At 37.0% G+C, this 72089-nt stretch overlaps 6 protein-coding genes across 7 annotated transcripts; 4 read left to right on the top strand and 2 right to left on the bottom strand.

Moving 5' to 3' along the window:
• Positions 1–5953: 5953 nt before the first annotated feature.
• Positions 5954–6892, top strand: LOC114474489 (putative gustatory receptor clone PTE03). Its single transcript, XM_028464853.1, has one exon. The coding sequence runs from the start codon at positions 5954–5956 to the stop codon at positions 6890–6892; it is 939 nt and encodes a 312-aa protein (XP_028320654.1).
• A 6220-nt stretch (positions 6893–13112) lies between these two features.
• On the top strand, positions 13113–14042 carry LOC114474492 (olfactory receptor 52E4-like). Its single transcript, XM_028464857.1, has one exon. It carries the CDS (start codon positions 13113–13115, stop codon positions 14040–14042), a length of 930 nt encoding a protein of 309 aa, XP_028320658.1.
• A 10617-nt stretch (positions 14043–24659) lies between these two features.
• Positions 24660–41531, bottom strand: LOC114474998 (protocadherin Fat 4). 2 transcript variants are annotated; one of them, XM_028465650.1, is made up of 16 exons: positions 41317–41531; positions 39443–39650; positions 39030–39368; positions 37159–38072; positions 36318–36492; positions 36059–36239; positions 35738–35988; positions 31339–35649; positions 30338–30439; positions 29750–30051; positions 29590–29675; positions 29316–29495; positions 27868–27995; positions 27575–27786; positions 27234–27492; positions 24660–25955 (listed from the first exon to the last, which is right to left on the bottom strand). In XM_028465650.1, the coding sequence occupies exons 1-16, from the start codon at positions 41371–41373 to the stop codon at positions 25012–25014; spliced, it is 8649 nt and encodes a 2882-aa protein (XP_028321451.1). In that variant the 5' UTR covers positions 41374–41531; the 3' UTR covers positions 24660–25011. The 2 variants fall into 2 exon arrangements, with proteins under 2 accessions (XP_028321451.1, XP_028321452.1); XM_028465651.1 differs by lacking the exons at positions 24660–25955; positions 27234–27492; positions 27575–27786; positions 27868–27995 and having other exon boundaries at positions 29337–29495; positions 29606–29675.
• A 1435-nt stretch (positions 41532–42966) lies between these two features.
• Positions 42967–46971, bottom strand: hmgb1b (high mobility group box 1b). Its single transcript, XM_028465685.1, has 5 exons — positions 46845–46971; positions 45090–45245; positions 43906–44051; positions 43620–43794; positions 42967–43533 (listed from the first exon to the last, which is right to left on the bottom strand). Exons 2-5 carry the CDS (start codon positions 45234–45236, stop codon positions 43411–43413), a joined length of 591 nt encoding a protein of 196 aa, XP_028321486.1. The 5' UTR covers positions 45237–45245; positions 46845–46971; the 3' UTR covers positions 42967–43410.
• A 2403-nt stretch (positions 46972–49374) lies between these two features.
• On the top strand, positions 49375–51280 carry tex26 (testis expressed 26). Its single transcript, XM_028464980.1, is given in 4 exon segments — positions 49375–49531; positions 49640–49796; positions 50898–51053; positions 51147–51280. Coding segments are annotated over 4 exon segments (603 nt in total). The 5' UTR covers position 49375.
• A 1059-nt stretch (positions 51281–52339) lies between these two features.
• wdr95 (WD40 repeat domain 95) lies at positions 52340–71676 on the top strand. Its single transcript, XM_028464979.1, has 28 exons — positions 52340–52407; positions 53464–53722; positions 55035–55088; positions 55176–55259; positions 55855–55920; positions 56937–57167; positions 58367–58452; positions 58556–58648; positions 58721–58766; positions 58854–58900; positions 60046–60163; positions 60317–60386; positions 62479–62713; positions 63518–63623; positions 65154–65305; positions 65419–65521; positions 66082–66185; positions 66256–66349; positions 66397–66461; positions 66548–66593; positions 66895–66954; positions 68365–68533; positions 68606–68701; positions 68795–68853; positions 69504–69636; positions 69755–69794; positions 69924–70012; positions 71525–71676. The coding sequence occupies exons 1-28, from the start codon at positions 52340–52342 to the stop codon at positions 71674–71676; spliced, it is 2925 nt and encodes a 974-aa protein (XP_028320780.1).
• Positions 71677–72089: the final 413 nt, after the last annotated feature.

Genomic DNA, 72089 nt, shown 5'->3' with positions numbered 1-72089 from the left:
TACAAATCGTTGGTAAAAACCTTCCATTAAGCTAGAACTGATGACATGGGCAGCGCGGCGCTGCTCTTTCTGCGTCATTGACCCGCCCTGCAATTTATGTTTTTTACTGATGATTTTAAATGTTTTTTTTTTTTTTGTTGCCGACTTTAGTGTTTTTATTGATTTGAAGCTGTTGAATGTTTTCTGACAAAATGGGAGGGCATTATACCAAGGTTAGTTGGGTGGAGTGCCCAGTAGAAGATGCCTCAGGCAAGAATCAATTTCCTCATCCAAGCCCACCTACACTCTTTCTAGTCCAGCAAATTTGACACGATTGTACGGAACAGGGGAGAGCTGCAGCTTGTGCAACAGAAACCCGGGAAATCTCCACCACATTCTGTGTGGCTGCCAGACGACCTTGGCACAGGGTCAAAATAGATACAGACACGATTAGGTGCTGAGGAAGCTGGCTAAACACACAAGGACCATGAGGCTCATGGCAAATGATCAGTGACGTGCCGTGACCACTAGGGTTGGGTAGGCACGTTGCAAATCGAGACCACCAATGACAATTTCATGTTTCTGCTGTCAAGTGTTAATTCAATTCAAATAAATTGTATTTGGATAAAGCAATTTCCAACAGTCATCTCAATGCGCTTATCAAAATATAAAATTCATAATAAGAAAAAACCCAACAAGATCCACATGAACAAGTATTTAGCCATCTAACAAAATCAACATCATAAACACTATTAAAGAAACATAAACAATTATTTAATATAGCCTCCATACTCTCCCAACAAGATATATTTCATGACACGATAGCACATCCATTGTTTGTGTTGGAAACACAGAAACACGGAGAAAATTACAACAACAACTTAGAACAGCCTCAGTGAGGCACATCGACAAAGTCAATCCTTCCTTTTGTACCATTCATTAAGAAAAGTATGAAACATTTTCTGACCTTACCTTTGCTGAAGGTCTGGTAGCTCAGGTGTTGGTCTCCCATTTTTTAAAAGCTTGTTTTTCCTCAAAACAAAGTTTCTCTATTGTCTCGAGCGCTGTCATCATGACTGTAGTGTTATCCCGCCCACTGGCTAGACAGCGGTCACATGATATTAGGGTGGCCATATGTCCGGCTTTAAGACGGAACGTCCGGTTTTTAAAAGGTCTGTCCGTCTTCCGGCGCAGCCTTAAGCCGAACGTCCATTTGTCCTCCTTTTGACAAAATCTTTTTTTTCTCCCATCTCATATGGTCTCTAATGAAAAAGTAAATGTGCCTGAACAAAAATAACTCAAACAATAAATAATAAAAAAAAAAAAAAACACTACATGCAATTATGCTTCCCCTTAAGAGGTATTTGTGGCAGTTTATTGGATGAAATTGGCGTAAAATAAATATAGGACATATGTTGTATGATGTGTATTAATCATTCATTCATTATTCCGCAAAAGAAATGCTCATTTAACCATTATAGCTATTCGCCTGTTCTGACATGTCACACCTGTTTACTGCATTTTTGAAAGGTCACGGCTGCAAAGTAGATGTTGAGTGATAACCAAAAACAACCACCTATTTTCCACAGAAAAATAAAGCTAACACCTCAAGGTGTGAGGAGTCACACTTTACTTTAACAGGAAGCCAACGCCTTGTTATGTATCGAGTGTTAACCACGGACAACAACAATAACCAGTGTGGAAACCACCTTTGGTGAAAATCTGTTATGCCATCTGGGCCTTGACCTATGTATGAACTTTTGTCCTATTTTACTATTTGCTTAGGTAGTCGGAACATGAATAATGACATTATCACGCCATGCTTACAGCTATATATACCCTCGTTTTACTGTGTTCTGGGTCTTCTCTTACACGGACATTCTAGTTGTCCATGAAGATCCCCTTCTTTCTCTATCGGCTGATAGTTTAAGACTTTGATACTCTGAAACTTTTTTGATTGACTTTTGATTTTTTGTAAACCTATAATAAACATTCATAAACTATTAAGAAGCCTACTTGATTAAATTAACCGTCTGCAAACACCCACATCTGAGACAACACTTGATTGGAGGACACACTTCTAGGCCTCTGGTAAGTGAGCCTGCCCTCGGTATCCTCTTCACAGGGGTGCCCAGGGTGGGCTAACTCATGCTGTTGTAAAAAAGAGTTGTTTCCAGCTTCGACCCATATTGGATGGGTCCTAATATCAATCCCACAAAACTATAGCGAGACTACTCAACTTCCAATAGGAGGAAGTACATTTAGTCCTTTTCTGTATTAGACAACGATAATAGAGAATAGGCAGCCAGCTTCGGAGACAAGGTAGAGGGGGAATTCTTGTCAGAGTAAGACAGTTTTAGAACCCTTGCTGCTATAAAGTCCCGCGGGCTAAAGACAACATATGATTGGTTAACAGTGCTGAACGTAATCAAATTAGCCATGTGGACGTCGTTGACGTCAGGTCAGCGTCAGCCAGACAACGTGAAGCCACCCTGTCCACCTGCAGTCTGCAAAAATGCCTAAAAGAAAAACTACATTTAATCCTGAATGGACAAAGGAATATGGATTCATCTCCAAAAGTAGGAAGGATGACTGCCATGAATATTGTACGCTGTGTCGTTGTGATGTGGACGTAAGCAGCAAAGGTAAAGGTGCCCTCGATCGACATGCTAGCACAGACAAGCACAAGAGCAACAATCAAAGCGCGGGCACCTCTTCACTTTTTTCCTTTTTCCGTGAAGCCACATCTCCCCAGGATGACAAAATATCTGCTGCAGAACTTTGTAAAGTTTATCACGCCGTCAAGCATCACCAGTCATGCAGGAGTGTAGACTGTGGAATAAAAGTTGACCGGGAGATCTACAACGACTCAAAAATAGCTAAAGGAGTAACCTGTGGGAAAACTAAAGCTAAAGCTTTATGTGAAAATGTCCTAGCACCCTACTCCATCCATGCGCATGTGGACTACATAAAAGAAAACGAACTGCACTATTCTCTGGCGACTGATGCCTCAAACAAAGGTACGACCAAGTGTTTCCCTATTGTCTTAAGATATTTTCACTTTGTGGAGGGCGTGCAGCATGCGCTGCTCGATTTTTACAGTGACAGCAACGAGACATCAAAAGCTATAACAAATCAGCTGCTGGCAAAACTTGAGCTGTCTGGTCTGGATTTGCAAAAAATGTCAGCATATACAGCAGACAACGCCAGCGTTAACTATGGAAAACACAACAGTGTTTATCAGAAGCTAAAACTTGCTCAAAACGAGGTGCTTGCTGCAAACTGTTTAGCACACATTCTGCACAATGCCACAAGATATGCAGCTGGCAATATGGATCTGGATATTGAAAATGTTGTGTTAAAAGTGTATAGCCATTTTAGCATCTCAGCCAGTAGAACAGCGCAGCTGTGGTGAGTACAACAAAGTTATACTATGTGATCATTTTGATATTATTTTTTAGTTTTTATCTGAGCTTTGTTGAGTTTTGAAAAGTGTCCTCCTTTTTGGTGTACTAATGTACTGTAAATTTACATATAGCATTTAGCATAGCACGGTTACGTGCAAAGGCAGCTCTCTACGCTGCCTTTGCACATAAATGGTTGTCATCTTGGAGACCTGACTGCGCATGCGCAAACACGTAAAAACACGCAATGGGAACGGCGGCAGAAGAGCAATGTGCCTTTGGGAGGGGGCATGGCATCCCTCTGCCTTACAGCGGAGTGAAAAAAAAAAAAAAAGACTGCAGCTGTTCCAGGAAATAGCGCTGTTTAGTAATTTTCGCTATGAAATGCACAAAATGCGGACACTTTCACACTTATAGGTACAGTACTTACAGGTACTGTAGGCTATTGAAAATGGAAAAACAAATAATTTATAATTATATGATAATTAAAAAAATAAATAAATAATAATTAAAACAAATAATCAAAATATCAATTCACCCTTGGGTAGGCACTGCCTACCTTGCCTACCCTGAAAGCACGTCACTGCAAATGATAAGCCCATTTCCCAGCATAGGTGGTTTATCCATTTGTCCAGAGCTGCACACAATAGGACAGAACATTAGTCCTGACCCCAGGCAAAGACTGGTCAGTAACAGACGCTGACAAGCAGCTATGTTTTCCCGCTGACATCACCATAACCACATTGAGACCCAACATGGTCCTGATGTTGACATTAAAGAAGCAGGTTCTATCAAGCTGACATCCCATTGCACAATGGCATCCAAGAGGCATGTGAGAGGAAGAAGACATGGTATGCTGACCTTGTGGAATGCGAATGATGCACAGTACTTTTTTACAATGTAATCAGATGAAACTCATCACTTGTTAAAACTCCAGGCCTGTCTTAAAGCAGAACTAAGTAACTTTTTCACCTTAATAAATCCTTCTCGGAGTCCCTGTGAGGGTTATAAAAGTGTGAATGGATTTATTGGGGGTCTTTCATCTACCTCTGCTATCTCTGGCCAGAAAACCACACTTGCAACTTTCCCTGCCTCTGACCCCGATGAGCTGTAACTTTCTCCTTCTCAACCAGAACCAAGCAGAAGTTATTTTATTTGGTCTAAAACACCTCAGAGACAAATTAGCCCTAAAACCTAAAAATAGACACTAAATACTTAAATTGCATTGTAAAACACCAACCCTCATAACATTGTCTGTGCTTTCTCCTCGTCCTTCCATCTCTTTTCCGTTTCAGGTGTCTTGACGCTGGTGTTTGCAGTTTCTGATGTGTGGTTTGCGACTTCACTAGTCTGGGACACTCTGATGTTCCATCTCTATCCTGTTCTGTTCTCCTCTTTCTGCCCAACCAGTCGAGGCAGATGGCTGCCACCTCTGAGCCTGGTTCTGCTGGAGATTTCTTCCAGTTAAGGTAGGGTAGGCAATTTTCGAAAAGCTAGCATGATCTTGAATGTAGCCTCCCTGACGGCTCCGCCTTTACCCCCTACCCCGTGCTTCATCTCACTCACATGCATGCGCACAGAAGCAGACCTCAGTTCATCGCTTGTATTGTGTAGAAACTTTGTTGTCTAATGTCTCATTCAGCAGTAAGCAAACAAACTTTACCATCACATGTTAAAAAACGTGACTAAAAACTCTGTTTTAACTCTGTCAGCGGTGAGGTGCTTTCAGTGTGAGCTTGTGCATGCGAGATATCGAGAACGAGAGACGTGATTGGTTAAAAAAAAAAACTTTTTTTTTTTTTCCAATTGATCGGAGGTATTACACATTTACAGATTTTCTTCATTCCTTTTTCAGAACATAAGATCTTAAACATAAAGACAATTTCAACCAAAAACATAAAAAGTGTATTGTTGAAAATCGCCTACCCTAGCTTTAAATGGGAGTTTTTTTCTCCTCACTGTGGCGGAAGCTTGGTCATGTGGAATTTTGTTGGGTTTTTTCTAAACAATTTTATATTTTGTGAAAGCTTTGAAATGACTTGTTGTAATTAGCACGATATGAATACAAAATAATTTAATGGTTGTGTGAGAGCATTTTACTAGCGTTTACAAGAGCATTAAACGTGTACAGGAGAGGAAATTCTGAATGTCTCAGACTCCCCCTTATACGTGTGTGTGTGTAATGTAATTTTAAACACGGAATAAAATGTTACAATAAATTGAAATTTGTTTGAATTAAACCAAAAAAAAAAAAAACCTCAAAAATGTATTTTCTGAACAAAACTTCTACACTTGAACGTCATTTCTCCCACCCTGGGTCTCATGGGTCATTCTTTGTTTTGATAAAGGCTCACGCCCAAAACTGGTCGTCACATTGCTGGGTGGCTGAGGAAAGGACAGCAGAGGAACTGAGAGAGAGAGCGAGAGAGAGAGAGAGAGACAACAAGAACATTTGAATCAGAAAGCTCTGTGAGAAATGCACTTTGAGGTGAAGATCGTGCATCGGTTTCATCAGCTGACAAGATTTATATGTATTTTTTCCTAATTTTCAAAAGAAGAACAGCAAAATAATGAAAGTGAACGAATCGTTGGTTGAATTTGTATCTCTTGCAGCATTGGATTTGCCATCTATGCTCATTTACCCTGCCTTTATCTTTGGGTTATTTACCTTTCTCATCACTATCTTTTGTAATGTGCTTATCATTGCAGTTATTGCTTTTAGCAAAGACTTACAGAAACCAATGTTTCTCCTGCTGGTCAACCTGCCCATTGGTGACATAATAGCATTAATAGCTTTTTTTCCACAGTTTCTCATCAGCATTGTGACGCAGAACCGCTTGATACCCTATAATGCATGCCTGACTCAAGGTTTTTTCCTTCACTTTTGTGGTTGTGCTAACTTCTTTACACTATCTGTTATGGCATATGACCGATATATTGCTATATGTGCTCCACTGAGGTACAATGCCATCATGACTCCACAAAAAGTAATGCATTTCATTTTTTGGATTTGGTTTTTTTGCTTTGCCTTGATATTATCTGTTTTTATGCTGTTGGCACGTTTCAAGATTTGCAGGAGCAAGATTGTGGATTTATACTGTAATAATCCATCTATAATTACATTAATCTGCGACAACACTGCAGTCAACAACTACTATGGATTGTTTACATTAATTTTGATTCTGGGAGGTTCAAGTCTAGTAGTGATTTACACATATACACAGATATTGTTCACATGTATCAAGACCAATCAGGCAGACGCCTGGCATAAAGCCATTCAAACTTGTGGCACACATTTAGTTACTTTTTTGTCATTCCAAGTCTTCATATATATTTCACTTCTTGCTCATCGCTTTCAGAACGCACCTGCTTCCCTCAGACAAATTATGGGAGTGTGTTTACCTATTTTCCCTCCTATTTTAGACCCAATTATTTATGGATTGAAAGTTCAAGAACTGAGGCTGAACATTGTACGATTCTTAAAAAAAACATTGGGTTTGACAAAGTGAGGCAGTGGTGGCGTAACAGTGAAGGTAAAGGAAGCAGGCTTGTAATCAGAGGATTACCAGTTCTAATCCAACCTGTGCCATCCCTGTGGGATGTTGAGTAAGTCCCTTAACTCTAACTACTCATGTTGTATGTTACTTTGGATAAAAGCGTCTGCTGAATGATATTGAAAATGATGTATATTTAAAATAATTTCTGTGTAATATGTGCAATATATACAGTATGTGGGTAAATAACTTACATTTTGTTTTAATTTCTGACAATCATTGGTCACGCATGTATTCTGTGCAGACAATAGTACCAAAATTATTGTATTTCTTTGTGTGATATCTTATGTGTAAAAATACATCATGTGTTACTCTAAGGATCAGATGTTATTTAATTTTAGTGCAAATGTAAAGGTGGATAATGTTCTGTATCTGGTTACCCATAGGGTAATTTTTGTTGTTTTTGTTTTGTTTTTACCAAAATCAAATACAGGCATGGACAAAAGCAACAGTTGGAGTTATTCATTTAAATCAACCTCAAAACTGTTCAAGTGCTCGTTCAATCACACAGATATGTCACTGCTGAGACACAAACTTTTTCTAAAGTACATACAGAAAGTAGTGTCACTTGTCTATTCAAAGTATGCCTAATATTTATGTATCTGAACTCACAGTATTTTTTTTTCTAAATACATAACAGTGACTGTCATTGTCTGTGTTTAAGGTCTGCTGACAAAGACCAGCTCTTCTTTACATTAACCACTTATTTTCAATTGGGGGACTCTTGACTATTTTTACAATCAATCTTTTTTTATTAGGGCTCATTTAAAAAAAAACAGAATCTGTGACGCATTGTAGAAACAATCCTTAATGCAAATAAAACTGATTTTAAAGTTTTAAAGTCTGTTTATTTGATCTGCATTGCAAAATGATTTACGACTTGTCCAGTTTTACAATGACATGTAATATTCATTCACCTTTATAGTTTTTGATCTAAATGTATTGTTAATTGTTGCCTCAATGACAATCACATTAATTTATTGACTGTTGAAAATTTTACTTGTACAACAGATAAGTTATGATCTTGCTCGTGGTACAAGGATGGTCCACATATTTATTTAGCCTAGTATAAGATTTTATTTATTTATTTATTCATAACAATATTTGATCAATATTTTTTCAAAATTATGAAACAGGTTTGCACAAAATATATTAAAAAGAAACTTAAAAATTAAATCAAGAAAAAAGAAAACCTGGATGGTTCAGATTATACAACCAGTTCTTAAACAATGTACAGTTTAATGTAGCCACGATGTCCCAAAGGAATTAAACATTAATAATGATTAGGACATAAATGCATCATCTTATATTATTCATAAGAATATATTTTCAAAATAGTTTGGCTAAATGAGAGTGAATGTATAATTTATTTCTACGTGTACATAATCTTTTCCAGGACTTTACAATTCTTCATATCTGCTGACCATCACTCAACAGTGGGAGATATTTCACATTTTCCAGTGACAACAGACAAATCAATTCTCCTCAAACATTTTCCAGATGATTATTTACAAGTTTTAGATAGCCAACTAAACAAAATAATGGATCCATCAATATATATATATATATCGATCCCAAAAATTGAGAGTTGCTTTTGTGTAAAACCAGGTCTAGTGTGGGAGTGTGTTAAATATAATTGATGTTGCCTTGGTTCCCAAAGTGGGCTACGCAAATTGTCATATAGGGTACATAAATAAAAATTAAAAACAGTACAATTACATTGAAAACTAGAACATAAAAACACCACCAGTCAGAAGCCTCTATGCATTGCCACAAATTACACATTGTCCTATGTAATAATATTTTTGTGTGATCATTGCTTTCCATTCAAGGCTACAGTGAAAACATGTTGAAATTTGTTTTTTATACTGTATATATATTACTTTTCTGCTGCTTTGATTCTAACTTGTTACCGTTAGTTTCATGTCACAGATGTTAGTTCTACCTCAAGTGTGTAGTATTCGTTTTCAGTGAAATGGTCCCAAACTTTTGATACTTTAGGTTGGTTCTTCTTCTGTTGTGCAATTCTACTTCATATTGTCAATGGTGAAGCGACACTGTGCCCAGCAGTTCATGTATGGCACTGCATCAAAAAAGAAGCAGAAAATTGCCCGATATCACAAATTTAAAACGCTAAATGACGCATCGAGGCAAATTTTTGTCATCTACTTATTTAATTCTATATTTTTTCCCCAAAAAAAAGTTATCACTGAAAATGCCAGTAAGCAAATTAATTAAATAAAGCAACAAGTGATAGTTCTTAATATGATGTTTCCTTGTGTGCTTACAGATTATTATTTTTTTAATATGTATTTGTCCTCAACAGGATAGGTAAAATTCTGAGATAAATTTCAATGTAGGGCTACATTATGTATGACATTACATTGTTTTTTAGGTGTGTAGGAGTAGAAGGTACAGTGGGGCAAAAAAGTATTTAGTAAGCCACCAATTGTCTAAGTACTCCCACTTAAAAAGATGAGAAAGGCCTGTAATTTTCATCATAGGTATACCTCAACTATGAGAGACAAAATAATCACATTGTAGGATTTTTAATGAATTTATTTGCAAATTAAGGTGGAAAATATGTATTGGTCAATAACAAAAGTCAATCTCAATACTTCGTAATTGTTGTATGATGTGTATTAATCATTCATTCATTATTCCGCAAAAGAAATGCTCATTTAACCATTATAGCTATTCGCCTGTTCTGACATGTCACACCTGTTTACTGCATTTTTGAAAGGTCACGGCTGCAAAGTAGATGTTGAGTGATAACCAAAAACAACCACCTATTTTCCACAGAAAAATAAAGCTCAGTGTGGAAACCACCTTTGGTGAAAATCTGTTATGCCATCTGGGCCTTGACCTATGTATGAACTTTTGTCCTATTTTACTATTTGCTTAGGTGGTCGGAACATGAATAATGACATATTATCACGCCATGCTTACAGCTATATATACCCTCGTTTTACTGTGTTCTGGGTCTTCTCTTACACGGACATTCTAGTTGTCCATGAAGATCCCCTTCTTTCTCAATCGGCTGATAGTTTAAGACTTTAATACTCTGAAACTTTTTTGATTGACTTTTGATTTTTGTAAACCTATAATAAACATTCATCAACTATTAAGAAGCCTACTTGATTAAATTAACCGCCTGCAAACACCCACATCTGAGACAACACCTGGTTGGAGGACACACTTCTAGGCCTCTGGTAAGTGAGCCTGCCCTCGTTATCCTCTTCACAGGGGTGCCCAGGGTGGGCTAACTCATGCTGTTGTAAAAAAGAGTTGTTTCCAGCCTCGACCCATATTGGATGGGTCCTAATATCAATCCCACAAAGCTATAGCGAGACTACTCAACTTCCAATAGGAGGAAGTACATTTAGTCCTTTTCTTTATTAGACAATGATAATAGATAATAAGCAGCCAGCTTTGGAGACAAGGTAGAGGGGGAATTCTTGTCAGAGTAAGACAGTTTTAGAACCCTTGCCGCTATAAAGTCCCGCGGGCTAAAGACAGTAATGTACCCTTTATTGGCAATGACAGAAGTCAAACGTTTTCTGTAAATCTTGACAAGGTTTTCACACACTGTTGCTGGTATTTTGGCCCATTCCTCCATGCAGATCTCCTCTAGAACAGTGATGTTTTGGGGCTGTTGCTGGGCAACACAGACTTTCAAGTCCCTCCAAAGATTTTCTATGGGGTTGAGATCTGGACACTGGCTAGGCCACTCCAGAAACATGAAATCCTTTTTACGAAGCCGCTCCTTCATTGCCCAGGCGGTGTGTTTGGGATCATTGTCGTGCCCGTCAATGCCCTTGCTGATGGAAGGAGGTTTTCCCTCAAAATCTCATGATACATGGCTCCATTCATTCTTTCCTTCACACGGATCAGTCGTGCTGGTCCCTTTGCAGAGAAACAGCCCCAAAGCATGATGTTACCACCCTCATGCTTTACAGTAGGTATGGTGTTCTTTGTCCTCCAAATACGTGAAGTTGAGTTTTTACCAAAAAGTTCTATTTGAGTTAAATCTGACCACATGACATTTGCCCAATCCTCTTCTGGATCATCCAAATGCTCTCTAGCAAACTTGACGGGCCCGGACATGTACTGGCTTAAGCAGGGGGACACATCTGGCACTGCAGGATTTGAGTCCCTGGTGGTGTAGTGTGTTACTGATGGTAGCCTTTGTTACTTTGGTCCCAGCTCTCTGCAGGTCATTCACTATGTCCCCCCGTGTGGTTCTGGGATTCTTGCTCACCGTTCTTGTGATCATTCTGACCCCAAGGGATGAGATCTTCGAATCGAGGGAGATTATCAGTGGTCTTGTATGTCTTCCATTTTCTAATAATTGCTCACACAGTTGATTTCTTCACACCAAGCTGTTTACCTATTGCAGATTCAGTCTTCCCAGCCAGGTGCAGGTCTACAATTTTGTTTCTGGTGTCCTTTGACAGCACTTTGGTCTTGGCTATAGTGGAGTTTAGAGTTTGAGTGAGGTTGTGGACAGGTGTCTTTTATACTGATAACAATGTCAAACAGGTGTCATTAATACAGGTAATGAGTAGAGGACAGAGGAGCCTCTTAAAGAAGTTACAGGTCTGTGATAGCCAGAAATCTTGCTTGTTTGTAGGTGACCAAATACTTATTTTATTGAGGGATTTACCAATTAATTCATTAAAAATCCTACAATGTGATTTTCTGGATTTTTTTTTTCTTTTCATTTTGCCTCTCATAGTTGAGGTATACCTATGATGAAAATTACAGGCTGGTGGCTGACTAAATACTTTTGTGCCCCACTGTACATGGATTCAGGTTGAATGTCTGAAGGGGTACAAGACTTTAAAAAGTTTGGGAACCACTGATGTAAGACATTGTAACAAATGAGTTTATGTCACACGTTAATTCATGCTAAAACACTTTACTCACATAGATCTCAACAAAGTTATTCATAATCCACATTTCCCAAGTCTTTAATTTCAAAGGCTATTCTTGATATTGGACAGTAAACATAAATTAAAAGCAGTTCGGATTTACACTGATAAATAAATAAATAAACAGTAAGCAACAAAAATAAACTGATTATGTTTGCAGATGATGGTGCAGGTTAAAAAGTTAACATTTGTATTAATAATGTGAAAGCTTAATAAAGCTGAATTTGAGGTAGAATATAAGTTGTTACGGGCATCTTGGCTCAATAAATGGCTAAATCGCAGACCCTTGTCGGTCATTGCCTAAAGGTCAGATGTCGACAGTAGCACAATGTATTTACTCCTTTTACATTTCTCTATATTTAAATCAGTTTGTGACTCTATATAAATAATTAAATGTAAAATCTGAGCTCAAAGGTAGCAGCTGATCAGTTGTTATAGTTGGCCAGAGTGAGTGTGGCCAAAATTAGACATCAAAGCCATTAAAGGTGCACAGCAATCAAGAGCAGGATCGATGAGGATTAAAGTGGAAGTAAGTTTTTTTCCAAAACAAAACAGTCAGAAATTAAATACAGTACATATTTTTTAAACTTTGTTTCTTCATGGCCCAGTATCAAATGATCCATGGACCAGAAAGGGCCTTTATCCATCAACATTTTAAAAACTATTTTGTTCCTATTGGTGTAATATCTTTTTAAAGCCCTCAGATGAAGAAATTAATTAATAAATATTAGTTTGGGAGTGCTTTATACCAATTTCTTTCAATCCTGCTTCCAGCTGAAGGTCACTGCCATAACGATAAAAAGTTTGACTTTATGATAATTAGCAAAAGTTCTGGGCGGCGCCTGTTGGTGAACCAATAATCTTTTCTATAAATCTGCATAGCTCCCTCTGAGCATCCTCTGGGTTCTTCCTATAGAAGGCGTTCACACATCTGGGTAACAATTGTCCATGACGTTGTTGTGTATGCGTGCATGTGTGAGTAATTCATTCTCTGAATGTTGTATTTATTACATGATTCACCAGCTCATACATTTTTTTTAATGAATTTTGCTTTGATGCAAAGAGAAGTGCAGGTGTTTGGCTTGATTGTGTATTTATCTGTAGGTATTTACATGTATGACTCCTATATGACAAGTCTTTCAATTGGTCAATTTTGTCTTTTATTATTGTCAAGTTTTATGGTAACTGCTGCATATTCCTGACTGCTCTCATCTGGAGTAACAAAAAGAAAATTTTAAAAAATGAACCACCTATACAACGTGTCCAACGTGTTAGAGATGAAAGGCTTTAACCTCTCCTCTGAGGTGGTTTTTCCAACATTTCTCTTTGCAACACTGAGCTACTTGTTCATACTTTTCTGTAATCTTATCCTAATCCTAACCATCGTCCTGAACAAATCTTTGCACCAGCCCATTTATCTAATCCTGCTAAACCTGCCCATTAATGACCTGATGGGCTCCTCGGCCCTTTTCATCCAACTCCTGAAAAACCTGCTGACAGACGGTGGGCCCACACTCTACTCGACTTGTGTCTCTCAGGCGTTTTTCATCCACATCTATGCAGCAGGTGCCGTGTTCATCCTCACAGCCATGGCCTATGACAGATACATTGCCATTTGCTGCCCTTTGCAGTACAACGCAGTCATGACGCATGCGCACGTGATTAAGATCATCACAGTTGTGTGGTTGACCTGTTTGCTGCTGACGGGAATCCTTTTTGTCCTGCTTCTCCGCTTGCCTCGATGCCGCTCTGTGATATCACACACTTACTGCGATAATCCAACTTTATTAACTTTGGTCTGTGCGAACACGACAGGTAATAACATTTACGGCCTCATCACTGTTGCTTTTTCACAGCTGGTGGCAAACGGAATTATTCTTTTCACGTATCTACAGATCCTGAGAGCATGTTTTAGATCAAAACGCTCAGACACCAAAGCCAAAGCCCTGCAGACTTGTGCCACACATCTCCTGGTCTACCTCCTGCTGGAGTGTCTGGGCCTTTTCACCATCATATCATACAGACTGAAGAACTTATCGCCACATTTCAGAAAGTTCATTGGCGTTATGACTTTTGTTTTCCCACCAGCGATAAATCCTGTCATCTATGGACTGAAAACCAAAGAAATCAGAGACAAAATTGTGCAATTTTTTAGAAGAAAAATCAACTGATTAATTTACGGTGATACTAAAACCTGAAAACATTTCAGATACATACTGGAGACGGACTCAAGTCTGCCCCGTACTGCATGCACAGGCTGTAATATCACCAAGTCTCTCATTATACTGGTTGTTAGAGCTTCTAGCTCACCAGATTATAAACTTTTAAATATGCAGTAGAACTACACGCCTCTGAATAAAGCCCTATTAAACTCCAGAAAACAATAATCAGGAATAAATATTTGCTGCCTGGTAAAAATAGTAGCAATGATAAACTGGTGATATTACAGTCTGTGCAGCAGTACAGGGCAGAATTTACTGTCTCCTTAATATTTCCAGGTTTTAGTATCACCATTAATTTTCTTTTTCCCTCTGCACTGTAAAAACGTTATTTTAATATATATTATTGTTTTATTGTACAACGTTTGCATTTATTATGAATAATTTAGAGAACAAATTCACTGTAAATTTAACCGCTGTAAATATTTCAGCGCTGTTGTGTGCTTTTGATTGAACTACAAATTTAAAATGTGTTGTTTCAAATAACTGTTTTCATTTCACTTCAAATTGTCATAATATATAAAACACTGTAATCATCATTGTTATCTTGTCTTTTTTTCTCTATATTTATGGTTGCACCAATCCAATAAAAACTACTTATATTGTGTAAACTAAACCTGGCAATAAAACTGATTCTGATGTTTTTCAGAATCAAATATCTGTTTTACTTGATTAATATCTAGTGAGAATACATATCAGATTAATTATAATATATTTTCATACATTTTGGAATAGTTTCAGTGCAAAAGCAACTTGCATACATAAAAAAAAAAAAAACAGACACCAATGAGTACAAGGGACACTTTTATTGATCAATTCAACTAATTAAGGATTATTTGAGGTTCTGTCTGAAAAAGTGAGTTGCACATACTGTATGTATTTCCTATGGCTGTTTATTAGCTCATATACTCAAATCTCAGTATTTGACAGGGTTCATATAAATCAGATAAGTTTTATCTTGTGTCAGTCATTTTAAAATTAACTTATCATGGAAGGTGTACATGTTCCTATAATCATTGCTATTAACATATCAATAATTTAGGATTATGGTAATAATTCATCTTCATAATGCAATTCTATTTTGTATTATACATTATTTTAATACAAAAAGGTCCGTTGCAGAGGACTCACAATTACAACATTGGTGCAGCATCCTTAAATCCTACATCTGAGTGCACTGTTTGTGTATACCAGAATTATATACATTTTACATTTGTTTTCTCTTTGTGAACAGGTTGTGAATGCAGTTTTACATAATCAGGTTGATTTAGAGAAAGTTTGTCGGTTATATGACTCTGAGGTTTGTTGACATGTTTTTTTAAGTTTTTATGATGTGCGTAATCTAATAATTCAGATACTGTGTAGGCCTAGCCCTTTTTTCCCCATCAACCGTTAGTTTACGTTAAATCAGAAGATATACTGTATTTGATGAAGAACCAGGTTTTACAAAGTGGCGTTAAATTTGCAGACTGAAAAGCTTTGTCATAGTTTTTGTCCACTACATTTTTTTCAAGTGAGAATAATGACTGTCAAATTTTTTGAAAAGAATATGTGAACAAAAACTATACCAAAATATATAGATATTTCCATTAACTAATATAACAAAACCATCAGCCTGTCCAGGGACAACAGATAAAAATTAGCCTGTGGTTGAAATCTGACATATTTAAATGTTTCATATGTTCATTAATACACTGTCCCCTTTTTAAAAAATAAATAAAGTGAACACATCAAATCTGTGTGTATTTACAAACAATACCATCCCATTTCAGATTGATCAACTAACTGAATTTTTAAAAAATGCATAAACTCTTTTGCTTTATATTATAGTCGACTATGTGTGTCACAGATTTAGTCATTAAAGGTTGGCAGACACTGCGATTTTTTTCAATCGCTGTACTCAGCTCCAGATCAAACTGTGCGACTCAATTGCAGAGTCAAATATGCACAGCTCACGATTCATGTTTTCACACTGTACAGGCCGAAACCCTGACACAATCTGACTGCTCACACTGTACGTCTTGTTGCCGGAAATGCAACGTACAAAATAAAAGAACTCTGAAGCGTCACCATTAAAACAAAAGAAGAAAAACCCGTAAGTGATAGACACAAATCTCAGCAAAAACAGCTTTAAAAAAGAAGACAGCATTGCGATAGACCAGGAGCTGGCTGGACAGACGTGGGCAGTACGGTCCATTAATTTTACAACGGTCCTACGTTGTTTGCGCATGCGCAGTGTGAGACTTTGAGGTAAGCTGGTCCATGGCACTTCAACAGTGAAATACCCTCACGAGGAGCGACCAGGATTTCAAACATGTTTAATTTTCTTACAACCAGATCGGAAGCTGGTCGTGAGGTGTTAATCGTTTCTTGTAACCCCATGTACACAATGCATGACACACGATTTAGCAGAGACTCGGTCCAATCCCAAAAATACACTCACGAGTAGGGATGTAACGATTCACTCAACTCCCGATACGATTTGATTCACGATACTGGGTTCACGATACGATTCTCTCACAATTTTTTCATTTACAAAATGGGACTGTAGACAAATACTGTATTATTTTCCTTTTATTTTTCATTGTCAAAAGAATTCCTTGATAAACTATTCAAAACAATGCAATTTAACTAAAAATAAATCTTGAATCAAATAAATAAAGGAATAATACAAATTAAAATGAAGCCTATTAATTTAAATTCTGGTTCTATAATAAAAAATGCAAAACTGCATAATAGTTCTTTTTCTTTTAAAAGTGCAACTGAAAATGTATTTTGTGCCTTAACAATTGGACTTTAAAAAAAAAAAAAAAACGTCATTGCACTGATTTACGTCATATTTGTTTGGACCAGCAGAGGGCGCTGGTAACCCAGTGGTCGGTTGGCATGCAGATATCTTGCAGTGAAGAAGAGAAGCTATGCTAGCAGACAGAGCTAATAGAAAAACGTGACTTTTACAGATATTCAAGTAATATTACAGATATTCTTTCGGTGCTAAAGGGGTAATAAATCATTTATTAACATATTTAAGAGTAGAAGGCAGCCAGACAGAAAGTATTAGCAGACTCCGCCCGCCGCCAACACTTCCGGATAGCGGTTATAAAAAGTACTGCGATTCAATTGTCAGAAAATCGATATCAACGGTGATACCTATGAATCGATTTTTAACTGCCTTACGATTAATCGTTACATCCGTACTCACGAGTCAAAAATCGGCTCAAAATGGGCCAAAAATCGCACAGTGTATGACCGTCTTTAGTTGACAAACTAAAATTGGAATAGCAGTGATGACTACATTTTGACTAAAACTAAGTTGCATTTTCATCTAAAAAATTTACAGTTTTGAAGAGGATTATCAAATTAATAAAATTATTTATTTAATGATAGAAATCTCATAACTCTGCAGTTTGATGTCTAACTGTATTGTAACTAAATCTCTAAAAATGCATCAACTCTTGCTGTATATTTTAGTATATTTTCAATATCTGTAACAGATTGAGTTGACAAAAACCTTAACGTCATTTAGTTGACTAAAACTAAAAACTGAAATAGCCGTAATGACTAAAATTTGACTAAAACATAGTTCAAAATTCTATGACTAAAACTGTATCAAAAAAAGTGATTCTTCGAATGATTGAAATCTCATAACTTTGCAGTTCCCCCATTTATTGCCTTTTTTCAGCACAGCTTCAACAATATTTTGAAAAAATACAAACCAATTTCTATGAAATATAGAATTTGCAACTTGTTTTATCCAATAATTTAATAAAGTGATGTTTGGCCATGTCTGATTGACTGATGGTTGGTCTGTTATCCAACACACACACAAACAGTTTTACTTTTTTTGTTGCTACACAAGGTGCAGGTTATCGCCTCATCGTGCACACAAAAACACTGTTATTAACTCAGCTCATTAGCTTAATGACTTCCACGTCAACAGAGTGTTGATCAGAAACCTGCAGTGACACAAAGTCATCCCTGCAGAGTTGTGTTGTGTATCCGCGGGACAGATATCTGCAGTAATGAACCTCACAGGGGTTGGTGGCAAACAGCTGCTGTAAGAGTTACAGATTCATGTCCTCTAATAACATACGAATGTACACTTACGCAATACATCAAAGTAAACATACATTTTTTATCAAAGAAAGTGTATGTGGCGCAGTGCACTTTTTTTAATACCAATTGTTTAAAAAAAAAACATGTAAGTGCACCTACTTGTTGTCAATTCTAAAATGATTGGCCTCTGTAGTATGGAATTGTGTCAGTGATGCTCAAAAACAAAATAAAGTAGACCAATAATTGTGCCCACCCATGCTTTTTACATCTCCCCCCAAACACCGAGATCTGGTGACGGGTTTGTTGTTTTTCCATATTTTGTCATATCTGAGGATTTAATTTAGGTCGGTTTTATAGAATTTGTGTCAGTAATAACTGTCCTTTTCCTCCTTTAAATAAGTACTCCCTCTTTTAACACTTCAAATAAATCACCATCTTATCAACAGTCCCTTCGTCAGTCATCAACTTTTATTTCATGTAATCCCAGCGTTTATACTCATAATTTGCCTTTTTCACTTGCAAGATTTCAAGATGGCTGTCAAACTGTAAAGAAGACTCATTTTCAAAATGACTATGGTGCATAAGGCATTTTCTCAAGCACATAATATAACATTTTAAAGCTTTTAGGCAAAACTTGTGTAACCACATTTGCAAACTGTACATAGCATGAAGAAACTTAAGCTAAGCCTACCAGTGGGGATGGTGGGCGTGGCGTCACGACGTTGAAAACAAACCACCCAGTCAGCATTGGTCAGCTGTCGTCCATCAAACAGTGGTGCAGTCATTTCCAGTTGGTGTCACTGTGTGAACTTGTTGTGTTGTGGGTTGCATGAATCACAACATGAAGGAAAGCTTTCCTTCTGTTTTCCAAAAAACACAGAAGAAATAAATGGGCGACTGCATTAAAACCGTCCAACTGGAATCCCTGCACCTGTGTTTCCATCCAAATGAAAGCAATATTTCTAAATGTCAACAAAGTCTAATTGCGCTTTGAATGTGTTTCCATTTTGCACTTCACAGACACTCAGAACCTCCTTATAACACTTTGTATTCCTTTGTTGTTTCACATCTAATGTGGCACTAATACATTTAAAGTATAATGCTAAGAAGTGTCTCGGTCTTCACTTCTGTTTACATGTACCGCACCACGTTTTCTCAGAGAGAAGTGGTCATGTGGCCAGGTAGGTCACGTTCTGTGACATGCAGTTGCTAAAAAAAAAAATCCGTAGCGCTTCTGCGACAAATTTCAATACAGAAACACCTGAAATACCTCTTAATGAAAGCGTAAAAACTTTTGAGCAATATTTGAGGGTTTTTTCAAAATTCAGGCCATTACCGCATTTCAGAAGGTAATGGAAACATAGTTAGTCATTTTATTTCAGGTAAATAAAGAGCCCGTTATGTCCTGTGGGACGTGATAAACCCCAGAAACATACTGGAGAAAGTCAAGGCCCACAATGCATGCGCAGGCAGTAATAAGTTTATCATTACTAGTCGGTAGAGCTACCATCTTTATCAGAATGGAGCAAATATCGATATTTCTATTCTATATTTATTCCTTGTATGAAGCCGTAGCTGGTTTACAAGCTGCGTTGCCTTCCTGGTGGAATGCAGTAGGAAGTGATAGCCGGTAAATAAAGCACAATAAACTTTGAAAAACAATAACCAGAAATAAATATTTGCTCACTGGTAAAGATAGTAACTAACAACTTGATGCTGACAACTGACCAGTACTGATAATGGTTTGTTTTCACCGAGCTGTGACGCTACGCTGACCATCCCTATGCCACCACAAAATGAGGAAAAGGAAAATAAGGTTAACTACACAGAGAGTTCCTTATTCTTTACAGAATGGGCAGAGGTGAGCCCGCCTGTCCAAGCGGTATGTTTGCGGCTGGATATGAGCTCAACTCTTGGGACAAGTGGCAGGTCGTTTGTCAATTCTTTCCGTACAGGATGTGGAAGACATCTACATGATTGGAATTAAAGTTGCAGGCATGCCGCTGATTGGAGCTGGGAGCTTTCTGACCTATCACAAAGTCCATATTACATTGGCAGCTGTTTTGGGGAGGCTGCCAGTCATTTCTGATGGATGGAGGAGGGCTCTCAACACTCAGACTCATGTGATGAATGAACTCAAAAGTAACCAGGAGGCTACTTTGGAACGTTTAATGGAGAAGTTGAATGCTCGGCTTGCAAGTTAAAAGGCCACATTATTGGATTACTGCTGAAGACCAGGACTCAAGGCTATCAAAATCGTGCTAGCCTGAATCAAAAACAAATCGCTTATCATCATTGGCTCCCCAAGACAGCCGTCCAAGGCTGTCTCATCTATGCACCAGGATGTTGTGCAGAAACTACAAAGTTAAATTCCTTCTTCCGTTTTTTAAATTGCACCTGGCGAATAAAATCCGTCATTCATGAATTCTCAGGTCAGGTCATTTCCATCATTTGGGGGGGAGGAGCCAAAATGACGACGAGCAAGACATGTGACTGCTTTGGTAAGCAGTTCAGAGTTTCATTTACACAATATTTATGTAGATAAATATATTACACATTTTTTTGTATTTCATCTGACCATCACTAAAAAATAGTTAACATGGCTCACTATTCCGACACCCCTTAAACTCACTTCGACACAATTACCTCATTCCACATGTCTCTGGATTAAGGACTTATTAACAGAGCGCCCACAGAGGGTCAGGATTGGCCCCCACTCCTCTGCACCGGTTCCCCTCAAGGCTGCGTGCTGAGCCCTTTATTTTTCACCCTCTACACTTCAGACTGCACACCCATCCACACCAGCAACACCTTCATTAATTATGCGGATGACACCACATGGTAGGCTGCAGTCTGGTTACCGAGATGAGGTGCAACAGCTGAATAAGAACACGGAATAAGAACACTAGACAGCTGGTAAAGAAAGCGCCAAAAATATTCCACTTCCTGAGAATACTCAGGAAAAACATCAGCCAGAGACTGCTTGTGTCTTGTTACAGCTCCATCATGGAGAGCATCCTCACATACTGTCTCTGTACGTGGTTTGCCAGCTACACAGTAGCATACAGGATAGAACTCATGGGGGTCACCAAAATGGCTGAGAAGGTCATTGGGCGCCCTCTGCCCACACTGGAGGACCTTCATGGCTCTTACTGTCTCAGGACAGCCAACACCATCCTGAAAGACTCCTACCACCCGGGCTACTTCCTGTTTGAGCTACTGCCATTGGACAGACAGTACAGGACCATCAAAACCAGGACAAACAGACTGAAAATCAGCTTTTATCCAACTGCTATAAGAGACCCAAATAACACTTGTCTGCAATAAGTGCAATATACTGATGCAACTGATAATACCTCTCTGTAATATTCATCCTGCAATATCTACTGTATATACACACTACAGCTTCTGTGCACCTCAGGTACATACTTTTTTCAATCTGTGTTTTAGACTGCCTATTTAATTTTAATTTCATCTTGTCATATTGTGTTTTTATTATCACAAAGTTTTTACATATTCCTTAAATATTTTTTTGTATTTTGCACTGAATGACCTGCACGTTACCTTTTGTTGTACTTGTTACAATGACAATAAAGCAAATCTGAATCTCATTAATGTTTATCATATTAAAACAGACATTTTAATGAAATAAAAAGCTACTTACGTCCCTGCAACACCAAACCAAGCCAACAGTTCAGGCATGCACAGGTGGTTGAGATGACATGATTAACGCCCACAGAAGGGCAGGGAGTGGTACCTGCAGCAATGGTGCATTCAAGGATACTAGGAAATGTGCCCCTCATGTCACTACATGTGTAATCTCAGTGTTTATGCTCTTAATTTGCCTTTTCTTTTCTTTTCTTTTCTTTTTTTGAAGCAATGGGAATTCAAGATGGCAGAGCACAGGCTGTCAAATAGTAAAGAAGGCTCATCTTTAAAATGAATATGGCGCATAATAATATGTTCTTTTAAGCATAGATTATAACATTTTTAATATTTTAGACAAAACTTTTCTTCTAATGAAAAAAAAACCCATTTCTTTATGTATTAAAAAAAAAAAAAAAAAAAAAAAAAAACTCATGTAGTAACACAAATCAGCCTCAGGAGGGAGATATTGTGTGTCCTATGTGTATCATTATAGTACAGTCATATAGTTATGCTGGCTATGTGTGTATGTCTACATGGAAGATGTTTAAATTTATATCTCCTTTTTGCCTCTGTTTGCTTTATGTGTATCTTCAAGTTAGATTGTATAGAAATATCACAGTTAGTAGATTTCATTCCAGATGCAATATATACTACAATGTTTTTTAAACATAAGATTGAATGTTCAGATTTAAATATATATATATATATATATATATATATATATATAAAAAAAATATATATATATATATATATCTCTAAATGGTCTACTACACACCAGATTGTTATGGTTTTGTTTTATTTTTCATTACTATTAAGTTAAAATGGTTATATGAAGAGTACTTTTGAATGTATGTCAAGAGTTAAAGTCAAATAAAAACATGGTTATTTTTCTAACTGCAATTTTTTGGGGTCTTTTTGCCTTTCCAAAATCATTGTATCATATTTTTTATCATATCTTATCATGAACTCTGTGCATTGTCCCACCCTATTGCTTGGTAATGCCGAGTTTCTGCCTCTGTCTGTGTGCCAGGTCTCCTATATGTGTAGACATTCATTCTCGTCTGTATATGTGGGCTTAGAAAGGACTCATGTCTCCACCCAGGTGTGCCCAACACTCTTGATTACCTCTGTGTACTATTGAGGAAGTTTCTGAAGCTGATGGCTTGGTTATTTGTGGTTTGCTGGTTATTATTATTATTATTATTATTATTATTATTGTTATTATTATTATTATTATTTTAATTCTTCATTGAGAGAGACGGTGCACATTAATCAACATTATACAAATGTGTCTGTGCCTTGATAGTCCATGGCATAAGATACAGGATATACACAGTAAAAACTGACAATAAGATAACAATAGAATAATTTATAAAAGCAAAAATAAAGTTGATACACAGTGACAAAATATTACACAATAAATGCTCACATTTTTGATTATCAAAAAGCCATTTCTTTGCATTAAATGTAAATGAGTGATATAATAGGGACTTTCTTTCAGATGAGAAGACAGCCCGGCCAAATTCGGATGTTTTGGATAACTCCACTCATGCCTACATGCCAACTCTTCATATCTTCAATCTTACAACATCCCTATACGACTTCCAAATAAGTATTATAAGCACAAATCACAAGTATCATAATAATAATGCCAATAACAAAACATATGCCTTAAAAAACCTGCAATGTTCTTTTGGAAAAATCGATTTTCATGCTTTTTGAAAAAAAAAAAGTTTATTTAACACTCCCTGTGCTTGTATTGTTTTAGGTGTTGCATTGGGGAATTATCATGGTGGTGCTGTTTATTCCTGTGAGCGTAAGAAAGCATTAGGATTATTGAATTACCAGGTGTTCGGATGCTAATGGGGTAACTGGGGACATGTGTCCAATGTAGAGCGTCGTCAGTGTTCTCCTCTAAATCCACAGCTAATCTAAAAGTATTACAATTTAAGTTTTGTTAACAGAAGATGGGTTTGTTTGGTCAGTAGAGCTTTACACTAAAAAAAGAAATGTTAGGTTAAATGGAGAGTGAGGTAAATGTGAGTGTGGCTATATGATGGACTGACAGCTAGTTTAGTGTTTACCTCTTAATTTACATTTACTTATTGTCTTCTGTACACATATAAGTTATTGACACCAGTCAAAAACCATTACAGAGACAAAGATGAACACACACAAATCCATTGATTTTAACCAATCATGCATTTATAGCATTTCATCAAAATGTGGAATTCTATACACAGTGATATAAAAAACAGTTTGAATGTTTTTCAGTTTAAAATAATGTTCAAAAAGAGACTCCTAGAACAATATGAACATGGTGTTTAGGGTTATTTGTTTTCCAATTTTAGTGCAGAGAGTTGGTGTGTAAGTACTTGAATTTGCTAATGTATTATTTGTTTTAATTTTGTTTTTCTTCTCATTAAATAATGCTGTAATATCATTATCTCAGTAGAAATTTAGCAGTTAACTGTTTAATACTTGTGATCGAGTAAGGGGCAGGTGATATAAGAAGTTCTTCCCCCTGCTCCTTTCTAGACATATAATGTAATAAAGTTGAATATTCCTTGTGAAAACCTTTACCTTGACAGAATGAAAATAAATTAAGATTCACACAATTTTTACTCCCATCAACAGCTATTAAATAGTTTATGAAATAATATAGCCAAATGGTACACAAACAAGATGTTTTTATATATTATTATATGATTATGGTTAAACAACTGGGCTGCATGGTGGCTTGGTGGTTAGCATGTCTGCCTCACAGCGCGTCGGTCTTGGGTACAATCCTTGGGGTCCTTTCTGTGTGGAGTTTGCATGTACCCCCCCCCCCCCCCCCCCCCCCCCCCCCCATGATGTGTGGGGTTTTCTCCACGCAAGCTGTTTCAGCTCTTCCGCATTAGGACAAAGGTCAAGAGGGATATAAGAGTTTGTTTACGTTTATATCCCTCTTGACCTATGACCCCCCAGGTCGCACATGCGCAGTTCCAGAGTGTGAAAAGGCTTATTTTAAACTGAAATACATTCAAGCTGCTTTTTATATCGCTATGATTGTTAGGTTGATTGGAGTCTCTAAATTGCCCGTAGGAGTGAATATTCCCCTGCGATGGACTGGCGTCCTGTCCAGGGTGTACCCCCGCCTAATCCCCAGTGTGAGCCGGAGATAGACACGGACAGACCCCCGCAACCCTGAAATAAGACAAAGCGGGTCTGACATTTAAATAATCTCTTCATTGTCACTATGCATTTCACTATCTGTAGAGTCATTTGGAAAACATGCGATGTCGTTAAATACAGGAGCGTAGCTGCTGTAAGGAAGTCGCAGGTTTAGGAAGCGCTCCCATTTCTCAAACTCACCCCCAGGTGTGTTCTGGCATGCAGCAGAGAAGCAGCATGACAGTCCAGAATGGGATCTGTGCTTACACACTACCACAGGGTCAGGGATTTGTGCACTTCCACTGATGACAGAAACGTGTTCCCGCTCTGAGTCTGTTTCACTCTCAGATGAAACATCCGTAATCAGATATGAGCTAAACGTGGACGATTGCTGAAGTTTCTGGATGTCTTCATAGGTAAGAGCTTGTGTTGGTTCCGTAAGTTTCGACAGTGGCGTGTGTTTGCGTTGTAGTGGCTTGTTTTGACAAAGGTCATTTAGAGGCTTTACGGGGTTTGTTATCTGCACCCCTGACTTCTGCTGATCAGTTCTCACTGCGTCATCTCCTCTTTTTTGACACGCAACATCTGGGCCCTCTAAACAGTAAGCCTTGTTGTTGATCTCACGCTCTCCTTTTTGCATCAAACTCGCATCTTGATGTCTTGCATTTCTACACCCCAATTTTAAAAGCCACAGAAACACTCCTAGGATGGATATCAGAGGTAGAACCACAGCTATGAGCCACAGGGGTTCACCGTCCTGCACTTTAAGGCACAGGTCCTTCTCCTCTGCTGAGGAGACGCAAACATCACAATCAGGATAGGAGACATTATGTAGACAGATACAGGATCTGTTCAGTAGAAGAGACGAGTGGAAGCAAACGCCTTCAGAGCCGCAGCTGGACTGAAAGAAGGTGGAGCTCGGCCAGATGTCCACCATCAAACTGTGACCACTGAAGGGAAGAGGGTATCCGTGCACACTGAAATACTGCACACATCCATGGAAACCTGACACACACACAGACACACACACACAAAATTAAGATAACAGGTTTTTTCTACAGTGATCCCTTTATAAATGTTGATCTTATGTTCACGTTTTTCTTCATAAGTATGCAGGTTGTAGTTGAATATGTTTCAATGATATAAATAAAGATATGTATCAAGTACTTTTCTATCTTGGTTGCATTCAGAGTACCAGCTCATAAATGGATAAAAAATATGGTTGCAAACGGGCGAAAAATATCCGGTAAATGTTCACAGGAGCTTGAGCTGGGGAATTTTTGGATTGTTCAATGTAAACTATTCATGAGAATTAAACGTATCATGACTTTATTGTCACTGCCCAAGAATATACAATGAAATTTGTGTTGCTACATTCTCACAGGGCAAGAAATAAATACGTTTAAAACACTATTAAAACACCAATTAATTCCAGCAAAGTTAATTTTGTCTTCTTTTTTGAAATAACACGTTTAGGTTTCATTTATTCAAACTACTTTTTTCAGGAAATTTACTTTGAAACTTACTTTGAAATTCACTTTGATCACTTTGGTCTGTTTTCCTCAGAAGTGTCTGCTGATCTTATGATTTCTTTCTGGGCGTGACCAACTTGACAGTTCTGGCTGGCCATTGCCAGAAAGAAGCTCAGCAGACCCTCTGAGGAAGACTGACAGTTGGCAGTTGAAATATGTCAGGAGTTTAAAGTAAATTTCAAAGTAAGTGTCAAAGTAAATTTCCTGAAAAAAGTTGTCTGAATAAATGAAACCTTACCATATTTCCAATAAATAAAAAACAATCACCCAAAGTTACAGGATTTAAACTGGAAATTGGAAGTCATTTTAAATAACTGTATTATAATAAAACATAAATGTTAGCATCCATTCATAAAAAAACATTACCTTTTAACTAGGGTCGCAAAATTCTGTGAATTTTTAAAGTTGGAAACTTTCCATGGGAATTAACAGGAATTATTGGGCAAATTTAGAAAAAAGCAATGTTAAATATAGTTTTTTGCATCATCTAAAAATCAGCATCAGTTATTTAAAAAGTGACCCCCCATTCCTGGTTAATTACAATAAAAATGTTGCCATAAAATGTAACACATTTGAACATTCCCAAAATTCCAGAGTTTAACTTTCAGTGGAAATCGACCTGAAGTTTTCCACCCCTTTGCAACCCTATTAACAAATACAGTTTTATCTATAAAACAAGACTTTACTGTAGCACAATGTACTTTACAAAAGCTCAAATCTTTAGAAACTTCATCTGATGATGAACGTTTACCTTTTTCTGGGTGTTTTCTGTCTCCGGCTGGAGCCGCACCGAGAAGAATCTTTTCTACACCCACAGGGCTGAGGTCCATTTGTGTCTCTGTGCTGTTAATGACTGCTTCACCATCTACAGACAGGATGTAATTCTGACCATTGTTGAATAGGGAGAGCGCATGCCAAACACCATCAGCTACAGTGACGTCCACGGTCAGCTCTGACACGCGTCCTGACAGCGGCTCCTCAGAAATGCACACAAGCTTTTTGTCTTTTACCTATATCAGAAAAAACATGTATTATATTTATAGTAAAAACCCCACTACGACAAATACCTCAATGATGTGACATCACACATACCTTAAGCATGATGTTCTCCATCTGTTTCTGCACAAACACCAACACTCCATCTTCGCTTGTTTTAAACTTAATGCTTATCACTGCGTCAGCGCTTCCATCTTTTCCAGTGTTCATAGATTCCTTCAGTATGTAATCTCTCTTGAATCTCTCCTTGATAACATACTCAACATATTCAGTACCATTGAACCACAGCACAAGGTCCTCATACGTTTCTGTAGCATTGAAAAATAGAAACAATAAACAGTTGGACGATTCAAACCAAACAAGTACAGGGAATACAGTAACTGTTTTACCTTCAGTGCAGTTTCTTCCAGTAAATGGGATTTTGCACTCACAGAAATAGTCAGACCAAAGGTCATAACACACACCGTTATTCCCACAGGGGACACCGTGACATGGTGACGCTGTTGCTCGAGGACACCTTTAACGATTCACCAAAGAGACAAAACAAAACACAAACTATGAGGAAACTGACAGCGTAGAACTTTTAATTCTGGTGTTTCTAATGACCAGGGGCCTCGTTTATAAAACTATGCCTCGGTAAAGGCATAGTTTTATAAATGATAAAACCAGGAAGTGCGTACACAAAAAAACTGTCAGGCTTATAATCGAGGGCGCACGCTCGTCCCACTCCCGTTTCCGTTTATAAATGACAATCAACTCGAAAGTTGTTGCACGTGAGGAACCATCGCTCATATGGTGTTTATAAAAGGTCAGGTGAACGCCATTAATGAATATTCACTAAAACAAATTTCACGGTGGACCGAGGGGGAAAACGAGCAAATAAAACAAATTTGCCAATTCATTTTTCGAATTTAATTCAAACTCCTTTAAAGTGTTTTTAAATCATTGCATGGCCTCGCACCACAATACATGGCAGAACGTCTTCACCTAAGTCCCTGCTCGAGTACTTTTAGATCAGCTGACCAGCGTCTGCTAAAGGTGCGAAACAACAGAAAAAAGCTCAGAGGCGACCAAGCTTTTGCAGTTGCGGGTCCGAAGCTGTGGAACGCGCTGCCACTTTATATCAGAGAGGCTTCATCTCTGCCTGTTTTTAAATTTATTTTAAAAACATATATTTTTACTTTGGCGTATGGTTTTTAGTTGCATTGATTTTATGTACTGTTATTTTATAAGTTGTATTGTTTTATTGTTTGTCTTATAGTGTATGTACTTTTGTCAATTTTGTACAGCAGTTTGTCCCCCTCTTCCTGGGTTTTTAAAGTGCTTTATAAATAAAGTTGGATTGGATTGGATTACCCTCACAGACTAAAAGATGGAGGATCATTGGGGAATCCCTCTGCATTATAAAAAACATAAACAGGTAGTAAAACACCTTTGGAACTATACGTAATTCACAATATTTAGTTTCAAGTAAAACCATATTTTTCATCAGTCCCAGAGTGTTTACTGGTCAGTGGCTGGGATGAGTGAGGCCACAGGCACCGCAGCGCCTTGTCCTCATGAGGGGGTCGTGCCTATAGGTCTCGCTGGTCTCTGAAGATCCTCTTTCTCCAAAGTCTTACACATTGTGAGTGTGTTTCTTTTTATAACAGCAGGTGTTGTAGTCATCGACTCCTTTTTCAGGTTACAAGCTAACGTTCTGACACCCTAACCTTTGCTCCGAAAATCAGTTTACAGAATCTGACAAAACCAAACAATTATTTTTGCCATGATAAAAATAGCTTTAGCAGTTGTCTGCTGTTTTTAGTCTTTTCATTTTGCTTTGAATGCAACCAACCTGTCAATGACGTTAAAGGCGGCAAGCGCGGTTGAAAGTTTCAGCTTTATCCCATTAACGTGAATGTTTCGAATGCATCCTACGAAATCATGGGCTGAAAGGTGAGCGGGATGCAGAAGTAGAACCTTAATGCTTCTCACTCCGCCAAAAGTCACGTTACTGCCGTCCACATCAAGTGTCCTTATATGGACAGAAAGAAAGACAAGAACAAAGCAAGTTAAAGCACAGACAAATGTTTAAAAAGGTTAAAATGTTACTCATGTGTCCCTGAAACCTCTTTGTGAACAAACCATCCCTCCTTGAAGAGCAGAACCCCTTGTTGTCTATCTCTGTGCAGTTGTCAACATTCAAATATCCAATCTGTGAAAAATAAACACGGCCCAACTTTTCACCCACATCGCACACAAAGCTGTCTGCTTCACATCAGCACCTACGTTACCAATCCTCCTCACGGTCACACTGTGAAAACGTCCATCTGCTACGTTCTTGTGTGTCTTCAGCCTGACCGATCCAGCACCCAGATCATAGGAGAGCTGCACCGTTCCATCCAGTATCTCCAGTATAAAAAAGTCTCTGCTGGACGGGCCTCCAGGATTATAGACGAGGAGGGAGTTTTTCTGCACAGTCGCAAACTCCAGAAAAATGATGTTAGTCCGGTGATCTAATGGCGGGAACTCCAGGAAGGAAAGCTCCTCAAAGCCATAACTCTGTTCTTCACAATGGATTCCACTGACACCTGCATTAAAAATCGATCACAGTGGCAAAAAATATGATATTTGAAAAGCTGTTTTGGTTTCATATGTCAATATATGTTTGTTTGTCTTTTAATTTAGTGAAATACTAAAATATATTTTTATTTCTAATCAATGGCCCAGGGGATCATTTTTAAATGCAATCCTTCCCAGGCATCCCAACTGTGTTCACCTGCATTTCCACTTGTGACTGAAAGGTCTCGGTATGTTTTTCAATTTTGCGAAAGAAAATTAAAAAAATTAGGCATTGTTCCTTTGCATCGTTCTCACCAAATGGACAGTTACAGGAGAATCCTGTCAGTGAACTGACGCAGCTGCCCTCAGCACAGGGGCTTAATCGACAGTGGTCTTTAACCTTTTCACATCTTCTTCCTGGAAACACCAAAATACATATAGTTTTATGACCTATAACAGACACCACACTTTTGAACAAAATATATATTTTTTTGAATGATTTTCCATAAATTGGAACAGGTTTTTTTTCTTTTACACAATTATGTCAATAGGTCTAATATTAATACATTGGTGGAGTTAAATAAATGAGTTATTTCTTATTTGTACAAATACTATAAATCTAATGTTACTTAGGGGTTTTTAAAATTAGGATTTATAATGGCAAGTACCAAGCTTTTAAACAAGTTTCAAGTACATGTTCTTATTAAAGATTTACAAATTTAAATATCTTAAATGTACAGGAATCAAAATAGACTAAATATTTAAAATTAGGAATTAACCCTTTAGACAAATTAATAATAACAAAAATGTGAAATTCTTGAGATCCATTTTTTGGTAGTTAAAGTCTATTATATTTCAAAACTAACATTGCTTTTTCCACTGAATTGTGATAGAGTCTTTAAATAAAATAATAGTTTTTTTTTTTAACTTTTTAATCTTCAATCAAAGGTTTCAGAAAGGATAAATATGTAGATGCTTTAGTTAAAAATGGTTAAAAATGCATATATTAAATTAACTTCCCGCATTATCCTTCTGCAATTGGATAACTGCCAAACTCTAAGATAACTTCTGATTTGCTTCAATCAAATAAAGTCCTATTGTATACAATGAATGTGTTTATACCTCAGTATAAAATACTAATTGGATTCAATTTTGTCAGCTCAAACAAACAAACAAAAAAAAGACTTAAAATCCTAACTGACAAAGTTGAAGTTAACACTGTTTGATACGTTCAGATCATCTGTAGAGTCCTAGAAATCTATGTATCTCACAAATTTAGTGTTTCATGCAAGATTTAAAAACTACTGGTTCCTGACCTTCAAATCCAGGCGCACAGTAACAGCGATATCCTTCTTGTGTGGCTACACAACTTCCGCCGTTCTGGCACTCGACCTTTAGACATTCATCTTCATCAGCTGAGCAGATGGTGTCTGTGAAGCCATCCTGACAGCGACAGAAGAAACTTCCCTCGGTGTTCACACAGGTGGCCTCGTTTTTACAAGGACTTGCTTGACATTCGTCCATGTCCTGTTCACAGCGGGAACCCATGAATCCGGTCTGGCACGTGCAATTAAAAACCTCTTTTTGTGGCGACACAAAGATGACTGCTGCACTTTCAAGAACCAAAACCTCTTGGCTGACGTAGATGTTTTGGTTACATCTTGCCCTGTTTTGACATGGACTGGTGAGACATGGATCACTTGTGATGTGAGAAATTGACACATTGCTCTGCTTCTCAAGTAATTTCTGATGTCCAGCAGATATACCGCTCGCTATCTCTCTGTTGATGTATTCACCATTGTAGTTTCTGACTGCAGCTAACAGGAGGATTTCATTGCCACTGTCTTTAATTCCAAACACGTGGGTCTTCGAGGCCTGTAGGTTAAACAGGCTGTCCAGAGCTTTTACAAACCTCAGGTACTTCTTTGACAAGAACTCTTCCATTGATGTTGAAGCCACGTAGAAGAAAATACAGCTATCCACAGAAGCATTGGTGAAACCTTTGTAGCTAACATAGATGCTGTTGTTTACTGGAAGGTGGAGCTGGTCTGAAGCTTCAACGGTGATGTTTAGAGTGGCCTCACCCTGAAAAGGAGACGACCACAGGCCACATGTGCCGTTATGTAGGGAGAACATGTTTACAGGCCCACTTTTTATGGAGCATACAAATGTGTCAGACTCATCCTGATCATCTGGATGAACATGACCAATCCACCCTCCTTGAAAAGAAATACCAAAATACTTCACCTCAATGAAGATGTTTCTGGGTGATGGTGGGTTATCGTTTTCATCCATGACATTGATGTGGAATGTTGTTGTTGATGATTGAGGTAAAGGAAATCCTGAATCACTGACACCCACCAAGACAATATATGCAGACATTTGCTCTCTATCCAAAACACTTGTGGTAATTAAAACACCATCAGAAGTCAGTGAAAAAGTGCCTGAGGAATTTATCAACCAGTACGTAAAAGGACCCTGGTTTGGAGGTGAATCTGGATCTGACGCATTTAATCGTGCAGCAATGGTGCCTTGGGGCTGATTTTCCTTCACCTCTGCCAAAGTGGAAATGAGCATGGGAGCGTTGTCATTAACATCCACAATAGTGACGATGACATCCGTCGTTCCAGTAGCTGGTGGAGAACCGTTATCAGTGGCCGTGATAGTCAGATGGTATATTGAGCACAGCTCCCGGTCGAGGCGAGAGTTCACTGAAACAACACCGCTGCTTGCATCGATTGTGAAAGAGAGCTCTGTGTTTCCACTTGCAATGCTGAAGAAGAAACGACTCCAATCAGAAAACGAGTCCTGGTCCAGAGCGCTCACCTTCACTACTGACGTCCCTATTGAACTGTCCTCACTAATATTTGCCAAGTAACGGGTAGAGGAGAAAATTGGTGCATCATTGGTGTTAATAACATTGATGTGTACCAAGGCCTCATCTGTATTCATTTCCGTGATCACACCAGCATTTTTTGCCAGTACTTTTAAAATAACTCGACTGTTGCCTAGTTTCCTTAAACTACTGGTTGTGTATATTTCTCCTGAAAGTTGGTCAATTTCAAAGCCCTTTTTCTTATTTGGACCAAACATTAGATAAAACACCAGTCCTTCACGTCCAAGGTCATAATCTGTGGCTTTAACTTTCCCAACTAGCGTACCAATTGTCACATTTCTAAAAACAGAAAAGTGAATATCTTTATTCCTGAACGTGGGTGTGAATTCATTGACATCAATGATATGAATAACAACATGTGCCAGACTGAATAACGTGTATCCACCTGGATTGGACGCTTTAATTGCTAAATCAAACATCTGCTCATCCTCAAAATCAAAGAGTTCCAAAGTAGTAATGGTGCCATTCCTTGAATCGACCTTGAATTTATCCACAGGGCCGACAAATAGTGAATAGAATATTTGTGCATTAACTCCTGAGTCGTTATCAAATGCTTTCACGTCTGCAACGACCGATCCAATTTCAGCATTTTCTAATACAGATGCGATGTACTCTGAGGATGAAAAGACTGGAGGGTTGTCATTCACATCTTGAACCCTCACTGTCACATTTAAAAGGCTTGTTTTAGAAAACCAGCCACCGTCCATCGCTTTGACTTGAAAGTCAAAGCCATCTTTAATTTCAAAGTCCAATTCTTTGATCAGTGTCAACAGTCCAGAGGCTTTACCAACAGAAAATGGCAAAGACTGATTCTTGAAGGTGACTTGATATGTAATTGCACCATTGGCACCATAATCCCTGTCTTCTGCTTGAATTTTCCCAATCACTGAACCCACAGGCAAGTCCTCTGGGACGGAGAAGGAGACACGTGATCTGCTGAAGCTAGGAGCAAATTGATTCCTCCCAGTAATTTCCAACATAACTCCGATCTGTGATGTCAGAGAGGGAAAGCCTTGATCTTCGGCCTCAACAAGTAGATGTAGGAAACGATTTGCACTCCCTGCGAGGGTTCGGTTTAAAATTAGTTTCCCACTGTGTGGTTGAACCCACACAAAATTAGATGAGTTTCCTCCTTTTAAAACAAACTTTATATCAGTGCTGCTATTCAGATCAGGATCAAAGGCCGTAAGTTGAACCAGTTCGGTTCCCACAGCCAGATGATGAGGAACAGCCAAGAGAGTTTTGACAGGTAAAAACATGGGTGGATAGAGGTTATGAGGCTCTGATCTCACAGTTACAGTAGCAGTGCTGAACAAAGGAACACTGCCGTGGTCAAAAGCAATGACTCTAAACTGATAGATGTTAAAGAGTCTCAAAGGCTGCTTGGTATAGATTTCCCCTGTTGACGAATTCACCCAAAACTCTACATTTGATGGTTCCACAAGATAAAGAATCTCTGCGTTTTTCCCAACATCTGCGTCTGTAGCAATCACCTGCAGAACTAAAACCTCTTCGTCTCTGGTTTCAGGGAAAACCACATTATAAAAAGCATGAGAAAACTCCGGTTTGTTGTCATTGACGTCTAAAATAGTGACCGTGACATCTGTGCTGACACTCCATGCTGAATCATTCACAACTACTTTAAAAACATAATGATCATGCTCCTCTCTGTCTAGTGGAAGCACAACAGTGATGAAGCCTGTGGTTAAATCAATGTAGAAAGGCAGATCTTCATTTTCATCAACAATGGAGTATGTGAGCGTATTAGCGCCAGTATCATCATCACTTGTGGTGATTTGACTAACTGTGTGTCCAGGGGGGATATCCTCTGTCACCTCAATGTAAAATACTTGTGTGAAATGTGGGGGGTTGTCATTTTTGTCTAAAACGGTGACGACAACAGTTGTTGTGTCCTTGTTTTGTGGGTTTTCTAACTCTGCAGCTTCAATGGTTAGATTAAATTCAGCAATGTGTTCTCTATCTAAACTACTAGTGGTGCTCAGTAAACCATTTTCTGGGTCGACTGAGAAGATGTCCTCACTGTTTCCCTCCGTTATCCTGTAAACCACCATGCCGTAAATGTCAGAGTCTGCATCAACAGCAAGAACGTCACAGAATATTGATGGTGGGGAGTTCTCAAAGACATTGCACTGGTACTCCCCTTGAGTAAACTGCGGCGCGTTATCGTTCACATCTGAGATATTTAGGTACACTTCTGCAAATGATGAGAAAGGAGGCGAACCGGCATCTCGTGCCTCTACCAACAAAGGAAAGTCTTTTCTGTTTTCATAATCCAACGGCTTCTCAAGTAGTACAGCTCCACTTGTTTGTTCCACAAGAAACACATCTTCAAAATTTCCAGAGGCAAGATAAAAAGATATAGGCTCCGCTCTGGAGCTCGCTGCAGAGATCACAGCCACCAGCGTTCCCACAGGCTCGTCCTCGGAGAGTGAAAAATGCACGATTTCCACATTCAGTCGTGGGAAATCTGAAGAGTTTTGAAACCGGACGCTAACTGTCGTGATGTCAAATTTAGGAGTTTCACCAGCGTCTTCTACGTGCACATGCAGAGTAGAATCATCATTATCATGGATGTCACTTGAAGAGAAGATAGCACCACTATGTGGATCAATGGAAAACAGATCGGAGCTCGGCCCATATAATGAATAATATAGCTCAGCATTCATGTCAGTATCTTCATCCGTCGCTTGAACGGCACAAACCACTGAACCTGTAACACAAAGGGCAATATATTCAGGTTCACCAGCAAGTCCAACAAATGAATAAATGTATTTCCAACTAGAGGAAAGGTTTCCTACCAGCTTTTAAGTCAATTGGAACATAGGCCACATAAGGGCTGTTCAGGAACTGTGGCCAGTGGTCGTTGATATCACCAATAAGAACAATTACAAGCACAGAGCTGAACAAGGGCTCGGCGGGATGGGAGTCACTGCCAATCACAGTCATCCTGTAAATGGCTTCACTCTCCCTGTTAAGAACCCCTGTTGTATACAGTTCCCCAGAAGTTTCCTCAATAGCAAAAGGTACGTCTGGGTTTTCAATGAAATACCTGCATAAAAGAAGCATATTTTGTTTTGCTTTTTATTGCCCTACTGTAGATTTTTGATGATTCACTTTACCTTATCTCCCCACTGACACCCTCATCAGGGTCCGATGCAGTAATCATGGCGAAGACAGTTCCTATTGCACTGTCCTCTGACACTATGGTGTTATACGCCTCCTCGGGAAATTCTGGATGGTTATCATTGACATCGTCCACTACGATGTGCAAAGTCAATGTGCCGGTGAGCGATGGTAGTCCTTTAAACGATACAATGCCATAAATATGAAGTTTATCTCGATTTATGTTAAAAAACCGGTGTCTATCAGTGTAATTACCTGAATCCACAGCAGTGACAGTGATAATGTAGAGCGAATTCTTCTCTCTGTCGAGGCTGTGAGACACTTCAAATGAGCCATTGGGTGAAATAGAGAATAAGTCATCATTGTTTCCATTTTGCATATGATAAACAAGCTGACTATTGATCCCTGAATCTTCATCTGATGCTGAGGCCTGAGTGGAAAAAAACGATTATAAATATCATAAAATTGGGAAGTAGAAGGCTGTCAGTGCTCGATCCTTTCAAATCCCTTCAACGCATGCACTTCCTTCACTCGCAATCTTCACGACAGAGCTCCAGGGACGAGATATATGAATGTAAACCAAACATACAACGTTTGTTAAATATTTTAATGGTACACATGTAAATATGTGACTGTTTTTGGAGTGTTTTTAATTGTTCATTTAAATTTAAAAAGACAAAAAAAGAAAAACCACCGCAAGATGATATATATAAAAACACGTTCATAGCGCAATTATACTTTGTATACTTTGTCGACATTTAGAAATATTGCTTTTATTTTGCGAAAATCTTTAATGGAAACCCAACTATTGACAATCAAACAGAAAATAATGTAAAATCCAAAATAAATCAGAATTCACTCAAAATACAAATTTCCAACATTTTGGGAAATCTCGGTAGCACATTTAGAATGCACAAACAAATGATTTTTAAATCGCAGGGTTTCAACCTTTTAAATAGTACAAGAACTGCCGTAAAATAGGGTGACCGGATGTAGACTCGTTTTGCGCATTTGTTGAAAAGGTTCTGAAAGGATTGAGCCCGTGACAGGATCGGGCACTGACAAGGGCTCTCATTTGATGGAAGTGCAGCAGCACCTGATGTAATATATGAGGGAAATTGTCCTCGTTCTCCTTCACGTGTAAAGTCAGTGTTTCTGGAGAAAACCGAGGCACGACATCATTGACATCCAAAACAGTAACGATGATGGTGGATGTAGCCGATCTGGGAATGTTCCCTTGATCTACAGCAATCATGAAAAAGGTGTAGTTTGATTCCCTCTCTCTGTCTAGCCGATCCATGACTGTGACAACACCTCGAACCGAGTCGACTACAAACGGACTTGTCTGAGTCAGCTTATATCGGATTCTTCCATTCGGGCCTGAGTCTCTATCAAGAGCCTGAGCCTGAAACAGGCTGGTTCCTCTGGCGACGTCCTCCTGCACTTGAAGGCTGTAAGAGCTCTGGGACATTTCAGGGTTGTGGTCATTGACATCCTCAATAATCACAGTGACTTGAATTGTAGTGGCCATCTGAGGAGATCCTTCATCAGCAGCAGTTACAGTAAGAAACAGGGTATCCACCTCCTCTCTGTCTAACGTTCCCATCAGAAATATTTCTCCACTTCGACTATCAATGCTGAACATGCCTTCAGAGGTGTTGTTCAAATAATATAAAACTGTTCCGCTTGGTCCACTGTCTTCATCCATAGCTTCTACAGTCATTATAACAGAATAAAGTGGGGTGTCCTCTGGGATGGAGGCACTTTTAGCTGATACAAAAACTGGAGCGTTGTCATTGATGTCTTCGATGTACACAATGACATGGACTGCACTGGTGAACTGTGAGGACACGGGCTGGACGCAGTCATTGGCGGTGATGGTCAGATTGTAGAAGGATCGTTTCTCCCAGTCTAAACCCTGGTTCAGACACAAACTACCAGATGAGTGGAAGAAGAATGTTTCTTCTTCATCTCCACTGGCTATTTTCACCTTCAGGTCCCCATTTTCACCTGAAAAGAGAAAAAACGCAGGCAAAATAACATCCATACTCATCTTTAACAACATTGGTAAACGTGCATCAGCTGTATTTGAAAAATCATGAAAAATAATCTTGCTTTATCAAGTATGAGTGTGTCAAGTAAAATGTGCAAAGTCTGAACAATAGTGCTCACTTTGATATTTTTAGTTTTGTTCATAGTGCAAAAGCATCATTTTGTGTTGCTTTTTGACACAAAATGATGCTTTTCCGATTAAAATGGATACAAGCCATTAAACGACAGTATTTTTGTTTATTCATTTAAAAAGACTTGTTTCTGATGAAACTATCAGGAAGAAAATTACATTTTTACTAAATTAGTCTGCTTACGAGGATTTTTTTCCATTATCAGTTTGATGCATGAGTTGACTATATTTTTTGGAATAGATATTCAGTTTTTGAGTATTTTAGTACAAAAAAGGGGTACATTTTTTATTTTTTTTAATTAAACTTTATTAAAAAAGGCAAAAATTGTGAGTATTCTTCTTCAAAACTCATAAATAACATGAGATGTGAAATCGCCTAGCCTATTTTAGAACATTAGTAAGATAGTAACAATGAAAATCTAAAATAGGTTAAGGGTATTCTCATGCCCTTCCTGTCATGATATTGTCCCTGTAGTGAGAATTTTGAAGAGAATTTATAGGTGGTAATACATTAGGACTTATATACAGTATATATTTCTATATATATACTGTACGATCACCTACTCATTACATAATCAGATGAAAATTGCACTTAGTCTGTTTTTATGTTGCATTGTTGACTAAGTTGTTTAATTACCGGTAAGTGTTATTTTACTGTTATATTTTTCATTTAATGAAGATTAAAAATGAGAAATGTTCAACAATCAAAGCTGGACCAGTTGACAACCACTCATCTAAAACCCATATTTTTGAACGTGAATAGTATATCAATGTTTCACGCTTACCATCATCTTTATCTGACACATTTATAGACAGGAAGCACATGCCCACATGGGTGTCCTCTAATAGTGAAGCAGAAAACACATCCTGGCTGAAAACAGGGGGGTTGTCGTTCACATCCAGCACATTGAAGTAAACTCTGACACTGGACACTGAGTCCCTCTGCTGCACCTGCACCGTGAGAACGTAGAATCGCTGGGTTTCAAAATCCAGGCTGCGAGATAATAGGAACTCCCCCGAGATGGGACTGAGAAGAAAAAGGCTCTCCCCATCATCCTCCTGCACAGAGTACGTGAAAGGTGTGAGAGTCTCAGACATGGCCTCCACCTTTCCCACCACGGTTCCTGTAAACAAAGTGAAACATGAAATCAATCAGGAAACTGGTGCAAAATGCAACACTTGTGTATTCATGAAGAACCTGGTGATGTGTCTTCTTTCACTTGGAAGGAATAGACAGTGTTCAACGAAGCTTTGTGTGTTCTCCATCTTTCATCAGGTTGTAAGTCTCCAAACCATAGCTCGGTGGGAACAGACGGAAGCCAAGAGAGCTTTCCAGTAGTCCTCACTTCAGAGCTCACATTCACACGTGTAGAGGAAGAATCGTGTGAGGATGCAGAACCAAACACCTGTGGAAAGGTCACCATACAACACATTCATTAACAACAACAAAGTGTCTATTTGTACGGTTGCCGTAAGGACAACCCCCGATGCTATTGGTACGTATTGGTACGGTTAGGTTTAGTCTTAGTCATGTGACCTAAACTGGCCAATGAGGGGCGCTGCATATGGATAGAATGTCGGTATATTGATATGGCAACCATACGAATAGCCACTACCTAAACAACAACATCTAGCATAACAACATGACAAAAACTTTAATAAATGTCCCTTTGGGAATTTTAAAATGTTAACATATATCCTAAATTCTCAGGGGAACACACATTTTGAGACTTAATTCTACCATTAAAATACAGAGGTGAAAGTAATGGATGACAAGTACTCACGTTATTGTAATTGAGTTGCTTTTATGGGTACTTGTACTTTTTTGAGTATATTTCTAAATCAGCAGAGGTGTAAAGACTACGGATATATCTTACTCAAGTACAAGTACTGTTACTTGATTTAAATTGTACTGAAGTACAAGTACATGTAAGTCATACATAAAATACTGAAGTAAAAAGTAGCTCAATTAAATAGTACTTAAAGTAAAAGCTACTACTTACTTTCACCCCCCCCCATATTTATTTTTGGTAATAAATCTTGCCACGGTTCTCTTGCAGACAATAAACATCTCATGTATTAACTTAAAAAGGAATTCAATGCTGTGTTGGCGCCGTGCATTACGTTTAATCTGATTGGTCGGCTATGATGTGATGCATTTGATTGTTGTCTGGTCATTTCATTTTTTGTAGTTTAGCAATGTCCGTTGATCATTTTAAAATATAAAATTAATAATTTACTCCGTAACAGTTGGGTGCAGAAATGTAACAAATGTTTTACTTCTTTTAAAACGTACTTAAGTGCAAATAAAAATAAGTACAAAAAAGTTCAAGTACCCATAAAAGCAACTCAATGCCAGTAACGTGAGTACTTGTAATCTATTACTTTCACCTCTGTAAATCAGTAATTTTAAATTCATTGGGGTTATTTTATTTTAAAAAGAATTGTATATTTTGACAAAGCTTTTATTTTATACAGATGCCTTTGTGGGAAATAAATTATGTTCCAAATGTGCAAGAATTTGCCTCTTCCTTTTTAAGTTTATACATGAGATGTTTACTGTATGCAAAGAACCATGGCAAGATTTATTACCAAAAATAAATGTGGGATGTGAAAGTAACTAGTAACTTTTACTATTTAATTAAGCTATAATTTTTACTTGTACTTGAGTATTTTATGTATGACTTACTTGTACTTGAGTAGAATTTCAATCAAGTAACAGTACTTCTACTTGAGTAGAACATATAAGTAATCTTTACACCTCTGCTCAAATATGCACTTAATAACTAAAACACAAATCATTTATCTGTAGACTTTTTAAAACAAATTACACAGATTTTGGTGTTATTTCTACACTTCAAAATTAACACATTGAGAAAATAAGACCATCGAAATGGGTGTTTTTCCCCCCAGGGCATATGTTTGTCATGACTTTATTAAATTATGACGCTAGGAAATGCTATTTTTAATTCAATCAAATAAATGTAAAATTAAAATTGATGCTGAATTATCAACACGTAACCCCTTAAAAGCAGGGAACAATATTAAAATATAGCCAGCAGAAATCCTTACCATAAATTGGGAGAAAATGTGAAAATATATCCTCCATGGTCCAGATAAGTCCATCATGAGTTTGACTTTCAAAGAACTTCTTTGTGGGTCATGATAATGAGGTCAAGTGAAACAAATTGATTAACAACAAAAAAAGAAAAAAATAATAATAATATATATATATACATGTCTTTTAAATCAACTGAAGAAAGGAATACCACAGATCAATATACGGTGTTACCTCCTCAACAAACAACACAACTAAAGGAAAACTAAACTTCTGAATGTTCTCTCTTCAGAGACATGGTGGACACGCCTGTTTGACATCACTTTATGCAAATATAACAAAAAGGTTCCGACCAAAAAGGTCCTCCTTGTTACCATCTCATACTTTTCCTCTGAGGGTTTCAGTGTTGAGTTATCGAGGATTTAACCAGAGACAGAAAGCTTTTGATGCAGTTGGCAAAATAAGACCTTATATAAATAATCACAGGTTATAAAAGGGAGAATAACCCGTTTAGAAAAGCTTTTACTTTATCTAACTATTTTACATCAAGTCTAACAGAGGTTTTCTTACGTTCACTCTACAGAAAGGGCATCAGCACTGTGGCTTTATTCATGACTTCAGGCACTTTTAAGAACTTTAGAAGTTCTTCAGAGTTCCATCGACATGTGACACCCACAGCCCCCAAGTGACTGAGACAGAATCCATTTACAAAAAAAGGGGGGAATTTAATCCCAGCATGCAAACACTGAGAGTACTTCTTTGAAATCACATTGGAAAGATTGCACACTGTACCTAGAACACGCAGGATTTCCCTTTTCTGGTGTGACAAAAGGTTTTATTAAATAATCAGTGATGTAAGTTACGTTCCCTTGCATGAGGATGAATCAAAAGTGAACAAACTAGTGGAAATGTTACTGATAGATCACCTTTTGTATCCATCTTGAACACATTGCTGGCTTTTTAAAACCTTGAAAGGATTCTCTATCGCATACTGAAATCTGAACCCAGTCACTTTGCATTTATCAGACATTGAAAAAAAAAAAAAAAAAAACCTACTTCTTTTTAATAGAAAATGTAAACGGCTGCAATATTTAAGTTTTTCTGCCTGCGTACCAGCAGGTATTGTAAATGCATGACGCCATCTAGTGGAGTGAAGTCGTAAAGTTGATTGGGAAAATAGTGATACTGCATATATATATATATATATTTACTGATTTGTGTATTTCTGTTGACATGTGTATTGTTTTTGTAAATCCTGGTGTTTTCAAAGATAATGTATTACTGTTGATATTTTTTGTTGTAAATGTGTTTTCAGATATTGTATTTCTATTAAAAATTCTAGTATTCAGAGTTATTTAGTAAATTCCCATGTTTTCAGAGATAGTGTATTGTTATTGGTTTGGTGTATTTCTGTTAATAAAAAATTGTTTTTTTGTGGTTTCTTATGTTATTTTGTGTATTCTTATTGATAAATAAGTACGGTAGGGCAGCCGTTGAAAAGGAGGAACTGTTTGAATTCCTAATACGGTTTTATTTTGCATTGATGTATTGGAATATTAAATTTTTAGTACATAAAGGATTTTAAACAATGAATGAAACTGTTCATATATATATGGAAAATCAGGTTCACCACCTATAACACATTTGAAACAAAGACAAGAACGTTAAAAAAAAAGAAGACGTTTATTGAAGACATTCTTGAATGTCGACAGCTGCATTTGATATTAGAGTGGTATTCAAAGAACAATAAAAAGACATTAGGACAGCACGTAAAAAAATATTCTCCAAATAAAGATTACACTACCAACTCAGAAATCTCATTTTTGAGTTGAAAAAACGGCTAAAGACGAGTCACTTTTTGACCAAATTTGTAGTCCTCCTAAATCATCTTATTGTATGGCAGGGATATAGAGCTACCACTAGAAAGTTTCAAACGTAAGATATGTAGTGTTAACTTTACAAAAAATGAGAATAACACTGTACATCTTAAAAACATTAAATATACACGAGTTCTTGTTCAATCGGACTTCTGTTTCAAAATGGTAGATTGAGTATATTAGGATTATATGGCATAAACAAAACATCAGGTCCCATCCATAGGCGTTCTACTACTCATCATCCTCTTCGTCGTCCTCGTCCTCTTCATCATCTTCTTCCTCATCGTCATCATCGTCAGCTGCAGCGGCTGATCCAGAATCCACAGTTCCCTTCGTGCGGTACATGACAACATCCTGTGGAAAATCCAAAAAGTGCATCAGATTTTGTTTTGAATTTGCTCGTGTTTATGTATCAAACACAGCTTGGTGCGAAAACTCACTTTGTCGTATTTCTCCTTCAACTTAGCCGCGTTCCTTTCATACGGCTGCTTCTCTTCTGGACTCAAACCGTTCCACCGCTCTCCCAACTTCTTAGCTGTGTCGCCAATGGTGAGCCCGGGGGTCTCTGCTTTAATCTTGGGACGAAGATCTGCGCAGAATAAGAAGAAGGCGGACCTGTGGGGGACGAAAATAAGAAAACATATATATAAAGTACAGCTTATGCTACGACACAATCGAGATTTAAAATAAAATATTGTGTGACGTGGACACAACAGCAGTACATACGGTGGTCTCTTGGGGGCGTTGGGGTCCTTGAAAGGCTTCTTCTTCTGGCCCTTGGGGGGAATGTAATTCCTCATTTCCTTTTCATGACGTACCTTGTCCAGTTTGGCCATGTCCTCAAATTTTGTTTTCTCTTTTTGAGACATTGTCTGAAAATTAAAAAATGAAATAAAGCAAATGTAACACTAATACCAACGAGCTTAATAAATAAAGCAGGGGTGTCCAACAAACAGGCATCTCTGTAAATATGTATACATCTATATTCTTTATACTTTTTTATATGATATTCTTTTTAATTCCAAAGTTACTCTACTAAAACGATTTTAGTTCAGGGGCCAAATTCAGAGCAGTTTAATCTCAAGTGAGACACAGATTTGATGCGGTAAAACAAGTTATTTCAACATTTCTGTGCCCTCGTTTGCACTTCTACGTATACATAAAATATTAAATATGTAAGAATCAATAAGGTACAGATATCAGTCCCAACAGGATCTACACTTTAAATTTCCTTGATTTTGCAGCCAATTTCTATTTAATTAAGGGAAATACTGTGTAATAATTTGACAAAATTGTATTTTGTAAGAATTGTGAGTTTTTTTTGCAAGTTTAACATTAAAAATGAAAGCAATTATGTGATCTAATTCACACCAGTGGTTCTCAAATAGAGGGAGTACTTAAAAGTGAACTAGTAAAAAATTAACAATTAAAAGCTTAATGTTTATTTGAATTATAAATGATAATCATAAACAGTCTTGATTTCAACATATCAAGATGACTGGAAATGTTAAAAACTATAGAAATATTTGTATTCAATAGGCAATAAATAGTGTTTTATTCCACTTATTTACAAAAAGGGATCCTTTAAAATGTGTGTAATCACTCATTCAGTCCATCATTATGCTATATAGTTGTTTTTTCATAGTATTTAGAGCCAAATGTTGTACTCTGACAGAGGGTACTTGGATTCAGAAATAATAGAAAAGGGTGAACTTGAGCCAAAAAAGTTTGAGAACCACTGATTTACACAATGGTTCATGTTTTCTCTGTATTTTTTATTTATTTTTTCTTACTTCTCTTGCGGGCCAAATTGGACGTTCCAAAGGTCCGAATTTGGCCCCGTGGCCATGAGTTTGACAGATGAAAAAAAATAAAGAAGTATTTTATATCTTCCAAATCATTTCAATCACCTTCCATCTCTCAGAGCATTTCTTGGAAAACTCAGAGAAGTTGACGGACGCCTCCGGGTGCTTCTTCTTATGCTCCGCACGGCATGTTTGCACAAAGAAAGCATATGAGGACATTTTGCCTCTGGGCTTCTTTGGATCTTTCCCCATCTTGAATTACTAAACAGTGAAAGTGAGACAGAAACAACATTCATTGACAACACAATTAATAACTTTTTTTTTTTTTAACCAAATGTGTACAAACAGCTTTAAAGGGGTAAAAAAAATCCATTGGTTATTATTTGCATGCTTGTGGCTTTGTCAGTCCCATCCATTGTTTAAAGCCGGTGGCTGGGGGAGGAAGGAGGAGGGAGGAGAGGGGGGTGTCTGGGTTGACTGATGAGCCTTTGTATAAAAAAGCATTTTCTACAACTAGCTTCATTTAACTAACAGCTTTAACCTAACATTCTATAAATGCTGTTTAAATGCTGGGTAAAGAACTATTTTTTTTTTTTTTTTTTTTTGGGAGGGGGGGGTTAAATGCTGTCCTACGATAGAACCTGTAATGCATGCCGACTCAGAGCTGCTGGATGAATACATTAGCATTAGCTGTTAGCATGAAGCATCTGGCTTTGTATGTCTATGCCAAAGTTGAGTTTAAAAAATAAGATAATTTAATACAGCCTGAACGTTGCGCCATTTTAAGTCGGGGAAAAAGCTGTTTAAATTTAAGGTGTGGTTTAAAATGTTGTAAATAAATTAATATTATGCTGATTTTAACCCTATGGAGGAATACAATTTACATATGGCTCACTAATGCATTCAATTTAAAGTCTCAACCATACATTGTGCAAACTACGAGGTAATAACCACACTTTAAAAAAGAAAAAAAACAAACATATTTTTCCTTGAATTATACAATTGTAAACTATATTTACAAATGCAGTAATCAGATGTCATAGTTTCTCTTCAATTGCCAAGTGCATAGATAATTAATACTGGCGAAAATAGAATAGATTGCAAATACAGATCTCGTAGTATTTGATGTAAAACTAAAACTTAACTTTACGGCTGTAACATTGCCGTATTGTAATTAAATGCCTTTAATTTATCGTTTTCGTGACCAACTTCACCCGTGTCTTTGTGTCCTGTTATCTCTGAGCTAAGCTAACAAGCCACAGAGCTCATCTCATGAGACGATTATTAAAATGGCTGATTAGGGTTGCTAACAAAGGTTAGCATGTTGTTTGCACGCATCCCCGCCCTATCCTTATCGTCTTCTCTAAAATGTTCCAACCGGGCTGTCCGCCATTGGAAAATACTGATTTAATTTAAAGTTCATATAGGCTTGTAGGACGTTGCCATAGAAATGAGTGGTGGTCTACTCTGTAGCACAGACGGACAGCTTCAGCACCGGTTACCAACATTCAACTACGAGCTTAGCCACGCTAGCCTCAATGCAATGCTATCGACACGCTTTACAGAAAGTTCACGTCACCCAAATTAAGCCAACTCCGTGAACAATTACACAAACCCACGGTTATTCCCTGTTTGTCTTAGTGATATTAACTCACAACGTGTTTGTCAGTGGTTGAGAATGAGATAGCACGTTTTAAAAAGCAGCAGCGTGACACAGTTAGCATGCTATGACGCAAAGCTATTTGAACAAATAAACGCAATGTGGACACAGGCATGGCTAATGCTAGTATGTGGATTTATTTAATTGAACGCTCAAAAATTTTCGTGTTAAAAAAAAAAAAAAAGAAAAAGTAAGCTTACCCCAATAGCGATGCTAGGTCAGTTGTACGTAGCTACGTCTTTAGACAATGGGGCGAACGGCTCAGTCAGTCAGTGCTAAGGCGCTCTTTGAGAGGGAGGGGCCTTCTTCTGCGCGCTGCAGTAAAACACACGCTGATTGGCTACCAACAAGTCGTAGGGCGTCAAACCAAACGACAGGGCGATGGCGGTAAACTTGATTAAATACAGTTGAGTTGAAACCAGAAGACACGACCACACACACTGTGGTGTATTAAACACACACAAACATGTGGTGACAGGAAAACAGTTCATTCCTAACGAATGCAAAGATTTTGAGAAGTTCATTGCGGAATTATGAGCAATATATTCATTTTATTACAGTGGCTGAGAAGTGAAAAAACAATTTTAGGAATGCCACAACAAATTCATTTTTTCAGCAAAAAAACTTTGACAAATGCCACAACAAATGTACATTTTCTAAACGAATTAATAGAATTATTTGGGGCAAAAATACAAATTACAAAACACTTTCAAATGTTGAATGTAAAAGTAAAAGTGTTTCCATATTTGTAAATTAATTTCTTTCTTTTTTTTTTTAGCATTTGTATAATTGATGCAGCAAATTTTCTTTATTTGTATTATGTCTTTGTAAAAGTGTGGCATTTTATACATTTATTTTCAGTATTTGTAAATATTTGTTCTCAGTATTTGTAAAAGTGATGCAGTAATTTCTAAATTTGAATTTAGTATTTGGTATTTTGTTAATTTATTTGTGGTATTTGTAAAAGCGTTTTGCTTGAGAATTTAAATTTCTTGTCATGGCATGAAAGTGTCATCCTATCTTCTAAAATAAACCGTTATTTTAAACAGACCTTCCGTAAAACATTTTTTCTCCATTAAATCGAATTAAATAAGTTGTTATTTAATGCTTTGAAATATTTTTGCTTATCTGGTTTACTTTTGATTTCGCTCACATAGCTGTTTATGGATGAAACAAATGTTATTTTATTGCATATTCTACACTTCATTTAAAACAAGAAAAGAAAAATAAACAATAAATTGCTCTGTTTGTCTGCTTATTGTATTTCACCTTTCATCTCATCTTTACTGACAACAATTCAAAAATTAAAAGCTGCTATCTTCAGAAAACCAACTTAATATCTGATGTAATTTTGGTGTTTATAGATAACACAGGAGATTCTAATCTTCTCTTATAAATAAACCCACATTTTTTTAATGGGCATTTATACTATTTCCTCTCTCCATGGCATCAACAAGTGAAAGAAAAACATGTACATTTTTAATGCAACATCTCCCCTGCTGAGCAGCTCAAGGCATTCTTTCAAATGTTGTGAGTCTCCATAACCACAGCCTGGAGACAGAGCGCTGGGATCAAGTTTGCCGCTCTACAGATACTTCTTAATAGTTAACTTTCTATATATTTTGCTACTCACAGGCATTAAGATCCAGGGTTGTCAGTGAACATCTTTTCTACACTTGTGTCTGGACTGGAGAAGGATTTGACAGCAAAACCAAATGTTAACACAAGGCGCTGAAACAAAAAACTGCTCTCCAATGACAACTGAAGGTAATTCTAGACTAACGTAAAGGCACAACCATTTTTTATTAAACCCCTCAGATGATAAGAAAAACGTGTCTTTTTTTAATTGTAATTCATTCATAATATATGTAGTTTTTGCTTTACTTCAATGTGCCAAGTATCTTGAAAACTATCAGGTTTCATTAGGTTTATTATGTTGACAATTTTACCCCATGTCCCTCTGTTTGCAGCACTAAGTCTGAGTCGAACTTTGAGTGCAGCATGTTTACCTTCTGGTATGTTTGCACAGGTTATTTAAAGAGCTGTCACAATGTATTTCTATTTTGACTTTAGAGGGCAAACATTGGTGGGATCCGTATGAAACATCTCACAGAAAACATTTCGTCCAGCATCCAAAACCAGCTGCTGACATGAAGTTGTAAGTTTTATCTCATTGACATTTGAGTCATTCCGTGTCATTTCAAGACATTTTCCAGGACGTCCCACACGCTTTGGTCTAAAAAAAAAAAAAAAATCAGACATTTTTTCCAATAGTTCCGTGATTAATCAATAGGCACTCTGTACATTTTTAGTTTGATTGGATGAATACTTTTTGAGATATGGCCTATTTAGTGAGGGGGGTATGTGTCGATTTTCACGCTTCCTTATTTTTCTTCCATTTTCAGCTTCCAATATCTCAGGAACTAGACCACATAGGAAACTGGAATTTGGTATAGTAATACAGCCCCACCTACGCTCTCAGAATATTTAAAAATATCTGCTATAAATACTATTTGGTGGACATGCCAGCTCCTCAAATTTGGAAAAAAATCAGTCTGAGTTTGGGACTCTAAAACATTCAGTAAACAACTTAAGAAATTAAGGAACATTTGGTAAAAACAATTGTGCGTGGCCATTTGTTGAAATTACATGGAATGACCCGTTTAGTTTGAAATACCGTAGAAAAGTTTGCTTCTAATTTCATGCCTGTGTTGATTCACACAGGCGCCCAATGACCACATCACTCGTAGATTCTTACTCACTGTCTGGACCTTTTGGCTCTACTGTTTACAATAAGGACTTTTCCTGGATGCCAGTCAGTAAACCTGAGTGTATTCGCACTGGAACAGCTTCTGGAAACAGGAGAAACAACCCACAACCCAGCAAGGTTGGTATTTAAGCTATTTGTTGGCCCTCCATTCAGCGCCCAAGTTCAGTGCAGTGCTTGGCCTTTATAAACACAATGTAACCTTTAACAAAAGATGTAAACTTCAAGGCCTTTCTGATGTGGAGGATGCCGAGAGATTCTGCACAAAGCTCAGAGTATGTTTTGCCATCTTGGAAATGTCCTCCATCTGATAAGGACATCAGTGAAGCTCTGAAAGCACAGTATTGCTCCACCTACAGATGTGACTTCCTGCATCGGCCTCAAGGTTTGACATGTTTATTAGGCCATGATGTACAGTGGACAGCAGGCCAGACTACGGTTGGGGTCGATTATAATTATAATCACGTAATTGATCATTAATTACAATTATGACATAATTATAATTATAATTGCAACAGAAAATATGTTTTGCTGTCATAACTGTAATTCAATTGTAATTGAGTTCAGATAACTGAATTGTAATTGTCATTAAAATTCTCTAAAAACAGTTATTTACTGTGCAATTTAAATAAACGCAAACCTGGGGAACCATGTTACATTTCTATGGTTTACACATACGTAGTTAACAATTATTAAAATATGAGGATCACATTTTACCGTTTAAAAAAAATTGAAATCAAGGGCTATACTGACAGAGAAAAGACAGACGCCCACACCAAAAAATATTAATACCAATTTTATTTATTTTTTATTTTTTTTGTAATTCACTTTTTATTTGTAAATCACATGGGTAGACACAATCTCACTTATACAATTTTATTTAATTGTAATTAATACCGACATTCTTATGGATAAGGAAGCCTAACAAGGTGATGAAAAACAAATTCGATAGATTAGATAATATTTTTTAGTGTATTTAATACATGGGTCAAAACTGACCCGTTATCATAAGAGATGACTAATTTAATTGTAATTGAACTTTAGTAATTGAAAACATATTTGTACTTGACTTTTAGGGGAAAATGATAATGGTGATTTTAATCATACTTTAAAAAAAAATGTTGGTCACTGTAATCAAAATTGAGTTGGAATTGAATATGAATAATTGAAGATGTAATTGTAATTGGCCGCAACCCTTGGCCAGACATCATTAGGTCCAGATATAAACATGCTTCATCCTCTTTTTTGGTACTTTCTCCACAGAATGTGATGATAGGGTTCAGGTGAAATATCCTGCACTCTACAGATAATGAGCTGAAGGCCAATTTCAGTCAGCTGAAACAAAAGCCTGAGCTGCTCTTTTAATGTTCTTGTTTCAGATGCAACACAGAAAATCTGGTATAGGGTCACCATCCTGAAAAGTTGAAAAAGCCTTGTTTACGGCTGTTTCGTATGTCTGACTCTCCTCCATCTCCATCTGTTGCAGTTCCCGCGGTCGCACACAGGCATGTCCAGCAGAGAGGAGCAGATCTGACAACATATGACATGTTTTTTGAAAAAAGAATCCCAGACGTCACATAAGTCTCAAAGTCTCTGCTGCCACAGGAGCTGCGACAGCTACACAGGAGTCTACCTCAGGGAGGTCGGCCATGTTTTGTCTTTGAGCATCTGCCTATTGGTCACTGACTGTCATTCAGGCAGATGGGCTGACGTGTGTTTCTCTTGTATGTTTCAGAAAAAGAGGCTGTGAAAAGAATTCTAAGTGGCAATGGTTGTTCAAACCATAAAGAAAAAGTCATTACACTCCCAGCTGTTGTTAATAACTCCTGCTCACCTGAGTGGATATCAACATGGCCAGGACATTTCTAACATTAGATTATTGTTTAGAATAATGATATAAATGAATAAAGTGTGAGAGTTAAACTTTTTTTGTCTGTGTGTTGAAACAAATAAATATCAAACCCAAAATGTGTGGATAGGATTCTTGTTGAAGGTTGTGAGAGGCTTTGGGTTCATGTCCCGGACATGCCCCCACTTTGTCACAAACCCTGAATGGCTAATAAGGTATGTGACAAATGAGGAAACCATACAGTCTTACTTTAAAAGTATTTAATGTATACTGTATTTCATTAAAAAGAGAGAAAGAAAGTATTACATTGGCACATTTTAGAGGGTATTTGAGGGTATACACATTTTTCCTATTTTCTATTAAATAAAATTCCTGTTTTCAGTTAGTTTCTTAACTAATTTCAAACAAGTTACTGTGTACGTGTCCAACAGCTTCTAACATCGCTCAAAAGTAGCATTTCTCAGTGAAGATGCATTAAAAAAAAGATGTTTCCTAATGTTTATGTGCACATAAAGCATAATATTTGGACATTTTTATAAAGTGATTTAAGAGTCACATTAGCAGAAAAAGTTAAATTATTTATTTCTTATTTGCAATAAATACCAAAAATGCATTTATTTGTGTTGTTTTGATGCATGTTCGCCTTTTGAAACTGTTATAAGATTTTTCTCAAGATATCTGAGCTAATTTGTGCATTCTTCTTTTACAACCACACATGTTGTATCACACATATCAAAAATAAATGGAGATTTTATATTATACAAAAAATTAAATAAAGGCTTAAACATAACACATAAATATTCTCAAATAAATGAAAGGTTTTTGAATAGCCGATTCCTTAAAAGCTGCTTTTCCCACTCTGTTTGAAACCAGGAGCTACTTTTTTGTGTTTGCCCGTCTCTGTTTTCACTCTTTGTTTCTTGGTTACCGTGCACAGGGCCACCTGCTCAGCTCAGGTGTAATGCTACAGTGAGTGTCAGGTAGACAAGGGTGAGATCTGTCTGATTAGCTTAGTTTTTTTCTTTTTAAATGCGACCGAAGAAGATACCTTTTACCCATCAGAATAGAAAATGGCAAAAATGTCATCTGGGCCAAAGGTTCGTTCTTCGTCAGCATCTGGAAGATTAGAAACTCAGCATGTGACCAGGTATTCTGCTACTATTTCTGTTTCTAATTCTTGTTTCAAAAAGTATAAACAAACAGAAGGACATTTTTTATTTTAAATATGAAACTTAAATCCTTGAATTTGTTCACTTCTCACGTTTCACCATCGCATTCATGTGAAATGTTTGATGTTGCCATGGGGCTTTGGTATGTCGTCTATATTATGATAATTATCATAGAGTAATCCAAGAAGCAGGAAGTGTTGACATATAGAGAAACATAATCCCAACCTGAGGATTAGAATACGCTATTGGAACTAACTTTAAAGCTTATTTTAAATCCTTTTTAAGATCATAAAAGTGCTTTTAATATCCTATGAGTGAGGGTTATTTACTCATACAAGTGTTTTTCTGTTACGTATCTTTTTCTATTTGATTGGTTTGCAAATTTACAAAAGTTTCTTGATCTTTCCATGAGTCCCTTTCACACATGAATCTCTTCTAGAGTGATGTTGTTGGTGGAGTGAAGTCCCTTTATTTTTATCTTATACATATTCAAAAAAGATGCTGTGTCTAAAAAAAGCTTACTTTTTTAAAGTAAAGAGAGGCTGAGAAAAACACCAGACTTCATGCAAAACAGTGATTTTATAGAATTTTGCTCTAAAAACAGTCCTATGTGACCCAATGTTTATTTTCATTTTTTGAATTATCATACAATTTCTTCATTAGCCATTTGATGTAAGGTCACCATCCAGTCAAATACACATTTTTAAAAAAAAAATGCAATAAGAGTGCATCACATTAATTTTACATTACATACATAAACAATGCAACACACAAACAATCATCATTATATGCCATCAGTGTATCTATCAACAAATAATAAAGTGATTTGTGCAAGGACTATCACAGTAAAGTTCTATTTAGTCGGTTAAAAAAGCAGAGTAAATATTTTTAAAAGTTTATAATGTATTGGTAATAATAATATTCACTGTTTTCCCATTGTTGTCAGAATTGTAAGTGCTTTACATGAAGTGCAAAGATGAATTAGCAGAGTTGAGGTGAATTATTTGCTCAAAATAAACTGTTGCATCCTCCAGTTTCCTCACTGGACGAGCTGCTCCAGGGAAGAAGACAAAAAACCAACACGTCTCAGGCAGTAAATCAGAGAAAGCAGGGGGTTATTGTTCAGCCTCCTGTAGACAGGGGGACAGTTTGGAAGAAGAGGAGCCTCCTGATTGGCTGGTGAGAGAGCTGCTAAAACACAACAGGAGAAGACATTCTGTCACAATAGGTGACAAAACCCCAACCAGGAGGAGACTGCAGCATCACCATGTTGGTTCAGCTCAGAGTCTGAAGGTACATCTACCACCCTTATCTGATGTTTCACCTCTAAAGCCCCATCATCCTGTAGTTCATCATTTTATCCTGTAGATGTCGCTAAAGTGATACTAAACCTACCATTGAAGAGCACTTTTTCAAGCAGCTTTTTACAAATAAATATGGAAGCGCATTTCCGCCAGTAAAAAAAGAAAAAAAAACTAGGGAAAATATAATAATAATAATAATAATAATAATAATAATAATAATAATAATAATAATAATAAAAATAATAATAATAATAATAATAATAATAATAACAATAATAATAATAATAATAATAATAATAATAATAATAATAATAATAATATACAAAGAGAGCACAAGCTTTGTTAATGGTGTCATAATTATTAGATAGTATCTCGTAATAAATATGAGATAGTATCTCATAATTATGACTTAAGTTAGAAGCATTATTATTATTATTATTATTATTATTATTATTATTATTATTATTATTATTATTATTATTGTTTTCCTATTTATTTATTTATTTTTACTGGCGGGAATGAGCTTACATAGATAAGTAGTGTGCGCAAGCAAAAAATAAAGAAATAAAAGACAATTCAAATAATAGTGATGATCAATTTCCTTTGCATCCTGACAGTTCATCGGGCAGGACAATCAATCACCGAGCCAAATAAAACAAATATAACTTCTGATAAAGGTCTCACAGATTGCAATTCAATTTTTCAAGATGCCAGAAATGACTGGATAGTGTCGTCGGAGGAATCTGATGAAGACTCTGTGGGTTTCAATTGTGGATGTCAGTCACAGTTTCCAACTAAATGTGAATAGATTTGTGCCATGACAGATTAGAGCAGAGCAGGCTTGAGATTTCAAAGTTATGCATCTCTAATAAAGGGATTTGTATTTCCATCACTTTGACTGATTAAACTATTAAATTCAGGGCATAAACCATAGGGAATCCTCCCCTCCAGTGACGTAAGCCTGTGTGTAGCCCACATATTTATTATTAGTGATAGATCAAAGAGCATCACGATCCAGGGCCAGTTGCTAGGAGACCTTAGGGAGAAAATAAGGAGATGACATTATTACAGAAGGCAATGGCTTTTCAATTGGACTGCTATGAGCCTCTCAGATTGTCAGAGGGGGTATTATGAGGAGTGAATAATCCTCAAAGCTGGAGATCTAATCAAGTGTTATCATGAGACCAAAGACCTCTTCAAAACCATGGTTTGTGTTTATAGCTCTACGATAAAATTTGAGTGGACGGAAATAATTAAAGGTGTGTTGTGTAAGTTTAAGACTTTTTTCCTTTCAAAATAAGATTGATGAGAAGATATCACTTGAGAGCCTTCAGAAACTGAAACGAGAATTTGAGGTAGGCAACTGTTTGTAAAACCTCCTGAGACTCTATGTGGGATTATCTGTTTACATCTGAGTTTACAGGGTTTTTCTATTTCTGAAGGAAGTTGAAAAGGCTGGCCTGAGATCTATTGATGCAAAGAAGTTTGAAAGTATAGTGAAGAAGTGCTTGGGTTTGCATAAGACGGTAAGAAAGTGTGACATTTATTTATAAGCCAGGGGTGTCAAACTCATTTTAGTTCAGGGGCCAAATACGGACCAGTTTGATCGTAAGTGGGCCTCAGATTATATATGAGAGAGAAAAAAACAAAGCTATTTCAATATTGTTCAATTCACTTAAAAAAACATCTTAATTTTGTCACTAATTTTTGTGTAATTTAGAAGAATTTTGTGCCATCGTATGTGAGAATCTGCAAGATGTGTGGAAAGATTGAGAGTTCTTGGCACAATTTGAAATAAAAAATGACAAAGAAAACATGCACGCCCCTAAAATTATAGTGTTTCATTAAAGTTCTGAATTTGTCCATCTACAACTGATCTATTTGGTTATTTACACAATAATTCATGTTTTCTCTGTATTTTTTACTTTCTCCTGCAGGCCAAATTGGATGCTCTAAAGGGCCAGATTTGGCCCCCGGGCCTTGAGTTTGACACATTTTAAGCAACCACTCAGATTCTCTAACTTTTCCATATGAATCTCTTATTTTGTTTGGATTAGGTCAAAATGTGTTGGCATGGAGAGTATTTTGTTTGTTTGGTAATTTTGTCATTTTATTCTGCAGAGCAATGCAAATATTCAAGGATTATTTCAGAGGATCGATTATTCAGGTCAGGGAAGGATTTCATGGGTGAGATCTTCATATTTTATCACTTCACCACAATCAAATGTGATTTTTCTGCAACTCAAAGATGAAACAAAATAGCTGAGAGGAAACTTTTTGTTGAACTGTAATGAATTATGTCTTAACTCAGGGGTGTCAAACTCATTTTAGTTCCGGGGTCAAATATGGAACAATTTGACCTTAAGTTGGTCACAGATTTTAGGTGGGGAAAAAGAGCAAATTCAACATTATTGTGCCCTTGTTTGCACTTCCACGTATAAACAATATATAAATTATAAAGCATGATTATATCAGTCCATGCAGGAAATTAACTTAATTTACCCTGATTTTGGGAATTTGGGGAAATTTTGTGGAATAATTTGTCTGTTCAAAAGAGCAGAATTTTGTCTTTTAAAAGGCTTTTAAAACTCATTCAGTAAAAACACACAAAACACCATTAAAGAAAAACAAATTAAAAAAAAACCAAAACAAGATAAAGTACAGTTAAAAAATGACTGGAAATTTTAATTTAGGTGTAACACTGCTCTCCCTTTTTATATCCTCCCTATAATAAAAGATTTCTTACCCTTCCTTAGGGAGGGCTGGTGATGGTCACAATTAAGCAATAAAATAAATCAATGTATTTTATTGCAATAACAAAATATGCATTGCTGTCTCATAATGATTGCACTTCCTGTGGTGTTGACCTTTGACAGCATGTGCAGACAAGAAAAAAAAAAAAAAAATGACTGGAAAACTGAGCACTGCAAATTTTGTGGAATTTAATTGAATTCATTTGTTTGGAGTGGCAGAGATATTTACAACTAAATTAGTTGGTAATATTTCATTTTTTTCTCCATCATTTTTACTTTCTCGAGCAGGCCAAAGTTGATGCTCTAAATACCTGAGTTTGACACATCTCTTAACTCTTGGCTACACATACAACTCTTATACACCTGTGCATAATTATAATAAGAATGAACTCTTGCACAGTTTAAATATTATGACATTAACTTGAGCATTACCATTCCATTATCGTTCAGGACCAGTTCTGCACACACCTGGTGCAGGAGAACAAAGTGAGAGAGGAAGCAGCGAGACGCAACAAGCAAGTGGCCTTTACTTTACCCGCCACAATAACTGCCCTGAACAGCAGCTTTCCTATAATCAGCATCCAGCCCTGCTACGATGGCACCACGGTAACGCTGCAGGAGGACGGCTTTGTTTGCATCTGGAGCCGTGAACTTAAGCCGCAGAGGAAAAAGCACATATTTGTACGTATGCGTCTTTGATTGATAGAGAATGTTTGTGGATGCATTCAAATTAAACAGTTCTGCGTCCTATTCCTGTGCCTTAAATCCTGTTATCCTGATACATTACTATCATCCTCAAATATTAGAAAGACATTTTACCCTCTGGGTCAATCTGACCCCAGGAATATTTGCCTCCAGAGAATGGTTTTCAGAAAATTGTTGTGTCTGGCACTTTGTTTATTTGTTGAACACAAAAATCACCCCTTGACAATGAAACCTTGACCTGTTCTCTAGCGCCACCATCAGGCCAAATTTTTAAATTAGAATGAATTTATCTTCATTGGTTCTCATCCAAATCTTCACAAATTTACAGACAACATTAATGACAACAAGTGTCTGAACTCTATTGGTTGTGGTGATGATATGACCTTTACTGCAGCGCCACCATCAGATCAAACTTTCAGTTTTAGAGTTTGTGTCATCTACATCTTTTCTAACTCGGGGTGGGGTCCACATTCATAACAGAATGAACTATACTGATTGGTGTTGGTGATTCATCAAATTGACCCCTGAGGAACATCAATGCATGCAATATATGTTCAGCACATAGAAAAAAAAATCTCATAATAATTTCATGCTTAATCAATTGTAGCCATCAAATTAGGAAAAGTCATGAAATATCAAAAAATGAAGTCAACTAATATTTTTTGAATGATAAACATTGAATGGGGTGAAATTGACCCCAATGATAATATTAGGGTCTTAAGGTGCTTTTCTGTGTATTGATTTCCAATTCAAACTGCACAATAATCATGGCAAAGGTTTGTTAAGAAAAGCATGAGCACAGATTCCTTCTATAAGAGAGGGGGTGTCATGTTTTTTCTTTAAGAAACTCCAAGCTTGTCTGACGCGCCCCTGAACACTCCCCTTTCTTACAAAAGTATTTAAAATAAGTAAATTGAAAGCTACATCTGCAGAGGAGGGTGCTGTGGGCTGAACTAAGGAAGAGAACATATGAAGAGGGAGGGGCCTCGTCCCCTCGAGCAAAACAGCAGGAAAATGGCTGCTGGCAGGAGATTTAAAGATTTCTCAATAATATGTGTATCAATCTGAGAAACACTGGAGGTATGATTTTCAGGAGGGAATGATACACTAACTAATCCCCCCCCCCAGAAAAGAGTGTCTTTCTAGAAGAAATGATAATGTGTGTATGTTTACAGAATGATGGACCTGCAAACAGGAAGTCAAGGTGGGTGAGTGATTTGGTGCTGATGGCTGAGTACGACATGCTGATGATCGGCACAGGGTAAATGAGAATGAATGAATGTTTACCAGAATATTTACTGAACACATTAAAGATTGCACGTTAAAAACAGGTCATGGTGATTAATCTATATGTTTTCTTGCAGAGACAGGGAGATCCAAATGTACATGTTCCCCACTCTGGACCCTTATTGTCAGATCAATGCACTTGATACGATACCCCTAAGACTAAACTATGGGTGAGGCAGTAAGTTGGTGTTAAAATGATTTTCACACTATATTTAATGTGTTTTATGCTTTTAATCTTATAGGTACATTGGCCCTGATGAATGTTGTATTCTATACGGAGATGCAGAAGTATGTAAATCATGATTGTAACTTGATTTAAATGATAGTAAAAGTGAAAACTGTGAAGGTTTTCATTTGTTTTGTTTTTTTTTTTAGGGATGTGTGACTATCCTCCTACTGTCCACTGTTGATGAAACCCTGAGGTATGCTATATTTATCTCTTCATTGTTAATCAACTCATTTAAATAACTACATTTAATATAGCAGAGAATGTATTGGCTAATATTGCAACCAGTTTGGAACCAGCTATTACATTGACATTTTTCAGTCCTACTTTTCCTGTTAAACTATGGCCTCATCTACAGCAGAAATAGGAAACTGGCGGGCCGCGGATCACATGCGGACCACAGTCTAATTTTTTGCATCCTCCAAAACAAATTTCCCAGAAATTGTAATTCAGCAAATTCGAATGAATATGTCAGCCAACATAATACACAAAATAATTCTGGAAACACAAAACTACAGAAACAAGCACAAAATGTCAACAAAAAACAAAACCAAAAAGATTCCAAAAACACCCAGAGCGACTCATAAGACAAACAAAACAATCATTAAAATACATGAAAATAACTACAAAAACAACAACACATATACAAAATGACTCCAATGACACGCAAAGTGCCAAAAAAATGCAAATTTTGACAAAAATGACAACAAAAATGCAGAAATTGACTCCAAAGATGCCCAAATGTTCAACAAAAATTCACTAAAAGACAGAAATACACACAATGACAACAGAAACACACATACTAACTCAAAAACACACAACTGGTAATTGATGAAAGCAATTTTCAAAATAGGAGAAAATACACACTGAAAACATAAAATATTAATAAAAACATTTGATTCTAAGATTTACAAAAAGGTTTCAATATCACACAATATGATTGACAAAATCACAGATCATCAACAAAAATAAATACATAAAATAACTAAAAACCCACAAAATCACACCAAAAAACACACAAATCCTTTGCACTCTCCTGTATTTAATGCTCAGATGGTCATTATCCTAAATGAAGACATGAATGTTGTTGATAATGTGGTCTTCAGATCAGACATTTTTATGGCCCTTGGTATAATAAAATTTGCCCATCTCTGATCTTGTGTATAACAGTTAACACACCTTTCACATTGTAGATGCTGTTTTTGTTTTATACCATCACATATGTGTTGCTTCTTTATCCCACTTATCAGTTCCAGTATATATTTAGTGCACGTGTGTAAGAAAATGTTTGGAGACTCGTTCACCGTCAGGCTTGACCACATGACTTTTTTAAAAATTCAGATTATGGAACAATTCGCCAAAGATGGAAAACATGCCCAACATAACAATGGACAGCGCTGTGCTCTCTCCGAATGTGATATTTATCAGATGGAAGGTTCATCATGACTGGGTGACACAGGTGACATTTTACCTTCCTGTGTTTAAACACATTATAATGTATCTCTGCTCGTTCACAGAGTGACCTATATTATAATAAATTCAGTTTCATTATGTGGCTTTTTCAATGATGAAGTGATAATCCTGATGTTCAAATTCTTGTCTTTATATTTAGGTCAAATATTTTCACAGTTTTAAAGCTGTTGTGTCTTCTTCAAACGAAGAGGCTTCCTCTCTTGTTATAGGTAATTGTTTTTTTTTTTTTGTTTTTTTTAATTGTTTTAAAATAAATGGCATTTTAATTTCAAACCATTATTGTTTTGGGGCTACATTTTGGTTACATTTGTACTCAAAATTGGGGGCACAAAAAAAGACCTTTCATTTTTTCTATCACATGTACATCTTAACCAGTGAATCTATAACATAGCAGCTGGTGACATGTGTGATGTCATGTTTATTCACTTTGTAAATAATGGGATTAGAAACAGTGAGATTATTGGCCACATTTTGCTCACGGGTTGTATTTTTTACAACTTTTCTGGTTGTGTGAGGTGCTCATTGTGTGTTGACGAGATTGTCAGTGGGTAAATGTGGCCCTGGCGAGCTCACATGTGACGCTTATGGCCACGTGTGAATGCAATGCAACATTGGCACATGTGTGAGATCAGTTGTAGCTTGTCTACCAGTACTTACATGAGACTAAAATCTCTGAGATGAAGGTGTAGCGTCTGTGGGAAAATTCACAAGTCTGTTCCATCTTCAGTTGTCCCATGAAATGAATAACTTTGTTTTATTTTAAATGTTGCAACTCCAAAGTATCTGCATAATAAGAAAATAATACTAAATTATTATTACTAGTAAGTGTAAGTGTAAACATTCCCTTAAAATTACATCAACCTGTCCATTAGGCACAATAATAAAAAATTATGGCCTCAATAAATAACACTTGAATGTGTGAGTATGACCTTCTTAACTGTATGGTACCATAAATCAGGGGTCCCGGGACACTGGAAGGGGTTCATCAGATGCCTTCAAGAAACTAAGAATACTTATTCAACAATTTCAGTTCATTTTTTTTTTTTTTTTTAACCAATTTTCTGCAATTATACCAAAAATTGTCATATTTAAGCCTATGATTATTCCCATTTCTACCACTTCTCCATCAAATTCCAATGCCTTTTCTGGACATTTTTCTACTTTCAAGACCTTATAGTCACTTATAAACCCTTTCCCCCACTTTTCCCACCTAATTTTGCATATGTTGACCCATTATTTTTGCATATTTTACCACAATAACAATTTATCATACCCATTATTTGCCAGTTTAAATTAATTGTCCCAACTAATTGTTTCAATATTGACCCTTTTTGAACCCTTTATAACACTTTTTCTGACTGTTTTTGGCCTCTCTAACTTGCAACTTTTAACTAATTTCTGTGGTTTTTAAAATCCCATTTGACCACCTTCATCACCATTCTGGTCACTTTGAACCCATTTTATTTATGTGGTGTAGTTGTGGACCCAAATGCAGAGAGAAATGGTGGTAGAATGCAGGAGTAGCATTCTTGGAAACAGTCCATGTTTATTCCACACTCAAAAGGGTAACATGAAGAAACCAGGGAACAAAACACACAGCAGCACACAGGGAGCATCACACTCACATAAGACATTGATCCAGCAAACATTCAGTGTGCAAGCACTCAGCTAAATAGTGGCGTAGGCCTGACTGGGAATGGGCCACACCTGGGGGGAAACATGAGGAAGCTAATCAGTCACAAACCAAGCACAGACATCACTGGAGGGTGGATGGAACCACAAGCAGGAATACCTGAAACACAAATACAAGAGTTAAACACAGGAGGCCAGACTCAAACAGAATAAAAAAAGACAGAATAACTGAAAGAGGAGCGCAAGAGTTAAACAACAACAAAACTAAACAGAACCTGACAACGTGGTTATCACAAATTCATAGAACAATGGATCATTTTATGGGTGGGCCTCAAAAAGTTCTGCTCTTTATTCATCCTTATAGATGACCCTGTCTCCACATGACTGTTCTTCAATGTTCATGACTGTGTTCAACCACCTTCCAGTAGAGTGGGGGTTGAGGGCTGTAGAAGTTTAGAACCACTACTATAAATAAACTGGGTGTTGACCATTAGGTTTGCTGTGCTGTTTGCCATCATATGCTCACAGTCACCAATCAGCTCATGTGTATGTGTGTTCACCCTTTTTCTAATGTGCCCCTTGGAAAAAAAGGATAAAGTTTCTTGCTCTCCTCCTATAAAGCTTTGATCATCTAATACATTGGTGTCGTCTCTGCCCTGTGCTCCTAAGGCTGTGCACTGCCTACCACTGATGCCCAGCAGCAGCTGAATGAGATCAGAGAGGCCTGCTATGAAGGCAAAATCAAAAAGCTCCAACTGAGCTGGACTCCAAAGGTCCGACCAGACCAAACTGTCTTCAGCGTCTACAAAGGTGTCAAGACCTTCGACCTTTGTCCAAAGCGCAGCATTCTGCTCACTGGAGGTGTAGATAAGCTCATTCGTCTGTGGAACCCATATTATTCCAGGTAAGGCATCTGACCCCATGGATATTTGCCTCCAGAAAATGATTTTCAGAAAATTGTTGACCAAGTTTTTGTGTCAGACACTTTGTTTATTTGTTGAATACATAAATAACCCCTTGATAATGAAACCATGACCTGTTCTATAGCACCACCATCAGGCCAAACTTTTAAATTAGAATTAATTTGTCTTTCAAATCATCTCAAAGTCATTGACATTAATGACCGCAAGAGTATGAGCCCTATTGGTTAATGTATCACAAAAATCTTTAAAACAAATCTTTTCTAATTTGGGATGCACATTCATGACAGAATGAACCATATTGATTGATGTTGGTTACCCATCTTTCCTCTTACAAACACATTTATTTACTACTTAAGATGAGAATGCGTCAAAATCAGGGTCCTCCTCAACACAATCCTCTGTCTCAGACACATTTTCCTTAATGTCACTTTTACTGTGAAAGAGCTGTTCCAAAATTTCATTGACAGTAAACCTTATCCTAGAGGACATTTTCAAGAGAGAAAGTAGGCGTGCAGATCGCAATTCACACAGAGCACAATAAGGAATGATTTGGATAAAGGACTAAAACAGCTTGGGGTCAAATGGACCCCAGAGGAACACCAATGCATGCAGTATATGTCCAGCACATTGTAAAAATATAATCATGATAATTCTATGCTTAATCAATTGTACCCATCACATTGGGAAAAGTCATGAATTATGAAGCAAAAAAGGAGGGTTACATGTTTTTTGATTTATCAAAGCTGAGCCACTTTTGCTCCCTTAGTAATATTTCTCTTTTTCAGGAAGTCGACGGGTATTTTGAAAGGTCACAGTGCTTCCATCAGCTTCCTTTGCATCTCTCCAGAGGGCAATCACGTCTTCTCCGTCTCTATAGACCAAACAGCCAAAGTAATTTATCAGTATGGACAAAGTAATGACGATATATATTGAAACAATGCCTTACAGCCAGTATTTGTGTCACTTTACAGACCTTAATGCATATATGTGAATGTATTTATCTTTTCTCTTTGCGCTACTTGTTATTATTCACCTCCACATGTTCTTTCATTTGCTCTTTTTAATTGACAAAGATCTGTAATGAAATTTTAGCCTCAGGAGGAGATTTTCAACTGTGGGGTTTTCCTTAATTAAGGTCACTGTTGGTAACATGGCTGACGGTGAGTCCCGAAGCCACAACAGTGACGAACCACTGCTCGAAAGTAGGCTACACTCTTGGCAGGTTGCCAGTCCATTACATTGCATAGTGTATAGTGAAAGATAAAACCAGGGTATTGTGAACCTTACCTGACATACATATTTATGCATACCTATGGAAATATAAGCACCAGACCAGAGACAAAGCCACAAATTGTCAGGCAGGTGGCTATTTGTGCCCATTACCCTAGAACTGGATTGAAACTGGTACCTTTTTTTGTTTTTTGCAGTATCTAATATTTCTTATTTGGATTCCTAATTTGTTTAACCTGCAATGCAATATGTCTTTGCCCTGTTCTAAACCAAACGTGTTAATAACCAGAGGTGTGGACTTGGGTTACACGACTTGGTTATTCTCGTGTTGCAAACAAACTTGAATAGGTGCATATCGCCAGCTACTGTACATGTTTTATTTAATTACTTTTCCTTTGACGCCAAACGGGACTTTGATTGACAGGTTCCACCTTTAAACAAACTGACAATCAGAAAGCAGCTGAAAACGTCAAACGTCAAGCTCGGTTGAGACATGTGCACACTAAAATGATTCCAAGAGTGATATCCTTTGGATTTAAAGATTATACCATGAATAATAATTGACTATAAAAACATATACCAATACCTTCCCAGTATGATTATTGTTTGTTTGGTTACCAGAGGAGCTGTGAAAAATGTTAAAATCTAAAAAGATGCCGGATTGATTTGTTTATAAAAGCAAATGTCAGATTATCATTATTCTTTGACAAATAGTCAATATATCAGTTGAAAAACCTTGCTCTGTAAAATGGCACTGGCTGTGGTACATTATGTATTCATGAATTGTAAATTAAAGTTGACTTGGACTTGACTGTCTTGACTCGAGACTTTAGTGACAAGACTTGATTTTTAAGACTTGAGAAACAGTGACTTGTTCACACCTTTTTGAACAACTTACAAATGTTTGCACTTTATCTTCACTTTCAATCAGTTTTCCAGAATGAAGAATGTATAGCTACACCCAACAGTCATATTTTAACTGAATTGAAATGGTCAAAATCAAAGTTTGGTCTACATATTGTTGGTAATTCATGCCATAATCCACGTCCTTTGATTCTTAAGTTCTCTCAAAGTAAAACTTTATCTTCATTAGATTTTTAAAAGTTTGAGAGAAGGCCAGACATGCTGACGCAGTGATATAAACCCACTTTCCTAAATTAGACTCTATTGATTGGCCTGCTCCTATTTCAGATCTGGCACATCGAGGAACAGTCATGCTTGTTTACGGTCGACCTAAAAGAGAATGGGATTCACGGAGACGTATCTGCATGCTCCTTTTCCTCTTCCTGGAAATCGCTGTACGTTGCAGCAGACAGTATGGCTGTTCTGTCCATGAAGACAAGGTTAAACATCTTGTATTTGAGCTTCATTCCTTTAATTTGTTTGTGAGAATAATTGTGGCTAGACAATATTAATCACAATTTGATTGTTTGAAGCATCTTTCTCCCTCTGTTAGTCCTCAGCTACCCAGTCGTTTGGCTGTTTCTCATGATGACCCTGTAACATGCTGTGGTTTCAGTGACGAGCTTCGACAAGTCGTCAGTTACGCAGAAGGATCTGTGAGTTAACCTCCTAAACCAGGGGTGTCAAACTCGTTTTAGTTTAGCGGCCAAATATGGACCAGTTTGATCAGAATTGGTATCACAGATTTTAGGTGGGGGAAAATTTTAGAATCAATTGTGCCGTAGTTTTTAATATCAGTCCCTGACAGATCTTCAAAAATTCTTGATTTTCTAAACAATTTTTGTGTAATTTAGAGGAATTTTGTGGAATTGTTTGTGAGAAATTGCAAGATTTGTGGAAAAATTTGAAGAAAAAGAAAAAAATTTAAAGTTCTTTCTACAATTTGCATTTAAAAATGACTGCATTCGTGTGATATAAACAAAGGAACACTGCAAGCCCATAAAAATATAGCGTAGTTTCATTAAATTGGTAAATTTTAGATATCTACACCTGGATTATTTGGTAATTTACACAATAATTGATGTTTTCTCTGTAATTTTTACTGTGTCCTGAGGGCCAAATTGAATGTTGTAAAGGGCCGGATTTGGCCCCCAGGCCTTGAGTTTGACACGTGTCCTAAACAATTCCACTTTGGATGCATTAAATCTTTCTGAAGGTGGTGAAAGTCTGGGATTTTGACAGCGGGCGTCAAGTTTTTGAATTTGGCGGTAAAGATTTAGCTGGCACCACATGCTTGACCTTTGACCCTAAAGGAAGAAGGTAAGCAATCAATCTTCATGTTAGAAGAATCACAAGAAGCACTTCATTTTGTACTTTATTGAACTTACAGACTCATCACTGGTGGGAAAGATGGATGCTTAAAGATCTGGAACTTTAACACCGGCTTGTGCTTAAAAACACTGAAAAAGGACACAAAATGTAAAGTTACTCTCACAGCAAAACATTGTTTAGAGAAATTATTTTAAATGAGTTTTTATCTCTCTCAGATAGTGAAATCGTGTGTGACTGCATCTTTGTCAAAGTGAGGAGGAATTTGTGAGTAAAAACATGATTATCCAAGGTTTTCTCTTTTAAAGAAATGGTTGACATCCACACTGAATCTTTGCTATCTCTGTTTAAAGTTACATAATATCTGTGGGGACTGACCGGAGGATCAACATTCACTTGGTGAGGGCATGAAAACAAAGTCAGAATGATAATTAAAAATTTTTCCAGTTATCCATATTTATTCATGTTAATAAAAAATACATGAACTTTAATTTCTGATGCACTTTTATTAACAGCTTAACTGGTTTCTACAATGAATAAATATGAAATAAACGGTGAAAACTTGACTAATTCTGAGTAATTTCAATAAAAAAAATTTGAGTGACAGTACTTTAGATTTGTTATGATGATTTTTGGTTTTTGTTGCAAATTAAAACCTGACTTCTAGTAATGAGATGTCCCGTTTGCTACATTTGTGTAGGACTTACCTGAAGAACTTCACCACTATCAGAAGCCGGAGCCTCCATGGAAGGACGATTTGGTAAATTTGTAAAGAAAACTAGGGCAACTCCAGCTTTCAGACAGCTTTAAGTTCAGTAAAGTACGGAAGCATATACAGTATGTACTAAGAAATATAGCTATAAAGCAGTTGGAAGTGAAGAAGCAGAATATGGAAGCATATACTGTATGTGCCATAATTAAATGTAATTTTATTTATGAGTTTAAAAATGCAGCTATAGTCTGAAAATGAAAAAAACATTTCTGTTAATCCATTTTACATTTCATTATTACACATATATGCTCCCATAGCAGAAGTGATTGATCACAGGATAATTCACTTGCGTCACAAGCATCAAATATTTACATTATTACAGTTAAAAGCAGATTTCACACAAGGGATAAAACCGTTATGCATGAGGTTGGGTAGCCATTCTTCCTGGGGTCTACATCACAAACTATATACAGTATGCATGACAGTTCTGAAGCACAACAAACAGATTAAATGAGATGTACAAACAACTTTCACACAGAAAAGAAAACGTAACCAAAATAAAACACATTAACCAAAGCATACACAACTCATAACATTAACTGTAATAAGTACACAACATAGAATTGCAAAAATTAAAGTAAACTAACAATTGATAATAAGAAAATAAATCTCGACCTGTAAGCAAAATATTCAGCATAAGTTTATGTCATACATTACATATTAAGATCCAATTAATTATACAATATAATGTTTTTTTTACTTATATAATAATTATTATTCTTGAGTAAATATGAATAGTCTAACTCTTACAGAAAAATCTATGATATACACGCATCCGTCCTCAGTGCCGTTTCTGGCTATAGGCGAAATAAGCAGTTGTAAAGGGCCGCATGAGCCACTATGGGGCCCCAAAGCTGAGTTCTCTGCCTCATCTGAGGGGAATAAATGTACCTATCTTTATCCCCGATTTACCTAAAAATAAATGTAGGTTGTAGGAATAAAATAAACAGCTTTCATAAGCTGAGGAGGCATAATTAAGTCAAAATGGTGGGACTCCACAGTCACGCAGTGTGTGGTTTCAGCCGCTGGGTGTTATGGGAATACATGTCATTCAGCAGATTATTAAGAATTTCTAAGGAGACATTTAAACTGAGGGCCCCCCAAACAGCATCTTGCATAGAGCCCCCATCTCAGAATAGCTTGACAGATCAGTCTTTTGTCTCAGCCTCGTGAGCACATGTTTCCTAATTAGAAATATTTCAGTTGTCAGAGTCAGTCTGTGACTCTGACACCAGAAATCAAACAGAAGGTAAAGTGTTTGAAGACTGAGAATATTATAATCCTTTACCCAAGATTATGAAAAACAACAACAACTGGCCCAATGATATTGTGATGGACGATTAGTAGTTTTATTATATTATAATCTGAATTCTTGATATGATTATGACTTCTTTTCAGAAAAACGGCCATCACGGTGACATCCTTAGTGTGGCACACTGTCCACCATCACTTCTAGCTACTGGGACCTGTAATGGAGAGATTATTGTGTGGAACATGGTTTCTGGACTGGTACACTGTCGTTTTGGCAGCACTCTGTCAGCTGAACATCAGAACGTTGAAGGTAAACGTAAAGTAGGTCATACGGTGATTGAGATACAGGTTCTGTTTGATGATGGAAACACTCGTCTTGCCTTCATAGACCTGGATGTCAGTGTTCCCAGTGTGTTATTCCTGAAGAATTCCAGCTTGTGTCAGTTTCCCTCAAACACAGTTCTACTGTCATCTGGGGCTAAAGGTCAGTGCTCTTAGACTGGATATTTAAAGATCATCATTGTACTTGCCAAACTTCCCAAGAGTACTTAACTGTATTTTTTTCCCCTTTTCAAAGGTTGTATAAATCTCTGGAGTGTCCTTGATGGAGGAAAGTTTGTGAGCAGCTTTAGGGCTGTAAGATTTTTATTTATTTATTAATAAAAAAAAATGAAAAATGAAATAAACAATTTGCTTTTTCCCTCTACAATTTAACTACAAAAAAGTTAAATGAAGAAAAAAGGGGGGGAAACAGTTTTTACCCTGGTAATACAATGTTTAGTATTTGAATTATAGATTGTAAATATTATCTGCCGATTTTATCCAAAACAATGTAATACAAGTTGACATCGATATCGGCTTTATTTATTTTTTTGAACCAATATTGAGAAAACCGATATGTCAATTGTAATTGATTGTTTGAGAATACATTTTCAGAACAAATATGGCTTTTTCTCCATTACTGAAGTTGAATAATTGTTCTTAGTTTGCATTTTCAGAATGTTTTTATTCTGTTATTTCCATGATGATATGTGACCTAAAAGGTGCGGTAGGGGTGGGTGGGGTGGGGGGGGGGGGGTCTGTAAATATATCATATTGTTTAATATCGTAAAATTAGAACTTTAGTATTGGACAATATCAGCATATCAAATAACAGCAAAAAGGTAATATCAAAAATCCCTAATTTAAATATACATCTTTAGTCATTAGGCTAAATTTTAAATGGATGTGTTTTTGAATTTTGAAGCCTTCAGCGGAGCTTTGGTAACATTTTCATTACTTTTCAGTCAAAAGAGCAACAGAAGGTTGTCAAACTGGCCAAAGCCAACAGTGACGCACTGCTTTACGTTGGTGACCAAATTGGTTACATTTATGTCTACAGCACAGAGACCTTTGCCTTCGAACACAAAATGCCAAGAGGTACAGTATATATCCACCTATGGTATGTTTGTCAATTTTTTACCTCAGTCCTATGACGGTAAAACATAACAACTATCAGAACAAATGTAAAGCTTTGTTTTTGTTTTCATGCTTCCAGCTGCTAAAATGTGGCGCGCACACACCGGCAGAATAACTGGGTAAATAAATGCCTCACATTCACTGTGTGATTGGCCATTTAAGATAGCCGATTAGTCAGCTACATGTTTATTTCTGCTGTAATTATATCCCAGGACTCCCAAATTAATGTATGCCTTTTTGTGGTTTAGTCTACACATTATTGACAGTGATCAAGTGGTTCTCACCTCATCCACTGACTGCACAGTGCGACTTTGGAGCGCACGGGGCCAATTCATAGGTGCGTGTTGTTTTGCATACGTCACTCCTCTTTTTTTTATACATATCTTTGGAGTTTGTTTAAATGAGATTAATGCTAATTTATTCTGAGTGGCTGACATGGGCAAATAGAGTCAGGTTCAACTTTCGCCCACACCTCTTCACACTGCCAAATTGATTATTTTTGAGAAGAGAAAAGCTAGTAAACTCCAATTCTGCCTGACATCCAGTGTGTGTTGTAGCAGCAGCAATACAAAGTCATTTTCAAATGGGAATATAAATGTAGAATAGCAATCATTATTCAAGCATAGATTTTTGATACTGGGAGAATGTCAATTGTAAAAATATAATAGATTCAGTTTCGTCTGGGAATGCAGGATGTTTACTGCACAGAAGGGTCTTGTTCAAGGAAAAAATGTTTTCCATGAATGCAGACGTTATATTCTCATGCCCTTTAGACCATATGTGTCAAACTCATTTTAGTTCAGGGGCCAAATACTGACGAGTTTGGTCTTAAGTCGGCCACAGATTTTACATGTAAAAAAGAACAAATTCAACATTAATGTGCCCTGTTTTGCACTACCACATATACATGATAAAGTATGTGAGTATATCAATCCCTGAAGGATCTGCACTTACATTTCCCTAAATTTGGGGAATTTAAGGAAATTTTGTGGAATAATTTGTGGAAAATTTTGCCAGATTTTAGAAAAATTGAGAGTTCTTTCAACAATTTGAGATTAATAATGACTGCCGTCATGTGATATAAGAACTGGAAAACTGAGCTCTGCAAATATTGTGGATTTTGATTGAATTTTTGTATTTGGAGGGGCTGAGATATCTCCAACTGAATTAGTTGGTCATTTACAAAATGTTTAGTGTGCTTTCAGTAATTTTTAGCAGGCTGAATTTAATGCTTTAAAGCAGACATAGGCAACTGGAGGCCTGGGGGCCACATGCAGCACAACAAAATTGTAATTCATGATCTTGGAAGTTATATGAAAAACAACATAACACACAAAACTGCAGAAAAACAGAAAACAACAGTAAAATGCACAAAATGTCAAGAAAAGTACACAAAATGATAAGAAAGACACACTAAACAACCACTTAAACACAACAAAATTACATGAAAAACACAAAAATATAACAAAAACACAAAAAGACAAAAATATAACAAACAAAAAGGCAACAGAAAATTGCCATATTGACAAGAAAATTGACAAAACGAACTAAAAAAACACCAAGAAAACCAACACAAAAGGACTAGAATGTGTATTAATGCTCTGATTGGTCATTGTTCTACATGCTAACATGATTGTTGATAATGTGGCCCACGGATCAGACAATCACATTTTTGTTGGCCCCGCTGTGATAGACGTTGCCCATCTCTGCTCTAAAGGGCCGGATTTGGCCCCCGGACCTTGAGTTTGACACACATGCCCTACAGTTTTGACAATGACACACTAGCTCAACATCACACTGTGCAATCTGATCAAATTCACAAATCCAGAATGTTTCACTGCCCCCACAGGGACCTTTGGGCAGCCTGAAATTTGGAGCGTTGACATCCCCTCGTCTTGGATTCATCCTGATGTACCTTTCAGGGTTTTGATTGATCCACGGAGTTTTCCAGATGAGAAAATGTTGAGTAGAAAGTCACATCTCTCCAAAGCCACGAGTTAAAATGAAAAAAAGATGATTGACTGAGGAGAGACGTCCCTCTTCTGCTCTCTTCTCTCTCTTGGAATGTGAACTGAACTTCCATCAGTGACTCAAACATTGAAAAAGATGAAACAATACATTTTACCTCATGACCTGTTGAACTGCTGTGAAACTCTTTTTAACGTCACAGACTGCTTTTCCGATGCGATTCACGTGTTGAGGTTATTTTTTGTGTGAGGGTTCATTTGCATTTGAAACTTTCAGGCATGCCAACAAGCTATCGAGGTACTGCGCTCTCAGGAGGACCAAGATATTGTTAAACAACCAAAACGCCAGTGAACCACTTGACCTCCACCTCTGGGGTGCTCCTATTGATCCATGCGTTGAGTACTGGAGTCAACTGAACAGAAGGAAACTATTGATCCAAAATAGAA

This window comes from Gouania willdenowi, chromosome 13, assembly GCF_900634775.1.
Source record: "Gouania willdenowi chromosome 13, fGouWil2.1, whole genome shotgun sequence".
Classification (NCBI taxonomy): domain Eukaryota; kingdom Metazoa; phylum Chordata; class Actinopteri; order Blenniiformes; family Gobiesocidae; genus Gouania; species Gouania willdenowi.
This window is presented reverse-complemented; position numbering and strand designations above follow the sequence as displayed.

Excerpts from the sequence above, each read along its gene's own strand:
- LOC114474489 (XM_028464853.1), top strand. The coding sequence starts at position 5,954 with ATGAAAGTGAACGAATCGTTGGTTGAATTTGTATCTCTTGCAGCATTG.
- hmgb1b (XM_028465685.1), bottom strand. The coding sequence starts at position 45,236 with ATGGGGAAAGATCCAAAGAAGCCCAGAGGCAAAATGTCCTCATATGCT. Across the intron at positions 44,052-45,089 it reads AATGCTCTGAGAGATGGAAG|ACAATGTCTCAAAAAGAGAA; the intron begins GTGATTGAAATG and ends TTTAATTTTCAG. Across the intron at positions 43,534-43,619 it reads TGAAGGAGAAATACGACAAA|GATGTTGTCATGTACCGCAC; the intron begins GTGAGTTTTCGC and ends GATTTTCCACAG.
- wdr95 (XM_028464979.1), top strand. The coding sequence starts at position 52,340 with ATGTCATCTGGGCCAAAGGTTCGTTCTTCGTCAGCATCTGGAAGATTA. Across the intron at positions 55,260-55,854 it reads GCTTGGGTTTGCATAAGACG|AGCAATGCAAATATTCAAGG; the intron begins GTAAGAAAGTGT and ends TTTATTCTGCAG. Across the intron at positions 70,013-71,524 it reads CGCACGGGGCCAATTCATAG|GGACCTTTGGGCAGCCTGAA; the intron begins GTGCGTGTTGTT and ends CTGCCCCCACAG.
- LOC114474492 (XM_028464857.1), top strand. The coding sequence starts at position 13,113 with ATGAACCACCTATACAACGTGTCCAACGTGTTAGAGATGAAAGGCTTT.
- LOC114474998 (XM_028465650.1), bottom strand. The coding sequence starts at position 41,373 with ATGATGGACTTATCTGGACCATGGAGGATATATTTTCACATTTTCTCC. Across the intron at positions 38,073-39,029 it reads TGTGTCAGATAAAGATGATG|GTGAAAATGGGGACCTGAAG; the intron begins GTAAGCGTGAAA and ends TTCTCTTTTCAG. Across the intron at positions 30,052-30,337 it reads CTCCTGTAACTGTCCATTTG|GTGTCAGTGGAATCCATTGT; the intron begins GTGAGAACGATG and ends TTTTTAATGCAG.